The sequence below is a fragment of the Dipodomys merriami genome, unplaced genomic scaffold (genome assembly GCF_024711535.1).
Source record: "Dipodomys merriami isolate MVZ:Mamm:240054 unplaced genomic scaffold, mDipMer1.0.p SCAF_5, whole genome shotgun sequence".
Classification (NCBI taxonomy): domain Eukaryota; kingdom Metazoa; phylum Chordata; class Mammalia; order Rodentia; family Heteromyidae; genus Dipodomys; species Dipodomys merriami.
This window is the reverse complement of record NW_027206068.1, coordinates 71307186-71378102: the sequence shown is the minus strand read 5'-3', so window position 1 is coordinate 71378102 and position 70917 is coordinate 71307186. Positions and strand designations below refer to the sequence as shown.

At 47.1% G+C, this 70917-nt stretch overlaps 2 protein-coding genes across 4 annotated transcripts; one reads left to right on the top strand and one right to left on the bottom strand.

Annotated features, from left to right (window-relative positions):
* The first annotated feature begins 26294 nt into the window (after positions 1-26294).
* Positions 26295-29297, top strand: Nobox (NOBOX oogenesis homeobox). Its single transcript, XM_069997387.1, has 7 exons — positions 26295-26478; positions 26762-26868; positions 27162-27268; positions 27523-27611; positions 27846-28077; positions 28403-28737; positions 28981-29297. Exons 1-7 carry the CDS (start codon positions 26295-26297, stop codon positions 29295-29297), a joined length of 1371 nt encoding a protein of 456 aa, XP_069853488.1.
* A 9167-nt stretch (positions 29298-38464) lies between these two features.
* Arhgef5 (Rho guanine nucleotide exchange factor 5) lies at positions 38465-64142 on the bottom strand. 3 transcript variants are annotated; one of them, XM_069996957.1, is made up of 15 exons: positions 63985-64142; positions 54049-57121; positions 53499-53556; positions 53021-53085; positions 52544-52800; positions 49014-49174; positions 48303-48455; positions 47927-48056; positions 47575-47649; positions 47101-47190; positions 45647-45804; positions 44868-45029; positions 42967-43037; positions 40436-40540; positions 38465-39696 (listed from the first exon to the last, which is right to left on the bottom strand). In XM_069996957.1, exons 2-15 carry the CDS (start codon positions 57107-57109, stop codon positions 39539-39541), a joined length of 4704 nt encoding a protein of 1567 aa, XP_069853058.1. In that variant the 5' UTR covers positions 57110-57121; positions 63985-64142; the 3' UTR covers positions 38465-39538. The 3 variants fall into 3 exon arrangements, with proteins under 3 accessions (XP_069853058.1, XP_069853059.1, XP_069853060.1); XM_069996958.1 differs by having other exon boundaries at positions 64028-64142; XM_069996959.1 differs by lacking the exon at positions 63985-64142 and adding an exon at positions 62662-62785.
* Between the last annotated feature and the right edge of the window lie 6775 nt (positions 64143-70917).

The window sequence follows — 70917 nt, the reverse complement described above, 5'->3', positions numbered from 1 at the left end:
ATTCTGTGCCACAACCTCAGAACTTTGCTGCAGACCCTATACATTCACACTCACAGAAGGAATTCTCCTAAAGCATCCAGTAAAGCGTTAGGTACTGCTTGTTATTATGTGACTTTTTCCTTGGAACAACCAGATGATTTCCTATTTATATGCTCTCTCACTTTAACAAGTTTTTACTCTGTGTGTGTGTGTGTGTGTGTGCGCGCGCGCGCGTGCGCGCGCGCATGCATGCATGCACACACACTGGGCCTGGGGGCGTGAACTCAAAGCCTAGGCGCTCTCCACCACTTGAGCCACACACACACTTCCAGCTTTTTGGAAATTAATTAGAGGTAAAAGTCTCACAGACTTTCCAGCCTTGGCTTCAAACTGTGATGCTCAGATCTCTGCCTTCTGAATAGCTAGGATTTACAGATATGAGTCACCCGTGCCTGGCCATCTATTAGTTTTATAGTATCGACATGAGCCTGTAGCTCAGTACAGTTTTCAAACAAAGAGGAAATGCTAGCTGAGCCCAGGTGGGGCCCACGAATAAACTACCTTTGACCCTTTTGATTTCAATCAGCCTCTTTCTGTGGGTCATGTTTATAAATCTGAGTGAAACCCAAAATATCAGTAGGCTACCTAAATGGCTGATGAGAGAAGGCATGCTGTGATCCTACTCTTCAGGCAGTGGGGGGAAAATGGAAAAATGATTGCAGTCCAGTGGTTGTAGCCACAAGTGAGCTTGCATTCATGCCTTCCAAAGCTTTGCTTGGATTGCTGGAGTCAAGCAGCACGTGAGTTTGAAGTGAAGACAGAACACAGTGGAGAATAGACAGCTGAGGGCGCTGTGGTGGTAAGCAGATACAGTCTGAATGAGCAAAAAATAAATTTAATCTGTGACGCACATAAACACACACAATGAAACGAACCTGCAGTATATTCTAATAATATTATCCTAAATTGGAAAAACACCTAGAAATAGATTTTAGATGGAAAAGCATACCTTGGGGAGGAGCAAAATACCTAAAGGTACTTTCTCCAAGTAGTGTGTGTGTGTGTGTGTGTGTGTGTGTGTGTTCTGCACTGAGCAGACACTAATGTCATAAATTTAGTATAATAACCATGTACTTTTTTAAAACCGATCCCTTGTGAACAATAACATTGAAACCGTGAAGTCTTCCACTTGTGAGATGGCCGAGCATGTAGCACAGGCACCCTTCCCTGCCTGTGCCAAGCTTTCCCAGACTGAGCCTCAAAACTCATCTCGAAGTAGTCATCCAGGCAGACAGGATCCATTATTCTGTACTGGCTCAGAGCTTATGTGTGTTTCCCAGTATACACAAAACCGCTCTCTAACCCAGGAGAGAGCTTAGAGCCATATCACTGTTAATGGTAAGTAAATATATAAATGGATCAAAGGACGTACTCACTGTGGACTAAAAGCCAGGGCTTTGTGTATGGTGAAATGAAAACTTAATCTATCCCTGTGAATAACCTGAGAAACATAAACTGAACCCTGCAAACATCTCTCTGGCAAACCAAGAAACAAGATAGATACTACAGGATGACTATTCCAAAGGCTGAAAAGGGCATAAATAATCAAAGAAACTGATTAAATAGATTACAAACCATATATTTAGTTTTTAAAAATGCCTCCAAAACTCTAAAGACTTAGTGAATAATAGCCAGATATTTGTTTTAAAAAAGAAACTGTGACTAATAGTTTCTATAGGCCTTGAATGACACAGCTACTTGTATGCTTAGTTGTTTACATTCTGATCCTCTCCTAGAATATAGAGCATGCACCTTGTCCTGTCACCTGCTCTGCCAGCCCCTGACTCCTACCACAGGGCCTTATCTGCAGCAAGAGTTCAGTGACAAGGACAATACATGTAGGGCCATTGACACTAACCTCCCTCTGACCTCCGTACCCTCCCCTGTGCAGAGGAAAATGCTGCAGGCTTGCTAGTTCCTGGAACCCATTATGCTTTGCTTCCTTGGTCCATACTTCTCCAGTCTTTAGACACACAAATTCCTCTGTCCTACTCCTAGATTGGACAGTTACAACTTTATTCTCTCTCCTATCTGAGAAGGGACGTAATGTTTCCCTGGGACACCCTCCAAGACAAACACTGAACAAGTCCAAAAGGAAATGCAAAAGGCCATGGAGTTTTAAGTTGTTTGAAACAGATAGATAAAGGAAAATGAGAGCCACAAGCAAGCAATGACAGTAATTTGGGCTGCAAGAATCAGGGACAAGGGCTGGGAAGGTGGCTCAGTGGTAGAGCACTTGCCTTGCATGCCTGAGGCCCTGTGTTCGATTCCTCAGCACCACATAAGCAAAAAGAAAAAAGCCAGAAGTGGCGTTGTGGCTCAAGAGGTAGAGTGCTAGCCTTGAGCTGAACAGCTGAGGGACAGCGGCCCAGGCCCAGAGTTCAGGCCCCACAACTGGACCCCCAAAAAAAAAAAAATCAGGGACAAAGTAGATGTGAAGAATACAATTAACCAGCCTGCTTAACAGAAAGCTTCAAGAAAAATAAATAGAAGCAATAAGTAGACATATTTTTCCAAGTTGGAAATCCTGAAGATAAGATGCTCAGGCACAGAAAAAAAAAACAAACTGTGTACTAGCTTCAAAAACATTAAGATTGGTGGGTGCTGGTGGCTCACACATGTCATCCTAGCTACTCAGGAGGCTGAGATTTGAGGGTCATGGTTAAAAGCCATCCTGAGCAAACAAAGTCCATGAGACTCATCTCCAGTTAACCACCAGAAGAACAGAAGTGGTGCTGTGGCTCAAGTAGTAGAGAGCTGCCCTTGAGCTGAAGAGCTGAGGGACAGCGCCAGGCCCAGAGTTCAAGACCCACAACCAACCAAAACAAAAAATTTTATTAAGACCATACCTCTCAATCCTATTCCCTTTATTTGTGTTTAAATCTACTTGTTTCCCAAACCCTTAATGTTCATATGATACTAGCATAAAATCATAAAAAGGAATCTGGTCTCTAACCAAATTACCCAGACATAACCTTATTATTTGTATTTTTGAGTCAGTATTCTTTAGTGATATGAATAAATGTATAAATTGTAGTAACCTCACTTTTGACAAAACACTAAGCCTACAAAAGAACTAATTTGTTATTTAAAAAAAAAAAACTTGCCCCCAAATCTTTATATCAACTTTTTTTTTTTTATTTGTGAACATACTGTACAGAGGGGTTACAATTACATGGGCAGGATAATGCATACATTTCTTACCAAGCATTGCAGCCTCCTCCTTTGTTTACCCTTCACCTCCCTTCCTAGCCTCCCCCTTCCCCCCCACCCAATCCTTCCCCCCCTCCCCCCCCACTGACATTGTAAAGCTCGTTTTTGACATGACAATTTGTACTTCTCATTGTTGCAACAGGTCCACATGAATTCTTAAACGACTTGTTTTTCCCCATCTCTTCCACAAGTTATACTGACATCAAATATATTGAAAGTGGGGGTTATACTGTGGGGGAGGGACATACAAAGCAACAAAGAAATAATCTTATAAATGCGTTAGAAACACATGCATGAAAGAAAAAAAAACATTAAAATACCTATCTAAGGGTTCATTTTCCTAACATCACATTATCTGACCTTTTCCGCTTGACTCATACATATACTAGATATTGCAAATAAGGGAAACCAGGGGACCTGTGTTTCTTTGTGCCTGGCTTACTTCACTTAATATAATTTTTTCCAAGTTTTTCCATTTCCTAACAAATGGGGCAATGTCATTCTTTCTGATGGAGGCATAGAATTCCATTGTGTATATATACCACATTTTCTTGATCCATTCATCTACTGAAGGGCATCTGGGTTGGTTCCATATCTTAGCTATGGTAAATAATGCCGCAATAAACAGTGTCAATGCATATTCCTCTTTAAAAAAAACTAAATGTTTACAAACAAGACCACACTAAAGCTACCAGCACAACTATGTTTATATCAACTTTTAACTCATCCTGAAAATATTTGTAGAACACACCAGGAAAAAAAAAAAGATTTTTATCTATTGTGAAGACATTTTTATTCACTTGTCCCATATAGAAACTACTCTGCCTTACCCCACTACATCTTATTTACTGGATATCGCCATAACTTTAATGTCATCAGTTGTGAATTTTAAAATCTACTCATCTCTAAAATACTAAGCCTGTACTATGTCTTTATGAGCAAATACGTGAAGCACATACAGTAAAGAGATTCTAAAAATAAAAGTTTTAAGAGTTTTCTCTTCTGATGTTCTAGAAAATACTCAAGTTCCTCTTAACCTTCTCTCCTATATCAACTTCATTAATTTTAGAAATAGGACTCACTCCACCTTGAGTTCCTATTCCTGAGAAATCTTCCTTCATCCCAATGGTCTACACACTCTGCTCTTTTTTTTTTCCACTCCTTAAAATTCAAGGAGGCCTCCACGAATAATAAGGTGAAGAGAAATGGTACCGAAAATTATTAGAATCCCTTTTAGATGGTGAATTTATTATGCATATTTAAAAACTGACCTTTTAGTCCACGTTTTTATTCAATTCTATGACACAGACATGAGCAACAAGGCCAGTTTGAATATTTGCATGCTGGTAGTTCTCCACAAATGAGACACCTGCCTAAAAAGTCAGCGATTAAATCATCAGGAAGCAGGTAGACTCTATTTTATGGCTAACTGGAGGTAAGCTAAAGATACTTTCAGAGGAAAGTTTCACGTGAAAAGAAAATTTTGCCTTAAATCTTCAAAAGGGCATATGCAAATCATTTTTAGAATTCCTTCTCTAAATTAGATATTTCTAGTAATTACCTACCCATGGAAGTACAGAAATAACGAGAATCACACTCATGGTACTGGTCTTTATTCATCCCTGTTTGAGCTGCTCACGGAAAGCAACGAATAGTGTCTGGGTTCAAGGGGACAGCATAAGTGAATTGACTGCAAAGAATGAGGAGTAACGGGCCCCGAGTTGCTGACAGTTCCAATTCGTCATCGTCTAGCCTGTCCAAAATGTCATAAACTAAAAGCCTGCTGTAGGCTTCAAGGGAGACATGCTTCACTTTGTTGAAAACAATCTGCCTACAATGTCACCATCTAACATCGCAGGAATGACCCATTCCCTCTGGACATGGCAAGATCTCTGAGAACAGAAGTGCTCAGCCCAATGCTAGATGGTGAGCATCTGGCCTGAACACTTTGGTTGAGTAATTTTCCAGGGAATCCAAGCATGTATACCAATATGAAGTTGGATGAAAAAGGTACTGACTAGCTAAAAAACAAAAAATCATCACCCAAAGCAATCTTAATTAAATCTTAAGTCATATTAATTTATAATCGTGTCTTTATAGCCACCTTGAACATTTTACTGCTGTTTCATCCGTCCCCCAGGTTTTCAGGTTGAACATACACAGCGGCGAAGTGTTTGCTCAATGAAAGTGGGCAGACAGCCTGATGCCAGAGGCTCCTGCCTCTAATAGCTATTAAAGAAACTGAGATCTGGGGCTGGGAAGGTGGCTCAGTGGTAGAGTGCTTGCCTCGCATGCATGAGGCCCTGGGTTCGATTCCTCAGCACCACATAAGTGGAAAAAGCTGGAAGTGGTACTGTGGCTCAAGTGGTAGAGTGCTAGCCTTGAGCTGAAGAGCTGAAGGACAGTGCCCAGACCCAGAGTTCAGGTCCTGTGACCAGCAAGAAAGGAAGAAAGAGAGAGGGAGAGAGGGAAGGAAGGTGGGCAGAAAAAAAGAGAGAGATCTATGGACTGGAGTTTGAAGCCAGCCCTGTCAGGAAACTCCATGAGACTCTTAACTCCAACTAGCTATCAAAAAAGACAGAAGTGGATCTGTGGCTCAAGAGGCAGGGTGCTAGCCTTGAACAAAAGCTCAGAGTAAGTCCCCAACACACACACACACACACACACACACACACACACACACACACACACACACACACACACACACACACACACACACACACACACACACACACACACACACACACACACACACACACACACACACACACACACCCCTACAGAGTTCAGATAAAAGAATGCAAGTAAATACTGTAACAATGAGATGTCCAAGACATTGCTGAAAATGGGAGACTTTAGGGAGGTGGGGAGGGAAGGGATGGTAGGGGAAAAACAAAGAAGGGGGTAACAATACCCGATAGGAAGTGTACTCATTACCTTACTCATGTAAGTGTAACCCCTTTGTACAGCATCTTTACAATACAAAATATATGTTAAAAAAGAATGCGGGTAAATTTCATTTTCCTCGTTAGAAGGGAGTTGCACAGTCCTTGACAGGACACTATCCTTATGCCACTTTGTAATGAGTTAACTTTTAATAGAGCAGATAATCCAGTTAAATGGGACGTACCAGATTCACATACTGTCCTTAAACACAAGGTTGACTGCCTGCTATAAACCAGACTCTTGGGTACAATAGTGCCTTCACAAGTCCACGTGACAGTCAGGTGAAAAAGAAAAGGGGCGGGGCATGGGGGAGGGTTCCACGTTACTTTCAGTTAACTCCTCTTCACTCAGACCTCTAATTCTCCTTCTGTTCCTCACCGTCATTTAGTAACCCGCTTTCCTACTTCACTGGGAAAATTGTAGCAGTAAAAGATGAACTCTGTGCAGATCTTGCCTTTCCCTATCCACCAGCACCTGACTGCTCCTCCCGCTGGTGAAGATACATAGACGAGCCACACTCCCTTCAAACCTGGCCCCTTCCACTGCCCACAGCTCTCTCGTTCCCCATTCCTAGCCATTCGAGGACATCCTGCAACCTGCTCCTCTCCCTCCTGCATCCCGAGTCATGCTCATTTGTGTAAAAATGACCATCTTAAAAGTATTCTGTTGACCCTACTTCCCTATTAGCTACTGTCTTTTTTTTTCTTTTTTTCCTTTCATGTATCTTATTGTTATTATAAAAGCGATGTACAATTCCATAAATGACATAAGGAGTACATTTCTTTTTGAACAATGTCATCCTTCCTTCTCTCTCTCCCAGTTTTTCCCTCCCATTCTCACCCACAAGTATAGTCATTTTCAACAGTGTCTACTGAGTTCCACTGCTGCATTTGTTCACCTTTGTCCCTCCATTTCTGTGTCCCCTCTTACTCTCCCAAAGACAGATAAATGAGCAAACAAGACAAAAGGAAAAGAAAACAAAAACATCCACAAAGAAAAAAAACTTGTTTCCATTTCCTGGAGTTCATTTTGATAACTACTCTTTTATATGGCCAGATGCACATCGACATTGCATCTTTGTGTTCGTCTCCTACGAGCAACCTCCCTTAATCTCACTGTGTTGTCAATGCCTCGAGACCTGTGCCATTTATTATGTCCCAGTGTATTTTTTAACCACCACCCATGTGTTTACTTGTAGATTTATAGGCACATTCTAGCTACCACAAATGAAAGAAACCATGAAACCTGTGTTTCTCTGGGTCTGGCTTACTTTGCTTAATAGAATTTTTTCCAAGTCTTCATTCCCTTACAAATGGTACACTATCTTTTTTGTTCTGATGGATGAATAGAATTGCATTGTGGACTGAGCACTGAAGAAACTAGGCTCCTTAAAGCAATGGTCTAGGTGCATTCTAGTTTAAAGTCTGATCCTTCAGTTTCTCTCCCTCCTTCACTCCAGTGAAGTCTTGGCCTTCCTACTCCAACACAACCACTGCCTGCCCGGATGCCATGACAACCCATATTGCCAAAGCCAAAGGCCAAGCCTGCACCCTCCTGGGCCTGGCCTATCAGCTTGACCTTTAATACCCAACACCCCAAGCTGTCAGTTGTCCAAATGTTACTCCCCGCTCACTGGCTGGTCCGTCTCCATGTTTGTTTTATTGGTACCTCATTTTTTCCTCCAGTCTTTTACTGTAGGATGGCTTGTGGGCAACACCTTCTGTTTTTATTTTCACTGTGTCTTCTTTCTCTCTCTCAGTGATCTCATCTAGTACTTAAAGCCTTGAATTATCCCATGGCATCTCCCTGCATATATCTAATATTCTCTTCACATCCACGTGTCTAACGCTAAACGTCTGCTCTTCTCTCCATCTCCACTCTTCCACGTCTCAAGTGAAGGCATCTCCAGCTGTTCATATCCAAATTCTTTAGTCATTCCATTCCTGTCTCCTCCCCCTTTTCTCTCTCTCCCTCTCTCTCCCTCATTCTCGTTTGCTCTTGCTCTCTCTTTCTCTCTCTCACTTGACAGCTCTACTTTCAGAGGCTGCTTCAAACCGAACCACATCTCACTATGTCCACATTACTGCGCTGGTCCAAATCACTCTCATGGGAATTTCCCCAACAGCATCTCATGGTCTCTTGTCTCCACCTCATTCCCATCTCCAGCTCCTCTCCACACAGTCTAACGTGAAATTTCCCCACACAAAACCCTCCGTGGCTGAAACGAAAAGCAAAGTATTTACAATGTGTTAAAATGCCCCAAGCATTAGGTACTGATGGCTAATCCCTGGAACCTAGCCACTCAAGAGTCTGAGATCTGCAGATCACAGTTCAAGGTTGGCCCAAGAAGACAAGTCTGAGAGACACTCCAATTGACTCCAATTAACATGAAAAATGATGGAAGTGGAGGTGTGATTTCAGGGGTAGACTGCCTGTACTGAGTGAATCCAAAACTAAGCAAGACTACAAAGCCCTGAGTCAGTATCTGCAAAGAAAAAAGAAGGAAGGAAGGAAGGAAGGAAGGAAGGTAGGCAGGCAGGCAGGCAGGCAGGCAGAAATGAAGGAAGGGAGGGAGGAAGGGAGGAAGGAAGGAGGGAGAAAGGGGAGAGAGGATAGGGAGGGAGCGAGGAAGGGGAGGGAGGGGAGAGAAGGGAGAATGAGAAGAAAGGAAGGGAGGGAAGGAGCCAAATAAGATTCCCTAATCTATAGGCTTAATTTATATTTTCTCTTGCTTCACTCTGTTCAAATTTCTGGAGTCTGCTCATTTTTCCACAAACACACCCAACCACATTCCTCCTTAGGGCCTTGGCTACAAATCAGGACTGTAAGGTTCATCAATATGGTATGTGAAAGTGAATTTTCCCCAGTGGCACTATATATAAATAATGATGAACAAAATAAGACAAATAGGATACCATGCCATCCTCATCTCTCGGTTATTCCTCCCTTAAATTAAAAAAAAATCAACAACACGTTTCAAATGAAAAAAATCCCAATCTAAAATACTCCCCTGACAGAATAGTCAAGCATCAGGCTTTATTCAGTCATTAGCCGGACTGAAATCATCCCATGCCCATTTTTCTGCAGTTCTGGCAGCAAATGGATAACCTCCGGCAATTTCAAATTAGCACCCTTTAAAAAATGGTTTGCTAAATTAGTCAATTATGAAATCACCTCACCCAAATGATTAAGCTCAAATTGCATTTCAAATCCATCACCTGTTTTGACTGTCCGCACAGAGCATACCCTAGGATTGCTAATGACCATGTTGATCGGCCTGTGTTTTCACACTTACATAGCATGGTGGGCCGCCAGGGCCAGCTGGCCCATCGCTGTGCTGTCAACCAATGGGAAGGCTGACATTTCACTGATGAGAAATAGCTCTGGCTCCCTCTTTAACCCGGTGGAGACAGTCTTTAAGCCTGAGCAGGAAGTCCAGTTATCACCTAGGTCATTTGACATGAGGAGAGTACGAAGGCCTTTTTAGCAAATACTCTAGTAAAGACTAGCTTCCCTGCTTCTCTGGCACAACAGCCAGGCAAATTCAAGGACAACCAGTTCAGGCCTGGCTCATTTCACACCCAGCTAGTTATTTGTGAAGCAACCCTTCTTTAGGGTTGCTTTAGCCATGTTCTTTACCCATGCTCTTTACCCATGTTCGTATATTCCCTAACCTCCAAAGTAAAGATGAGGAGCCAGGTATTTTAACTTCCCCTCATGAGAACAGATCATCAGAAGGCTTCAATAACTCACCCAAGGTGAGTTTCAGAGCTAGAGGACTTCCAGGCCCCTGACTTCAAGTCCCCTGCGAGCACTACAGCATCATCATCATCTCCAGCCCTTGCTCCCCCAACAATCTCCCTGCTCCTCTCCAAGTTTGACCGATCAGTAGATGGAGGGAGGAAAACCGACCTCTGTGTCGCATCGGGTTGCCTACACGGCTCACTCCTGATTTCAAGCTCAGGTCCAGTCTCATGCTACAAAGTCTTGTATCCTTTGTCCCCTCCCTCCCCTCCTGTCTGCTCACCGCACTCCAGCAGCAGCAGCAGCTTCCAATGCTCTAACTTCTGCTTTGCCCCACAAAGTCTTGGCACACGCTGATCCCTCTGCCCAGGAGCTGCCCTGTCTCTGCTCCCTGCACCTCCACTCACATTGCTCACTGCATTTCCCAAACAGCCACTGAGGAAGCCAGTCCCAGGACTTCACCGAGGCCTCCCCTGACCTATCCCAAGAAGAAGGCGGGCACACAATGGCCTTGATTGACCCTCCATAGCGGAGTGTCTAGTGTCATTAGGACCTAAGCCTGAAATGACTAGACCCATAGAACCCCACCTTCACCTTGGGGAAAACAGTGCATTTGATGAAAGCGCCCTGTGGTAAGACTCTTCGTGAAGTAGGCATGCCATGGAGCTCTGGCCCAAGGGAAAAAAGGGGCTGTTTGTGGAAGGAGGGTGCATCTGATTCAACATTGCATCATACTATCCATTCAACAGCATCCAGAAGACTTTCTTACAACCTAGGTGTTTCTACAACTCAAAGCAGATGGATCGTTTTTCTTATTTCATGTGGTTCCTTTCTGATACTGGCTACAAAAAAAGTCAAATGAATAAAAATAAAATTGAGATAGGATCTCAGTATGTAGCCTAACCTGACTTCAGACTCTCAATCCTCCTGTCTCAGCTTCCTATGTGCTGGGATGACAGGCGTGCTCCATCACACCCAGCCTCAGAAAATAACACCAGGTACTTGTATTCCACTCTATGGTATCACAAGCCCCTCACTTGTAAAACTCTCTTCTGATACACAGCAGTAAAGATTTCTTCCCTAGCAAGTTTATTCCAGAGGACCCCATGCCTGGGCTAGAATTGGCAGGATTTTATTTTAGTTCCAGCTGGCAATGAGTCCTTATAATTCTTGCCTCCAAATTGTTCTCAAGAGCTAAATATAGACTTACATAATCTCAGAGCTGGAAACAACTCTAGAACACATTGAATCTGGTACTCAAATGATTTTTGTTATATTGCAGCAATATTTGCAAATAAGAAGACTCTACATACACATACACACACACACACACACACACACACACACACACACACACACACACACATCCCTACACACACACAGTTAAGTGTTTTTCATAGCCCTAAGGCAAATGAACCACATCAGAAAATTCTCCAGCACCCAAATAGTTGATTAGTGGCCATTTATTTGCTCATCACCGAAATATACACACAGCAGAAGTTCTTCCACCAGGGGGCAGCCAAACCTTACTAAAATACAGGGTGTGTGTTCTACTTTCATGCTGAGCTGGTAAAAAGTTACTTTTCTGTTTTCTTTACTCAATGCAGAGGGCACAACGTCTGTACACTCTATGAATGTATCTTAATATTGCTGAGAAAATTGGAATTGTGACAGAGCAAGACCTCAGAGAAGGCTGAGAGTAGCTCAGCGATAGGCCCACTGAATCAATTGCAATAGGCTGGCTCCATTTATGCCCTTAGAGAAGGCACAGTAAAATTCCCAGTGATCATCTCTAAGGAGAGATGACAGAAGAGCAGGTAGTCTCTTCTACAGAAGGGCCAAAACCTTGGAGAAGCCTCTAGAATGACAAGTTCACATTTCTTGTGATCCAAAAGAGATAGAACTTAGAGAATCAAAATGAGACTGAATGAAAGAAGATTTTTTTAAAAAAGAACTATATTGTTCACATCGCTGAGCTGAGTGCATAAGCCTGATTCCCATGCACCTGTTACCCGATAAATGGGAAGCAGCTCCCATATTTACTCAGCTTTTGTGCTTTTTTTATCCTCACAGTTGCAAGGATAGTTTCTTGATTTGTTCGGGAAGCACTGAGCTTTCCATCTAGAGACCAGGGGGCAGGATAATGCTATTCCTTACTCAAGGTCAGCCAGAGATGCATGCTTTTTTTTCTTAGTGTTTAACAATCTTAGGACAAGTTTATGATGCAGAATCCTCCCCGAAGAAATGGCACTTTCTCACCTCTGAGCCTCCGATGATTTATTACAACCATTTTCTCACTCAGAGGTCAAAGAATCAAGGAAATTGAGGCCTGCCTCTTCACTTTTAAATTAAAATCTACAAAGGAAATTTCAAGGTGAGAAAAGACATAAAAACCACACTAATGTATAAAATACATGGCAAAGAAAATGTTATCACACTCTTAACAGAAAACTATCAGTGCAGACTCTACTCTGGGAACCATATTTTTGTTGTGGTTTTTGTCTTTTTTTTTTTTTCCGGCAAGGGCCATTAGAGCACATCATTTGGGGCCACACAACATGATGCCAGTGGCTCACCCCTGTAACCCTAGCTACTCAAGAGGCTGAAATCTGAGGATCCTAGTTTAAAGACAGCCTGGACAGGAAAATCTGTGATACTCTTGTCTCCAATAAACTACTCAGAAAAAGCCTGAAGTGGTACTGTGGAGCAAGTGGTAGAATGCTATTCTTGAGCAAAAGAAGCTTGAGGACAATGCCCAGGCACCAGGACTGGCACTCTCTCTCTCTCTCTTACTCTCTCTCTTACTCTCTCTCTCTGTCTCTGTCTCTGTCTCTGTCTCTGTCTCTGTCTCTCTCTCTCTCTCTCTCTCTCTCTCTCTCTCTCTCTCTCTCTCTCTCCATATGCATACACACACACACACACACACACACACATATGGAAGATGCACCGTGGACAGCCAGTGAGAAGTACTGTGTCAGGACTGCCATCTACCAAATGATTTCAAAGTCTCATAATCTTTATAGAGTGCATGCGTAGAGAAAGATAGTGTTCATATTTAAAGTAAATAAATATGATTAAAGTATATAACTAATGTAATATGTAATTAAATATATTTTAATTATTTAATTTCATTAATTAAATATAAGTGGGGGGGTTGGTATTGGGGAGGGCTTGAACTGAGGACCTCAGGCCCTTGCTTAGCTTTTATCACTCAAGGCTAGCACTCTACCATGTAGGCCATACCTTCACTTGTAGCTTTCTGCTGTTGTCGTGGAGATAAGACTCTCAGTGATCTTTCTGTCCAGGCTGGATTCAAACCTTGATCCTTACATCTCAGCTTCCTGAGTAGCTAGAATTACAGGCATGAGCCAGCAGATAGAAATATTTTAGAAAGCATATAAAGTATCAAAAAACTGAGATAATTTCCAAAGGCTAATATAAGTAACATTGGCGTTTTTGTGAAAAACATTTAAAGAAATAATGGCTAGAAATATCTCTTAATTTGATGAGAACACTAAACTTATTTATCCAAGATGCTAAATAAAGTCCAAGCACAAAGCTGCGTAAAGGTACAGTAAGGCACATCATCGTCTAAGAGCTTAGACTAATAGCTTAGTGATAAGAAAACATCACAAAACCTGCTACAGACAAGTCACCTGTGCAGAGAAACAAAGGTAAGAATAATGCAAATTTCTCCTTAGGAACAATGAAGACAATGAAAGAGCAGATCAACACCTTTAATACATTCAACAAACAGTCATCATCCAGAGTTCTATCCCAGATCTTACTCTCAAAGACCAATACTTCTAAGACATAAAAATCTGAAAGAATCCAATACCAGGTGTTTACTGGGAAAAAAAATGTTAAAAGAATTCCTTTAACATGCAAAATTGCCTTATATGAAAATCTGTATCTGTCCTGAGTACTAATTTGGTATTGAAAATAAGTAGACATAAAATATATATTTCTTAGCCAGGTGCCGGTGGCTCATGCTTGTAATCCTAGCTACTCAGGAGGCTGAGATCTGAGGATGGAAGTTTAAAGCCAGCCCTGGCAGGAAAGTCCATGAGACTGTTATTTCCAATTAACCACCAGAAAACTGGAAGTGGCACTGTGGCTCAAGTGCCCTGAGCTTGCCTTGAGCTGAAGAGCTGGGGGATAGCGCTCAGGCCCAGAGTTCATATATGTATGTATATATATATATATATATATATATATATATATATATATATAATATATTATATATATTCTTATATATATACACACACACTGCTTGACTAATACTTAGCTTTTTGAGGAACTGTCATGTTGATCTGTAGGTATGCAAATCAATACACAAGAAAGATATCTCAGTGCACATATATATGCATAAATATATACACACACACACACATATATATGCACTTACATATGCACAGACGTACTATGGTATATCAATCAGCCATAAAGAAAAATGAACAATGTCACTTATAGGAAAATGGTTAGAAGTAGAGATCATCATGATGATTGACATAAACCAAAATAAAAAGCACTAATATCAAAGGTTCTTACTCATTGGTGGTAAAAAGACCTAAAGTGATGATGATGATGATGATGATGATAATGATGATAGCAATGATAATGGAACATGAAAGTAAAAGGGGACTTTTCTAGAAAGGAGATCAGTAGGGGAGCAGGAAAGGAAGGGATACAGAAGAGTGAAGAGGATGGAAATAAAATGAAACCCATCAACCTGTTTGAAAAGGGGTGGAGCGGGGACGGGAAGAGGGTGGAGAGGGGAAGTGTGTGCGTGCATATCACGCTGCACCCCTTCCTGTAACAAACGTTACAAACGTATGTGACTTGGCAGATAAAATTAACATCTGAGAAGAGAACTGATGGCTGGTATCCAACGGAGCAATGGAATGTGGAATTTATAATATATGCAGGAAGAGAACATAGAGCAGCACAAAGGCCCCAAGGGGGCCTGCAGAAGCACCTGCAGAGAGGCTCCGATGTGTGCAGGCCTTGCAGGCTTGGTGGAGGCAGGCTGGGGCACGTTCAGCCTCTGGTGGATCCTCAAGGAATCACCTTAAAAAGTAAGGTTATAAAACCGTAGTATGGCTCACAGGTCAACAAGTGAGAGTAACACTGAATTTATACGTATACAGTTAGTAAAACATAAGGCAAAGCAGGGTGGCCAGTGGCTCACACCTGTAATCCCAGCTACTCGGGAGGCTGAGATTTGAGGATCACGGTTCAAAAATGAGCTGGGGCAGGAAAGTCTGTGGGACTCTCATCTGTAATGAACCACCAGAAAACTGGAAGTGGTGCTGTGGCTCAAGTGGTAGGGTGCTTGCCTTCAGCTGAAGAGCTGAGGGACAGCACCCAGGACCAGAGTTCAAGCCCCACAACTGACAAATAAAAATAAAAAATAAGACACTCCTCCCAAAAACCCAGGAATCAAGAACAGATGTTGCAAATAGCAAGACGATAAATGTAAACCCGACTACATCAATTACTTACATTATATGTAAATGTCCCAGATACCCTAATGAAAAGGCAGGGGTTATCAGGTAAGTAAAAGAAGCCAAATAAACTACTAATTGTCTACAAGAATGCCACCATAACTATGAAATTGCCTGATAACATCACTGAAGATGGTGCCAGACCAAATGGGCTGTGGTCCTAGCTCTAAATTTTTTATTTTTTGGGGGGGGGGGTGAGTCCGATCATGGGGAATTCAGGCCTGGGCCTGGGCGCTGTCCCTCACCTCTTCAGCTCAAGGCTAGCGCTCTACCACATGAGCCACTTCTGGCTTTTTTCTTTTTGCTTATGTGGTGCTGAGGAATCGAACCCAGGGTCTCATGCATGCAAGGCAAGCGCTCTACCACTGAGCCACCTTCCCAGCCCCCTAGCTCTAAAATTCACAGCCGCTGGTGACTAAGAATTTAACCAAAGAGTGATTCCAAAGCAATGTCCTTTTATTCTCTACAGCAAACACAATAATTTCACACTTTATCTCTAGTTCCTGGATTCTTGTCAAAATTCCTGATGAATAGTTTCGGGAAGCAACCAAGCTTAAAAGCCTTATCAAATGCCTGTTAAGAAGCAGACAGTGAGTCACCAGAAACAGCAATGTGTTCCATGAATCTTGTTACTCTTTCTCTCCATCGAAAGACCTGAATTCTTAGTTCGTTTATTAGTTCCACAAGTAGACAGCATTTATAATCCAGCCATTATGCCATCGAGGTAGCATGTACAGTGAAACAAACCTATTCACTTCTTGTCTCCATAAAACTGAAATGCCACAGAAGAGACAAGATATAAAATGAATTTTAAAAGTTACATTTTTCAGTAATAGAAATGATGAAAATTGAGGAGGCAGGTGTTAAAAAGATAACACAGCCACAAGAGTCGGCGCTGAGGGTGGTGACCTTGAAACTAAGCCCTGAGGAGGGTAAGACCCGGGGACCAGAATAACCCTGAGAGAGGAGCTGTGGAAATGAGGGGGGCAAGTCAGGTAGGGCTAGAGAAAGTGTGTCCTCACCAAAGTGTGGCCTGTGGGGCTTAATTTACATTTTAAGACTCTTGAGTGTGTGTTATGGTATGTTTATGATGTGTGTGGTATGTGTGGTGTGTGTGTGTAATGTGTGTGTGTGTGTGTGATGTGTGGTGGGGGTGTGTGGGGTGTGTGTGTGGTATGTATGAGTATGTGTATGGTGTGTGTGTGGTGTATGGGGTGTGTGTGTAATGTGTGTGTAGTGTGTGTGGTGTGTGGTGGGGTGTGTGTATGTGTGGTGTGTGGTGGGATGTGTGTGTGGTGTGTGGTGGGGTCTGTGTGTGTGTGTGGTGTGTAGTGGGGTATGTGTGTGTGGTGGGTGTGTGTATGTGTGGTGTGTATGTGTGGTGTGTGTGGTGTGTGGTGGGGTGTGTGAGGTGGAGTATGTGTGTGTGGTGTGTGTGGTGGGGTGTGTGTATGTGTGGTGTGTGGTGTGTGTGTGTGGTTTGTGGTGGGGTGTGTGTGATGGGGTATGTGTGTGTGTGTGGTGTGGTGGGGTGTGTGTCTGTGTGTGTGTGTGGTGTGTGTGTGGTATGTGGTAGTGTGTGTATATGGTGTGTGGTTGGGTGTGTATGGTGTGTGTGTGTGATGTGTGGTTGGGTGTTTGTGGTGTGTGGTGGGGTGTGTATGTGTGGTGTGGGGGTGTGTGGGGGGGGTGTGGGGTGTGTGTGTGTGTGTGTGTGTGGTGTGTGTGTGGTATGTGGTGGTGTGTGTGTATGGTGTGTGGTTGGGTGTGTATGTATGGGGTGTGTGTGTGATGTGTGGTTGGGTGTTTGTGGTGTGTGGTGTGTGGTGGGGTGTGTATGTGTGGTGTGGGGGGGGTGTGGGGGGGTGTGGGGTGTGTGTGTGTGTGTGTGTGTGGTGTGTGTGGTGTGTGTGTTGTGTGGTGGGATGTGTGTGTGTGTGTGTGTGTGGTGTGTGTGGTGGGGGTGTGTGGCGTGTGGGTGGTAGCACACCTGACATCCCAGCTCTGTAGGAATTGGCATCTGGATCAGTTTCTGAGATCAGCCCAGGCACAAATGAGAGACTTTAATCTCAAAAATAACGAAAGCATTATTCCCATGACAGAGTGGTGGCTCAGTACTATCATGCCAGCTCCTCAGTAAACTAAGGTCTGCGGGGTGGGGTGAGGAGAGGGCGGTATCTAAAGCTAGCCCAGGTGGACAAATCCCAGACCCCTCGCTACAATTAACCAGCAAAAAGTCAGAACTGGCAGCATGGTCCAGGTAGTGGGACCAAAGCAAAACACTCTTTCTTGCAAGAACATGGAGAGAGCTGATGTTCCTGTGGGGGTCGAGAGAGGGAATAGGAATATTCGGACAGAAATTGGGGGGGGGGGGTTGAGCTAGGTGGGTGGGAGTGAGATGAGGGGTTGGAAAAAGTGTGAGAGACCTGTGAGCCGCAGTGAACACAGAAGCAATGTTTGAGTTCAGATCAGAACTGAGACGTCCTAACCAAACACATGCCCCCGGTGGGGTCCAGTCTGTCTGTCTCTCCATGCGGCGGCGCTGCCTGCTCTGTCCCCAGGGGCCGCCTGACCTAACTCGGGGTCACCTCGGCAAAGGCCCGCCTTCCCTTACATGCATCCACACCAACTCAGCTCCAGAAGTAGACAACTGCAGGTCTTTTGCAAAATGAAGACTGGGTCTGGCAGTCTATCCAGTTCTCTTGCTGCCTTCTGCCCAACTGAGCGACAGGTTGAACAGGCTGAATTATGTTCCAGTAATCAGTCTAGCCTGCTATTGTTTAATTTCTCTGCCTTACTAAACCCAAGCATCCTATTTCGCCATCCCTTCCTCCTCCTCCCGAGCACGGAAGAAGTCCTGCTGGGGATCTCACCCTTGGTTGCCATGGAGAAAAGCCATTTACAGACAAGGATAGGTTGTTTCCAGCTGGGAGCGGTTACCATGATGGAAGCAGCTCTAGAAGTTTGTCACTCACAGGAGTCATCTGGCCCCGCCATGGGCCTACCTTTCCCATGCTCTTCACGAGACCTGGAGGGGACCTGAAACGCAGGAACTCAAGAGAACTGCGGAGCTCAGGAGTGAACCCACGCTCTACAGCTCAGCAGAGCCGCCAGGACTGTGTGTGGGAGAAGAGACAGAGATCTCTTGTCCAAAGTGCATCCTGCTTGGTTCCAATGACCCTAACATATGGCTCATTCTGGAAAGTCCATCAAACCACCCACAGAAGCGCCACTGTGCCATCATGCCAAAGGAGGAGCAAAGACTTGCTGGGGGCACCGCTTGCTCCCCCAAAGCTGGCCTGCTGGCCTGCTGAGCTGCTGGTTGCCAAGTTTGACCTTTCCAGATCATACCTTCCTGTTGCGCTCTGGTCAGCCTAGCAGACATCCTGTGGAATGAGCAACTCCTCGCGGGGTTCACACACAAAATAACAGGGATCCCTGGTCCAAGGGCAGGCGGGAGGAAAAAGCCTAGAAGAGAAAGAAAGAATATCGAAGCCTATGGCAAATTTGCCTTTTAATATTTAAAAATGTATACGTTAAATTAAAAGGGGGTTTTCTCCCAACATCTGGAGAATAGTTAGAGTGCTATCACATGATAAGTTGTGGAGACTGAAATAAGCTAACACTGTGATTTTTAGAGTACCTTTTTGGAGGAAGGAGGGCTCAAAATTATACTGGAGTGTAGGAATCATGTAGAAGATGCGAAAATAAAACAAAGAGCTGCTCCAAATGGTTAGTAACCAACATTGTTATTTGAAGAGAACATTCCTACTATTTCTAATTACTCTGTATTTGCCTCATTTTTTTTTTGTTTATTTGTTTGTTTTCAGTCATGGGGCTTGAACTCAGGGCCTGAGTGCTATCTTTGAGCTTTTCTGCTCAAGGCTAGTGCTCTACCATTTGAGCCACAGCTCCACTTCCAGTTTTCTGGTGTAATTGGAGATAAGAGTCTCATGGACTTTTGTGCCCAGGCTGGCTTTGAACCATCATCCTCAGATCTCAGCCTCCTGAATGGCTTGGGTTATAGGTGTGAGCCACCAGCGCCCCACTGGTGCTTTGGGTTTAAACAGGAATAGAACTAGGACAGGGGTGAGAAATATGCATGATTACATAGTCCCACACAGTGTGTGGCCCGGTTGACCATTATCTCAGTACTGGTTGTGCAAAGAGGGGGAGGGTCTAGAGACGTTATTATTGCTGCTGTCACCTGAGGGAGCAACGCTCCGCTGAGATGGTTGCCCTATGCTTCAGGATGCAGTGACAGTGACATTCAGCGTGCGACCATCTTCACTGAGGGCAATATCTGGCCTGCTTCGTCCTATTCTTCCTGGAACCCAAGGCAATTGATCACACAGGAGAAAGAAACCCAGTGTAAAGCAGACAAGCTGGCTCAGGGGTAGAATGCTCGCCTTGCATGCGTGAGGCCCTGCGTTCAATTCCTCAGCACCACTCAAGTAGAAAAAGCCAGAAGTGGCACTGTGGCTCAAGTGGTAGAGTGCTAGCCTTGAACTGAAGAGCTGAGGGACAGCGCCCAGGCCCAGAGTTCAGACCCCACAACCGACCAAAACAAAAAAGAAAAAAAGAAAATGAAGGCAGGGAAGCTATGCCTCTCTTCAGCTTTTAGTTAATTCGTGAACCTAAAGAAGGAGGCAATGGTTTTTGGAAAAAGTAGCTCCTAAGTACTGAACATGTGAAACAAATCAGATGGGTCTGATTAAGGCGATAGAACATAAATGTGAACACAGCACAGAGAGGGAAATAGAAAAGGGAGAAAAAACCCACAATTTTACCTACTTTAACTGAGATGGGCTGCACAGACAAAAGAGTAGGGGGGGGCGTGAAGTATGGGTAAGACTGACCAAAATAGAAGGGAAAGGAAGATAGTCTAGGATGTTGACTCTCTCTGTGGCCTGAAGGCATGAGCAAACACAAGCCATTCGGAGGGAAGACTACACCATAAGGCAAAGGTGGTGAGGAGACCGGAAGGACTGTGAGAAGCCACAGTGAAGACAGGACCGGTTTTGAGTGGAAGTTGATGTCATTCTGTAGTGAGCAATGCAGCTTGGAGTGCTGAAGCAGGACAGAAGAGACTAGAAAGGATAATGTGTCTCTGAAGCAGGCCTCATAGGGTTAGTAAAAAGACAGATCTGAAAGCATTTTTAAGTCAGGCAACACAAGTGGTGGAGGTTCGTTATAAGCAGCAGCAGCTATAGCAGCACGTCACGCATGGTCACCATTGACCTTAGCACCATCAAAGCCTGACTGCTTGGAGCAAGGTCATTCGAAGATACTGTCGAGTGCTAGTAGCTCACACCTATAATCTTAGCTACTCAGGAGGATGAGACCTGGGTATTATGTGTCCAAGCCAATCCATGCAAGAAAGTCCATAAAACCCTCTTATCTCCAGTTAGCCACCAAAAACCTGAAGTGGAGGTGTGGCTCATCCTTGAGCTAAAAGGTCAAGAAAGAGTGCCAGGCTCTGAGTTCAAGCTCCAGCACCAACACACACTGAAAATGCTATTTGGCTGATGCCACCAGGACCTGCCTATGCCCTGCCCACGCAGCTCCTATCCAGCCAGGTGTCCTTACTTCCCCTCACAGCAACCCCAGAGCATCCTTTCCCAGGGGTCCCCAAGGGAACCCCAACCCCCAGTGGAAACAGGTGGGGCCTGACGTGTCTCTACCATTAGCTTTGCTGTACGGGCCCACAGTGCATAGCCAGTCACCTGACGATTTGTCTTCTTCAGACCCTAAACATGCCCCAGCCTTTCCCCTTCCGTCCCGTTGCTTCTCTTCTGGGCCGCATGGTGACGGCCTAGCTTCCTCCCAGGCCAGGGCCTATGATGTCCTGCCCAGATCTTCCAAATGACCTGCTGCTGCTGGCATTGGGGTGTGTGGCAAACACAAGGACACATTACCTGGTGCTTCTGCTTTGCAAAAAGGATCTGTCAGGCGAAGTCCTCTTCTTCTGTCTCCTGTTATGGAGCAAGGACCAGGAAGGCTTATTTCCCTTGCTTGCCTCTGTTTTATGGCTAGCTCTACATGAACAGGAAGCCAGGGCCGTTTTCTAGGAGCTCAGACACTTGCATTCTGGCTGTGTCACACTCATATTCCCCAAAGAAAAGGATGTTGGGAGAAACGGCCCCTGGGGAGGGGTGGCAGTGGTGTCTACTACAGTGAGCATCTCAGTAAAGGTTCAAAGGTCACTCCCCAAGAGCCACAGCCCTCTCCTCCACACACCCCCCCCCCCCCGTCCTCAGGATGGTTCTTAATTGACTTTGTTTTTGAAAAGTCTGAGTCTCAAGCTCTGATGTATACAAATCACCTGAGGTGTTTTTTTTTTTTTTTAATAGATATTTCGGTGTTTTTCCATGGACTCACTAAGACTTTGGGGGTTGGCAGGAGTGAGGGGTCAGGGATGGGGACCGAAAGGATCATTTTCAACAAGTTCTCTATGAAATCTTGATTCTGGGGGCTTTAAAGAAGACTCCCGGGGAAACAGTAGCTCAATGGAGATAGAAGTCTCTGGGGCTTGCGATTCAGAGATGAGGGGAGCTGAGACATCGGAGCAGGCCGGACTGGAAGGGTCTTATTCTGTCTTGACCCAGGGATTAAGGGGGTCCTCTTGGGGGGAGGGGAGAAAGCTTTACAGTTCATAGCTCAGAGATGACCCTCTCCAAGAAGCCCCCATGGTAGCCCAAGAAGAGGTTCCAGAATAACCCCCTCCACACACACTTGGAGCTCACCCCTACCACATAGCTTTGATGTGACTCATCCACTTGCCAGGAAACTTCTGGGGGCCAGGCAGTCATTTCACCATAGGGCCTGGCATACAGTAACGACTGACTGTTTCCCTGTGTTGAACCTGAGACCTGGTGTGTTCCGCTTACAATACGGTCCCCACTTAACTCCCCTCTCTCCCTGCTGCCACAGCATCCAATGCTTTCAGAGAAACGGGGCCTAAAGTGTCTCACGCCACCCAAAACCAGAGGATAGTCTATCGTCAGAGGAACAAGAATGAGAGGCCAAATGTTCACCCCGTTCTAGAGATACCCGCTTATCATCCACGTGTGCCGGGGGCGCCCCTGAAAACCACTTAAGGCCCAGGTAAATGTCCCAGTAGCTGATTATACAGCATGAAAGCACCCGGTGTCCAGAGTATCTCAGTTCTAGAATGAAAACACCTGAACTAGGGTCAGGACCTCTCCCTCCCTCCCCCAGCTCCCAGCACCTGTTTGGAGCCCGGCCTGCCCTCTCTCCCCAGCCTCTCCCAGCAATCAGTTTACAGTTCTGTATTTTTTTTCCTTATAAAGAGGCTCAGACACATCCCACGAAGGATGAATCATATAAATCCACCCCTGTTGGCTGTCCCCCAAGACGACAACTTCCCTTCTCCCTCAGCGACGGAAAGTGAGAACAAACAGAATAACCAGACCTCCACTAGCTCCTGCCTGCCTCCCTGCCTCTGCTGTGTACCCCGTCCTGGAGGCCTGCCCCTTCAGCTGTGCAGTGCGGGCCTCCAGTCAGTGCAAGGACTTCGGGGGGGAACTGGGCGGGGGGCTCATTAACTCTGAGATTTGGACCTAACCGGGTGAGCAGACAGGAGACAGGATCCCTCAGTAGGGGATTCCAGAAGCCTCCACCCACGATTCACCCACAGGGCCTCAACCAGGTGGAGTCATGGGGTGCCTGCGGGGCTGTAGGAGGCCAGGGGTCGACCTGGCCCCGGGAGAGACCCCTGCAGACTGGCAGTCTAGAGCCCGGCCACCCCGGCGTGGGAGGCGCTGCGGGTGCTGTGCAGAGCTGCGCCTGGGCTGGGCTGGGCGTTGGGGGGGGGATAGGGGACCCCCGAGCGCACTAGTGCGCATGCGCGTGCTGGTGCGGACTCCGCACACCTGTCCGCCCCGCAGACTTCATTAGGCGGCGCGTGCCCCGGGTCTGCGTCCTGGGCGTGCGGCTGCGGTGGAGTCCGGGCCATGGATCCCACGAGGAACCCCTGCAGGAAAGCGCAGGGTGAGCGTGCACAGGGGGTCGGGCTTGGGGGGGACTGGTTGAGTCTGTGGGGGCCTGCGGCCACCCAGCTGCCCTAAGACCACCGTGGAAGAGGCTGGGAGTGTGGCTCAGTGGTAGAGCGCTTGCCTAGCATGATGAAGCCCTGGGTTCGATTCCTCCAAACCACACGAACACAAAAAGCTGGACATGGCACTGTGGCTCAAGTGGTACAGCGCTAGCCTTCAGCAAAAAGAAGCTCGGGGACAGTGCCCAGGCCCTGAGTTCAAGCCCCAGGACTGGCCAAAAACAAGCGAAAAAACCCCACAAAAAACCAATACCACCATGGAGGCTGGGTAGGCCGCTGGGCTGTGGGGGAGAAGGGAGATGACCACAGGACTCTGAGGGTCCAGTCAGGCTCCCACCAGAAAACGCTGGGCCTGAGCCCCCCAGATAACGTCTTAGTCTAGTTTTGATTGATGAGCACCTCTTTCCAAACCAGGTGATAGGTATGTCTTCATGGAGTACCGACTGTGTACCCGGTTTATTTCTATGCTAAAAGCTCCAAAAATGCTGCAAAGCTACGCCCGCACCCCCTTCCTCTCCCCTCCCCTCCATCCAGGCTGCTGTCCCTCGACCCCTAACCTGCTAGGAGGTCTGCTGACCTCCACCAGCGTCAGACTGGCTGGTGCACACATTTCCTCTGCTTTATTCCTCTCCCAACGACTCAGTCCCCTGCGTTATGCATTGCTAGAGAGCCGGTTCTAAGTGAGGACGGACACACGGCTCCTTTACAATAACCAAGCCTCCTTAGTCTCCAGTTGGCATTCATTTCCAAAAGTCTGCATTTTCGTGGCTGAGCATTGGGGAGGGGAGCTGGGAAGTGCGGTGTTCGATGATACAGAGACTGAGAGCAGAGTGTGTGGCCCTGCACACTAATAACTCACCCTAAAATCCCCACTTCATCTGATAGGAGTGTTTTCATGAGAACGTGAAACAATGTATTCATCTGTAAAAGGAGCTAACTTACCCTCATGTCTGGAGCAGGGTTAGAAAGAAAGCAAGGCTGGCTGGGAAGTTGGCTCAGTGGTAGAGCGCTTGTCTCGCATGCATGAGGTCCTGGGTTCGATTCCTCAGCACCACATAAGCAGAAAAAGCCAGAAGTGGCGCTGTGGCTCAAGTGGTAGGGCTCTAGCCTTGAGCTAAAGAGCTGAGGGACAGTGCCCAGGCCCAGAGTTCAGGCCCCACAACTGACAAAAAAAAAAAAAAAAAAAGAAAGCAAGGCAAGTTTTGAGGATGTATGGAGGGGATGTTAGTTTGTGATGGGCTCCTCTTGGGTTATCAGTGAAGAGAGGTCTGACCTAAGGAAGAGGGAGCATGCATGAATTGCCAGACCAAAGAGAGTTCTAGGAAGAGATTCTTGGAGGGTTAGAGTGGTTCTTCCTAATATCCCCTCCCCCCCCTTGAGTGTGCGTGCGTGCATGTGCACACACCAGTCCTGGGGCTTGAACTGGCCTAGGCACTATCCCTGAACCAAGCTCCACTTCTTTTTTCTGTCTTTTTTGGTAGTAATTGAAGATCAGAATCTCATAGACTTACTTGCATGGGCTGGTCTTGAACCGAGATCCTCAGATCTCAGCCCATTACATACCTAGGATTACAGGCATGAGGCATGGGCACCGGGCTTGTAGTTTTCTTAAGAGTAAGGTGGTAGAGTTTGGGACCATAATGACCCGTGCATTGGTTAAACAATGTGATATTCAAAGGCAAGATTGTGCCCTAAAGTCCAGAAGTTATTTATTTATGCATTGTTGTGCTGGTCGTGGGGCTTGAACTCAGGGCCTGAGTGCTGGCCCTGAGCTTTTTTTTTTTTTTTTGGCTTGAAGTTAATGCTCTACCATTTGGATCACGGCTCCATTTGGTGGCTTTTTTTGGTGGCTAATTTGAGCTAAGAGTCACATGGGCTTTTCTGCCCTGGCTGGCTCAATCCTCACTGCAGGCCTCCATCTCATCCTTGAAAGTAGCTAGGATTCTAGGCATGAGCCCCCAGCACCAGCCTGTTATCCCTCTGATCACCCTGTCTGGGCGTGACTCTCTCCGAGACTCTGCGGCAGCAATGCCTGAGCTCGCTCTAGAAACAGTTTCCCACATCTACTTTTCTCATCCCACTCCCAGCAGTTGTTCCTTAGAATTCGCCAGTCCTCTTACCTCACACCCCAAATGTCTAGAATAGGACCGAGGAGCTGTTCCCCGGATTGTTCTCATACCCTGAGCTAAGTGCCCATTCAGAACTGCTGGTGTTTGTTTCCATCTTCCAAACTGAATCAGCTCATTGACACACAGTGTGACGCATGCAACTCCCAGAGGGAGACCTGACTGTATGATTCCCATTCAGTAGGTGAGCAAATGCAAGTTTAGGATCCAACAGGAGAGCCTTTGCCGAGCAGAAAGTGGTACTTATCAGTGCCAGCTTCTTCTCTCTGGGGCTGAGGACAGTGGTTGCTGCTCTCCACAGGCCAGGAAGCTGGAGGCAAAGCCCTGATCCCTGAGCCTGAGCCAGAAAAAGCACCCCGGGGCTCAAGCCTGCATGCTGAGGACGCCCCGGGTGAAGAGCCGTCACTCCTCAGTGGCAGCACAGGGGAGAAGCTACTGCCAAGGGCCTCGGCAGAGGTGACCGGGCCCAAGGCCTGGGCGGCGTGTGTGCCCCCCAGATGCCACTCTGTCTATGAAGACCAAACCCGAACTACATCCAGGCCTCTGCCCCCAGGGGAGGATTGCTCCTTCCAAGAAAGAAAGGTGAAAACAGTGAAGAGGCCCCTTTCTCCAGTCCCTGGCAAACAGAAAAAGCCCAGTACCATGGGCCTGGGTGACCCTGACTCTGTCGGTGCCACCCACAAACCAATACCTGCAGGCTCGGGCTCGGGGCCCGGGCCGAACCGCTTTCACCTGGCACACCTCCTCAGTACACTGGCCCAGAGCAACCAAAACGCAGAGCAGAAGTGCCAAGTTCGAAAAAAGACTCGAACCTTGTATCGCTCGGGTAAGTCCCCCACCCCTCCCAAAGTCGAGGTGATGTGGGAGGAGGGGTCACCCATGGGAAGGGGGAAGAAATGGGAATCTTGCTTTTGTGAGGCTACCATGTGTGTCATGTCATTCCAAGGGAAGACAGAGAGAAGACAGAGAGAAGGAAGGTCTGGCCAGTTGGGAAACTAACCGAGCCTCAAGGCTTTGGAGGCTGGGGACAGTGGATCTCCCTGCAGGAGACAGCCCAGCCTCTCTCCTTTCCTGGCACATCACCACCTGCTGCCCATTTCTCCTTGCAGACCAGCTGGAGGAGCTGGAGCGAGTATTCCAAGAGGACCACTACCCGGACGGGGACAAGCGCCAGGAGATCGCGCAGACTGTGGGAGTCACCTCCCAGCGCATCATGGTAAAGGGGCCAGCCAGAAAGTTAGCTGGGGTGGTGGCAAACGTTCCTTTAGGGCCCAGAGTATATGCTCAGCTTCCATCTGCATGGAGATCTGGCCGGGGAGACAGAGCCATGTTTTCCTGCCCATCCACAGGGCCATAGCCTTGGGCCCTAGAAGAGCAAGGCACCGTGAAGATCTTTTTCCACAGCCACACGGACAGAGGGATGAAATGCCCTCCTGTAGTCACATAGCTCAGTGTGATGAGCAAGAGCCTATCTCCCATGTCTCCTGTTCCTGGGTCTGTCTGCTACAGGTATGGTTCCAGAATCGCCGGGCAAAGTGGAGAAAAGTGGAGAGACTGAACGGGAAAGAAAAGGAGGATAATCTGGTAGTCCCTACCCCTGCCAGCCGTCAGTGCAGGTGAGAATTTCCTTCTCCTCCTCCTCCTCCTCTATTCACCTCTGGAGGAGGAAGCGGAGTCCGCACTGGGATGCTGAGGTGTGGAAGGGGAGGATGAGCGGTGGGACCTGCGTCTCTCGGGGTTGGTGGTGAGTGTTTTGAGGGTCCTGTGCAGTGGGGACATTGCCCATGGACGCGTCCCTTTCCTTGCACGAGGACTCTGGTTTAAACCCAGAAGCCACCAGAACTACAGTCTTCCTGCTTTCTGCCTCCAGCTCCACAGCAGAACTCCCACCTCCTCCCAGGCCCATGGACACAAAGCCAAACCCTGTCCCTGCGGGGCCCCCACTGGAGACCTTCCCGGGTGAGCCCCCCCCCATCAGCGGGCCCCCTGGGGAGAGGAGAGGGAGGAAGTGGGAATAGAGTGTCCTTGCTCGGTAGAGTTGGAAGTGGGCTGAAGCTCTTTGGGGCTCTGGGCCAAAGGGGGGTTCTTCTTGTGGAGGGACGGGACCCCTGCGCATCACCTCAATGAGAAATCCCAGGTGTCTGTCTCCCCATCTTCTCATCCATAGAGACCCACTTTGCCTTCTCTCTCTAGAGACCCCCATGCTGCTGACTTCTGACCCGACTCTCGCCACCACTCGGCCCAGCGATGGGGCGCCGAGGGCAGGGGTGACGCCCCCACTCTCCAGCCCCCCACCTGTTCGACGGACCAACCTTCCTTTTCCCTCGGGGCCTGTCCCCACTTCCCAGCTCATGCCTCTGAGGACAGATGCGCCCGGCAAGGGCAACAGCCACACAGACGGGCCTTGTGGTTTATGGGGGACAAGGTAGGGAAACTGAGGGAGGACACCCTGAATCATCCCAGGGCAGGTAGAGATGGGGAAAAGAGCCACCCCAGGAGGTGGAAGGGCTGACGTAGATTTACATGATGGGGAGGAAAAGCGGTGAGAGCACCTGGAGTAAGAACGATCTAGAACATCAGAGCAATAGAGCAGAGACAAGCGGAAGAATTAGAAGCAAATGAAGGACAAAGGGGAGGCCGCCATGGTATTGTAAGTTAGGGTAAGCACAGAGACGGGGGGTGGGTGGAGTGAGGACAACAGCACCTCCTTCCTGTGTGCCATCTCACTAAACCCGCTCTGTTCCCCCCAGCCTCACCCCACCACCCACTGGCTCATACCTGGAAGACTTGGAGTCTCAGGACTGTAAAGGCAGCAGTCAGCCGGGGCCCTTCCCATTCGCTCAGCCCCCGCAGAGCCAGCTCTTCCCAACCCCTCCGGCCCAGTTTCCATACCTCCCCCCCTTTCCTTTCCCCTTCCTCACACCCAATTCACTGGCCTTCCCACCACCACCACCACCGCTGCCACCGGAAGACTCTCTCTTTTCCTTTCCTTGTGGTCCCAGTGGGGGCCCGCCGCAGGGCTACTTCCCAGGCCCCCCATCAGGGCAGATCTTGCTGCCACCACCGCCACCTGTTGGAAATACAGGTGAGTTGACATGACAAGTCACCTTGGTGACTGGGGAAGGTGGGCGTGGCAGAGAGCCTCAGCATCTGGAAGGCCACTTGGGACCAAGGAGCCTTTCTGGTCCTGAGGGAGAACCCAGTGCTGGCGGATGGCCCCCATTTGCAATGGGTTTCTCCACTAGGAGACGGGACTCTGTCCCCGAAGACATGGAGGTTTGCTGTCCATCATCCTATCCAGTAACTCCTGTGCTCTCTGACCCCACAGGTACAGCGCCTTGGAATGACCCCTGCTTTCCAGACATGCCCTTCTCTGGCTTGTCTTGCCCACCTGCTCTGGGATACCCTCCTGGAGGGAATGGCTTCCTTCCTGATCTATTCCTCGCTCCATGTGCTCAGACCATGAGTACACATCCTTCTTCAGGCCTCAATGGGTTGCCCGAAGAAGCCAGACCAGAACCAGGGCCTTCAATTAGCAAGGCCCACACGGAGCAGCCTCCCCCTGCCCTGGACCAGCCAGTACCTGGAGAGGTCAGAAAGAGAGACAGGAATAGTCATGTCCCCGAGTGGGGGACCAAAGAGTGAGGAGAAGCTGCTTTAGTGGGACGAGACTTTGTATAGTCACTGAGGCGCTGGGGGATCTGCTGGCTGGGTCAGGGCTCTGTGGTTTCCCTGATATGGGTTTGTCTTGCTAGGTTTTGGTTGGGAAAAAAATGTGGTCCATTCCTTTCCCCCCACTGCTGAAGGAAGGAGGGGTGTTACACTGCTGAATGTGATAGCAGCTTCTGTTATTTTCTTTCTTTGTGAGACACTGAGCCAGTGTCCATGGAAAGCAATAAAGCCACAAACCCTTGGGTTTTTCTGTATGATTACATGTCTCCTCATTGGGCTGATAAAAGGCTCCATTAAAAAAAAACAAAAACAAAAAACAAAACAAAACAAAAAACATTGGCCCACTCATTGAAGGCAGCCCTTGGAAAAAGTCCTCCTATTCTTCTTAAACCATAATTGTAATCCAAAACCCAGCCCTGAGCCTGTGTCCGACCACGGTGGGGGAATTAGGGCCCCAAATGGAGAAACCTCAGGGTATTTGAGATGGAGTCTCAGATATTGTGATCAGTGATCTGTTTTCTCCAAGATCATTTGGGGGAGGAGGATAGGAAAGAGAGGTAAAGTGTAAGAGGGACCTAAAATGGTGTGTCAGGTGGACTGAAGTTCGCAGATGCTCTAGCACCTCCAATCTCTCAGATCACAAACCTCACTGGACTGGGGTGGAGGATTCATATTTCCTACACACACACACATAGACACATATGGTTGTTTCTGAGATACAGTATTATGATTTCTCCTGGGCAAGTCTTGTTGCTACACTCTCCTCCCCCACTCTACCTTCTGAGTATCTGGGATTACAGGTGTGAACCATCACAACCAGCAGGATCCATGTATTTTTTTGTGTGTCTACCATCCCTGCTATCAGAGGCACCAATTTTTTTTTTTGCGTGTGTGTCAGTTGTGGGCCTGGGCGCTGTCCCTCAGCTCTTCAGCTCAAGGCGAGTGCTCTACCACTTGAGCCACAGCACCACTTCTGGTTTTCTGGGTGGTTTATTAAGAGTCTCACAGACTTTCCTTGACTGGGCTGGCCTTGAACCATGATCCTCAGATCTCAGCCTCCTGAGTTGCTAGGATTACAGACCTGACCCCAAGCCTGGCTGCTTGGGGTGAGTCTCGCATCCACATTGAACCTCAGTACCTTCCTTGTCTGGTGTGGTGGAGAGCCAAATTGGGCAGATGACAAACTTGGTAGGAATATTAACTATTTTTTACTGGCTCTGTGATTAAGATCTTAATGTAAGAAACGTAAGAGAGGAAGAAGGTGGGTGCACAAGCATTTTGAGAAAGAGAGAAGGGGTAAACAGAGACAGATTTGAAAAAGACTGGAAAGAAGAATACCGAGTAGGGACTGTGTGTAAAATAAGCAAACGTTGGGATATAGAACAGGAAAATAGAAATTTACTTTGGGACAGATCTTATTCTAAGCAGAAGAGAAAAACTAGGGCATAGGTCTCAAGATGGAAAAGTGACATAACATTCTAAGGTAAGACAGAACAGGTCGTGAGGGGAACGGGAAAGAAATGGGGAGAAATAGCCTGTGAAACCGGAAGTAGAATTGCAAAGCAGAGAACGATGCTGGGTCACGGGATGAACATGTAAAGGGGGAACACCAGGGCACGGCTGCGGTGGTCAAGTGGAGTGTTTAATGACAGAGCGGTGGAACTGAACGATCACAGTGTGATTTGCTCAGAGTTTCCCTGCCCGCCATGTTGTGAAGATCTGCTTTCCCAAAAGCAAACGGTGCTCCCAAGTCAAGGTAAAACGGAATGAGCTTTCTGTAAGTGACACAAAAATTGTGATTGGTTGAAAGATGACATGGCCTTTGCAGAAGTTTGGTGGCATTATAGGAACAATAAATCAGGCATCTGGTGTGGAGTGTGGTATGGACTGTGTCCTGAGCACTTTATTTTTCCTCTACATCAGTGTCCTGGAACCGTGCACCCCTGGATTCTAAGGGTCCAGTGACCATACGCTGACATTAGAATGTTAACTTTTGGAACTGCGTTCTTTTTCCCTGTTCTTCCCTGTCTCAAATTTGGTTAGGCCCTTGTGAACCAATGTTTAGAAGGCTCTTGTAGCTGGCACTCACTTTTCTATTAGTATTTTCCTGGAGAAAAAGCAATTCCTGCATACTGGAGAGCCGTTGTTTACCACTCTCTACTTAGACCTCTGGGCAAACACGTTTTGGCCTCTTCTAACCTCCACCTCTTACCGTTGATGTCCCCGCTTCTAACGGTGCGGCCTCAGGACCTTGGGGCTTGGCTGTTGGCTGGAGCTGAGTGAGTCCTTCCTCGCCATCTTCAAGAAAAAACAATCGATTTCCTTTAATTTTGTAAAATTTCATGACAAAATTTGTTCCACTAGATGGCGATCTACTGCTGGTTTCCTTATGATCCCTACAATAGTCTGGTAGTTTGGGGGAGGGGGGGGGAAGCTTCCTCAAAGTGCTCCCAGGGTCCCTTTCTGTGAACTCAGACTCAGCTTCATCACTTGAATGGTTGCTTGGTTTTCCTCAGTGCAATATGGGATGTTCAGTCAAATGGGAATTCCAGATAAACTACGATGAACGTTTTAGTATAAACATGTCCTAAGCAATATTTGGGTGTCCTGTATTTGTGCTTACTAAATCTGGCAATAGCACTTTGCTGAGGACACCTGTACCCCGAGAAAGGCCCAAAGGTGGTCTCCATTTGTCTTATTAGCTTTATCACCCATCAGGCTTCTGAGCAGTCCTGGACTCATTGCTGGAGCTTGCTAGCACCTCTGTCCTCTCGCTTCTCTGAACTTCACCCCTACTCACAGCACTCTGAGTCTTTATAAGGGTTCCATGCTTTTCTAAAAACAGTCCGTCTCCCCTTCTAAAACGTTTTGGGTTCCTATTTTCCATTTTTCTTGGTCAAATATTTTTCCTCAGTTGCTTATGTAATTTTATGAGACAGACCTTCAGAATTTATTTTTAAATGTCTATGTAAACATTTGCAGAAATAGAACACAGAAAGGGAATAAGCTACAAAAGGCAATGTGGCTTTTGCTGCGTGCATTCCAGGTTTTAAATAGCCTCAATTAACAGCAAATCTGACTCCTTAGAAGTAAAGCATCTCCTATTCACCCAAATACATTCTTTAACTCTCCCTCTGGACTAAAATGAAAATAAAAATGGTGATTTTTTTTCCAGTCCAGAAGAGAGTTCAGAGATTCAGTTCCTATAAAACTAACAATATAATATCTTCTCATTTGAGTGTTATAATGAAGCACTGTAAATCCAACTGGGATTTACAGGCACTGAGAGTCCTAGACAAAAACAAAGGTAACTTGAATGTCTCCACTGCTTTCTGGGGCCTGCCTGACTCATAGGGAAGTCTGACAACACGAATGATGGAGACAACATAGGCCTATGCTCTGCTGTGCGGTCTGGCGATGAGAGCCAAAGGTGTCAGAAGCCCGGAAGAAGTCATGGCGAGGGGGCAGTCTTGAGAAAGCTTTGGAATCTAGGCATAGAGCCAGCTCAGAAAGAAGAGTAGCATTTGGGTATGCAGGGAAGGGAAGAACATTATTTCAGGCAAAAGTTAGAACAAGTGTAATACCATGAAGATAGAAAGATTGCTACTAGCAAGTAACTAGGCCTCTGAGCAGAAGAGGAAGAGGAAGCTGGTGGAAGAGATGGGAGGGGACAGGGCGAGGCTTGAATCCAGTGCCCATGTATTAAGACTGTATTTTAGTGAATGCAGGCACTGGCTGCTCTAACTCATGAACATGTCATTCCCAGATTCAAGCTTTTGAAAGACAAGTGGAGAATGAGCTTGGGAGGGTCTAGAAAGGAGTCACAGGGATACGATCCAAGGCCACTGAATTAACCTGAGAGCTAAGCAGGGTAAGGTAGGGTGAGGTGAAGCAAGCACAGACTTGAGGGGTATTTAAATAAGAACCAATATGACATGGCAAGAAACTTAGAGAAAAGGAATAAGCAAAGAGGAAGAAAACAAATACCTTGGTAATTAGGAAATGCAGCCATGAACTTCAATGTATATCCGACAAGATTAAGAAAATTGAGGGAAGAAGGAGGGCAGGGAGAGACAAGAATGTTGAAAGGGGTGTCATCGATCAAGAGGCATTGTACTTGTAAACTGGTTTGTTGAAAGGTAATGGAAATATAACTTATAAAAAGAAAAGCCATAATTGAGGGGAAATGTTATAATTGGGAGAAACAATAGAGACTGTGTCTATGTTGATGGTGAAATTCCCATAATTACTTGGGTAGTTGTTTGATGGAGGAACAACGTGGAATCGGAGTCTATAAGGGAGAGAAGTACTGGATGTTGGTAGTGGGCTTATTTGGTATAGGAAACAATGGTGAAGTCAGGACCAGCAGAGCATGAGAAAAGTAGTCCACAGACAGACAAACATGTTGCCTTTAATACAGAAACAGCACCTGTTACAAAAAGAATGAGACAGAAAAAAGGGACTATTGCAGTGGTAGAAGTCGCTGGAAGTAGCCTTGGATGGGAAATGGGGGCGTTAGGTGCTGGAGAGGAGGTTGGACAAGAAAGCATGCAAATAAAGATACAATCATTCCAATCTAGAGAGAAGACACCAAGGTTCCAAGGATTGCCCAAAGATGCCTCAGCCCCATGTACAGAAAAATCTTCCGGGCTCATTTTTGTTTCCTCTTGCGGATGAGGAGTCTCTTGCTTTGTGACTGCCAGGCTGCCATTTTACAAACGGAAAGTCTTTCTAGGTGAAAGGCCATCCAGGAGATCCAATTTTGTGTGCACGTCTGTTTCATGAAGCCAGGAGTAGCTGAAATGGCTTTCCTACTTTACGCAGAACTTAGTTCTTTGACAAAATAGTAACTCTGATGCTAACCATTCATTCAGCACTCACCGTGCGAATAGCTCTCTGCTGGATAATCTCATCACAAAACAACCTTGTAAGTATTATCCACTGGACAGATGGAAGTCTGAGACTTAGAGAAGACATTTCAATATTTCCCAGACTTACAACAGGTGGAGATTTTGGAAAGGATTTCAATCCAGATCACAAGGTCTCAATTTCAATAAGAAAAAAAAATCTATTGATAGTTTTAGATAGAGAATAATGGAAGTCAGAAGGCTGAGCAGAGTGTAATATCACAATGGCATAAGCTAGAGTAGAGGTAGGATGAGGATCAACTCCTCCCATGGGCCCTAGGTCTATGACTAAATAATGTAAACATTCAGGAATATTCAGTTTGACTTAAAAAGATACAGAAGTGGGAGAATGGAAATATCTCATAAGAGAAAACAGGAAGACTGCACGCTCTGAAACTGGAAAGGGAACTGGTATGAGGACAGGGAGAGAGGGAAGTGAGCGTGTAGATAAGGACTGTGTGAGAAATCCAGGGAAAGGCTGGGTGCTTGTAGCTGGATAGATGGTTTGGCAGGGGCCAAGGTTGTAAAGTCAAGCCTGACATGATTGTAGAACCTTCCCTGAAGGATTACAAGTGGGCAGATGGGGAGGGAAGAGGCAAGTGGGAAAGTCAATCCAGTGTGTAAGAATGAAGTAGAGGCATTAAGCTAGTGGTAGGGAATTACGAGGGAATTCAGGGAGAAGCAAACAATGGGAGTGATGCTCTGAAGAGACAAACTAAATTTGGGTAGGAGGGGAGATGGCCAGGTGGAGTCCAGGTATCTGGCAGTGAGATTAGAAAGTTCAGAAGTCTAGAGGAAGACATGGCTTCTGCCCCATCATCTTGCAGTGTCACCTGCATCTGATTTGCTTGTCTCTTCAGCTCTGTGTCCCAGTCAGGTGACCTCAAGTCCATCCATCCATCCGTCCATCCATCCATCCATTCATCCATCCACCCATCTATCCACCCATCCATCCATCCATCCATCCATTTATCCATCCATCTATCCATCCATCCCACCTGCTGTAGTTTTGTGATCTGAGAATGGATTCTTCCCTCCCACCAATGCTGTGGTCCTTCCTAGTGCTTTCTCACTTTATCTCTGCTTACATCATCTCTCTTCCATCGAATTCTGTCCCCTGAGAGCCTCCCCCCCTCCTCCCCTGATTCCTGCAACCTTGTCCCAATCCGTGTATTATCCAAGACACAAATAAGCTTCTGTCTTCCACAGGCCCCTTCGGAAGAACAATGACAACAAGCACTCAGCGTCTCCAAGCACTGCTATGGGTACACTTCATTACGGAAACATATTGCCATGTACAGAACACATTTCAGTCTGGTTTGATTTGGTATTTTTCTTTTCTTTTTGTAGGTCATGGGGCTTGAACTCTGGGCCTGGGTGCTGTCCCTGAGCTCTTCAGCTCAAGTCTAGCGCTTTACCATTTGAGCCAAAGCACCACTTCCTGCTTTCTGGTGGTTAATTGGAGATAAGAGTCTCATGGATGATCCTGTCTGGGCTGGTTTTGAACCTTCGTCCTCAGATCTCGGCCTCCTGAGTAGCTAGGATTACAAGTGTGAGCCACTGCATGTCTGATGATTGGTTATTTTTCAATAATCATGAATCATTGGAATAGATAGCTATCAAGTACATTTTCATATCCAGTGAATTAGTCCTGTGAACTGTGATTACAGGACAATTGTGTCAGCCGGGTGTGACTCAGTGGAAAAGCTCAAGCTCCAGGGTGAGAGGCTCTGGGGTCAATCCCAGCACCAAAACATCAACAGCAAACCAACAGATATCCAAAAGAACAAATACCTGAGGTTTAAAGGAACCAACAGATAGATATCCAAAAGAACAAATACCTGAGGTTTAAAGGAAGAGTGTTCTATTTGTTTATCTTAATTTGTTTGTCTTAATGTCTTAACTGAGATACTCATTCATCTCTGTTTGCTTCTCATTTGTTAATTCCAGGCTTATTTTAGGAAGTCTCATCTTTCTATTGTCAATTCTATCTTATCTAAAGATCTTCTAGTACTTTCCTCTTCCAAAATCTCGGTAGTTACCTTCACACACAAACACACACACACACACACACACACACACACACACACACACACACACACACACACACACACACACACACACACTTGAAATTCTGTAGTATTTGTTTTAATAGGCCTGGCTTGTAGCTAGGATATGATTAATTGCATCTTGACCCTTAATTCTAGTCAGTTACCTGACCCAGCTCAAGTCAGCCTGTGCTACCTGCTTATTAGCGATTCCACACGTGTGGCCGCAGCTGCCTAGTCATATTCTGTTTGTTCAATCGCTGCATCTCAGGGCAAGTCCCAGTCACCTGTCAACCTTTTGTGATGATCGCAGAGTCAGCAGATCCCTCGCTTAACTCCCAGCCCTGAATACACAAATGTTAAAAACTGTCCTGGCTAGCTTCTGGGCTGGGTGACAGAAGGCAAATCTTTTTTTCCCCTCTCCAAGTGGCATGAAGCATCTTAGACACAAGAAAGCTGCTAGACACAAGGGACTTAAGGTTTCTTCTTTTAAAAAAAATGTGTTTTCTAACGATAGATAATTGTCTCCTTTCCCCAAGTTGATCTCAAAAGGAAAACACTCCACGACTAGCTGGAGGCAGAGCCCTCTTTTCCTTTGCTGTCTTGTGACCCTTTCTCCCTCAAACTATTTGCTTTATGATGTTTGTAAGTCTGTCTTGATTGGCTTACAATTCTATCCCCTCCTACCCAGTGCTCTGTCGCTCTCAGCCACCAGTCCCTGAAAAGGTCTGAATTTTCTGCCTGGTGTTCAGCCGCCCTGGGCCTGCCATCACAATTAACCCAGTGCTCATCCTCACTGCATCCCCCTCGACTTTCCTTCACCATCTCCATTGTTCAGAGACAGTCTCCACTCTGAAAGGCTGAGGTAAAGGGCCAGGAAAATACACATCTGCTCATGGGTGCTCCTGAAGAGCTCTGTGGGCCTGGCTACTCCTTCCTACCATCTGACCTCAGCCCTGGGGCCCATGACTCATTCCCAGGCAGAAGGAGCAGCCGGCGCCTTCACCCTCACCGGCTCCACAAAAACCATCTGCAGCACCCCTCACCCAAGCTCCTCTTCTCCACAGACTCCCAGTTCACAGCCCCCGCTGCAAGAACCAATTCCTCATGCACTCGGCCTTCATTTCTTTCAGTAGCCTCCTTTGTTTATTTTTGCAATTTTCCCTGGGAAACGGCAGACGGGTTGGATAGTCTTAACAAGGAAGAAGTGAAGGAAATTTCCACTCCATAACTGTCATTGAAAACAGGCCAGTCGGGAAAAAAAAATGAATGAAAGACTATTAAGCATAGCAAAAAAACAAAATAAATAAATGTTCTAAAATTAGGCAAGACGTGTGTTTGAACCATGACAGGGTTTGGCAGCTGCTTCTCTTTAGCTTATTTACCTGTCACCTTCAGCCCTTCCACACGCCTCATTTCAAAAGAAGGCTGAACTGAACTCAGATACAGGTTAATCACGCAGCTCCTGAGTCATGTTTACAGCCAGTGTAGATCCAGGGTCACTAGTCTGTGTCAGTGATACAAGGTATTTATAGAGTGGTCTCCTAAACCAGGCATACCCAGGCACAAGTGTTTTGGATGTGACAGGGGGAAGGTGGGAGGGCCCATCATGCTAAAATGAGGAATTCTTCATGTGATTCCACAAACATAAAGAACTGATGATAAAGGTGACATCACTCAAGATTCATATTTAGTGATATGACAGCCCCCCCACCCCAGCATGGGCAGGTCCATATGGAGTCAAAACAAGGGAATCAAGCTTATATCTGAGAGATTAAGTGTATGTACACCCACAGAGAAAAGTTCAGCTAATGTAGTTCTTTTAGACCTTTAAAGCCTTAACAATTTCTTTTTTTCTTTATTTTTTTTTGGGGGGGAGGGATTGGTCATGGGGCTTGAACTCTGGGCTTGGATGCTGTCCTTCAGCTCTTCAGCTCAAGGCTAGTGCTCTACCACTTGAGCCACAGCACCACTTCCGGCTTTTTCTGCTTATGTGGCGCTGAGGAATTGAACCCAGGGCCTCATGCATGCAAGGCAAGCACTCCCAGCTTCCCAGCCCCAAAACAATTTCTATCTCAAAAAAAAAAAAAATTCAAGGGGCTAAGGATAAAGCTTAGGGGAACAGTGCTTGTCTAGCAAGTGTAAGGTCATATGATCATCAAATGAACACAGAGACTACTCATGCTGTCTGTGCAATTTTTAAGTATTTAGAGATATCTCTTTTATTATTTCCGCGGTACAAAGTTAATAGACATGGTGGCTGCAAGGCCAGCCGGCCTCTGATCTTGGATTTTAGGACTCTTTCCATTCTACCTGCTGCCTTTCACAAGGAAGATAAAACAGCTGCAAGGAGATCTTCACAACAGTTTGCATCAGAATGGAAAATTACGAAGGGTTCACCACACCAAAACGGACTGTACCTGTACCTTCTGGGAAGAGAAGAAGTCTGAATGAATTTTCAGCACCCATCATCAACTACTTCTAGTTCTTTCCACAGACCTCTGAAGCCACCACGAGCAGAATAACTGTCCAGATCTTAGAGGTCATGGAACAAAAACCAGCAGCTGCCAGACCCTGGACATCATCTTGGCCTTCCACTTCAACTAAAGCAAAAGACTGGAACCCTCACAGATCCCTTGTTTTGATCCTTGTTCTATCACAAGGAGCCTGAGAAGAAAACAGTTGAAGAAGAAGTGCCAAGTTTATTAGAGTGAGAGACTTATCACCCTCACGTTGCCACCAAGAATCACAGGTCTCAGAGCTGTACACACAGAGCTCACACCAGGAAATAAGGAGACTCTCTAGGGAGGAGAGATACCTTCGGGGTCACTGGTTGACCTTCCCATATGATAGACAGGCAAATCCCCTGGAAACAAACCCCTCCCTCAGTCAGATTTGGTATCACACAGAGCCATGCATGAGACTTTGGTCAGCTCTGAGTCTGCTCTCCTGCAGCAGGAGATATTTGCAAACTATACGGCATTAGCAGTAAAGTTCCATGGCTCAACCGCCACGGTCCCCTCCCTAGCTTGAGAAAAGGAACCCAGAATCCAGTGTGAAGTTCTTCAGTATAGCCCTCCCGAGAACAAAACAGAGGAGGAGTGCCTGGGTGACAGGGCCTTGTCCTGTCTCCTGGTGCTTCCAGGAGTGGGTGTTTGTGCTTTTGGGAGCCACAGATGTCCTCTGAAGCAGGTTCTGTGGCCAGCCGTTTCCAAGACCAGCTTGGTCTTATGCTCGGAAGATCGCTCACAGAGAACAGCTAGGCTTGCTGCTCTACAAGCTGCAGTCTGGCCGTCTTGACTCGATGGGCCTCCTTCAGGTTCCGTGCGCGGACCTCTGGGTTGGAAATGAACTCCACCTGTTGCAACGGGAACCAGCCTCGCTCCCCATCTGACAGTCTCATTCCTTCCAGCCAGCCTGTGAGGGGCAAGGGGAAGTGCAAACAAGAATTAGTGAGAAAATTCCCCAGGCCCTGCTACATTCCTTAGGCCTCCTTCCCCCAAACTTTTCTACTTTTCTGCATCGTGAGGCTAAATGAACTGGGATGGCGGGGTGGGGGTGGGGGTAGAGAGGGGACTAGCCCATTCCCAGGATACTAAATGGAAGTGTTGTGGGGCTGATGAGTTGGACAGCTGCCCATTCCCGAGCCTTCCCCCACTGCTTATAAGTCATGTGGTATCACCCCGCAAATACGCATGGATACCAAGACAGACCCTGGTACTTCCCTGGGAGTGAGGTTGTTGCAGATGTTAGTCTTAATGCTAAGCTTAAGGCCATGCTAGAGGGAACTGGCCATTAATACAATGTAACTTGTGTCCTTACAGAAGCAGGAAATTTGGACAGAAACAGGGAGAAGATGGGGAGGGATGGAAGTGATGGCGCTACAAGCCAAGGAAACCTGGCAACGACTAGACCAGACAAGAGAGGAGAGATCTTCCAGAGGCTGTGGAAAGGGCAGGCCAACACCTCCATTTTGTCCTGTTACTCCAAGCCACGTGCTTTGTGATGCTTTGGTTCGGACAGCCCCGGGTGATTCGCGCTACCTCTGTGTGCCGAGCCCAGCCCAGTCCTGGGCCCCTCTTACCATCATAGCCCCGGGTGATTCGCGCTACCTCTGTGTGCCGAGCCCAGCCCAGTCCTGGTGGCCCCCTCTTACCATCATTGCTTTGCTGAGTCACCATCACCACGTCTGCTTTCTCCAGTGCTAACTCGTCATTCTCTCGGGGCTTGTAGGCTCGAAGGCACTGGACTTGTGGGGAATCTTTGGAAGGAAAGAGCAAAGGAAAGTGAGGAGGAGCTGGAGACTGGGAGATGGGTGATGGAATTGCACCAAGAGGTTGGGAGACCTTGAGGTAAGTTCTTGTTTGCAGACAAGAGGTGACAGGAACAATCTTGTAACTGGAACCCAAACGATATATGCTGTGATCACCTTTAGTAACTCATCACTACAAACACTTGACATCTAACAGAAGAGCCATCTGAACCAGGATATGTTCCCTCACCCTTTAGTTTTGTCAATGGGTCCTGAACACTTTTAAGACTGATGGTCATGTATCCCTTCTCCAATTGCTTTATGAATGTTTGGTTAATGTGAGACACAGCTCTTTCTCCAAAGGGAATCATTCATGGTTTATTCTGAGTCAAACACAGGGGCCCTAACCCAGACATATGTATCCAGGTTACCCCAAATAATGTGATCCATGGTAGAAGAGATTGCATGAACTTCTAAAGTCATGCATGAATACATTGGGTAAATAGTCTGTGGGGGACATCAGGTAGGCAGCTCCCAGGGGAGTGAGGAAATATATCTTCCACAGGTTTGAGATGTTATTCTTAGCTTCATGATTGGTGGACACGAGTGGTCTGCTAAGTTTAATAATACATTCCAGAAGGGTTACCTAATAGTCTCAGGGATGTGAGGTCAGATAAGAGGTGGGTAATAAGAGGCTATTAAGGGGACTCAAGGTAGCCCCAGATAATTGTGGCTCTTGATGCAACATTCCATCCCAAGAGTCTGGCCCATCCATCAGGGCTGGTCAGCCACACAGATGTGGGAAATATCAATTCAGAGCTTCTCCTAGAAGACATCTGAGCTTGTGAATCCTTCACTTCCTTCACAAGGCCAGAGGTGGCCCTGGGAGAGACGTGGCCAGTGGAAATCCAGCCTGACCTAAGCAAGGAACTCTATTCCCTTGGTCGTCATCTGCAAACGATTAAGACGATCACTGATGGAAGACGACCAGGATGATACTGAGGAAATGCCAACGTTTCTGTTTATATACTTTTGTAAACCAGGTAATATTCCCATGGATATAAAGTTCAAAGTTCAGAGTACGGCTGTCCTAGTGGCATTCTATCTGACCTGGGCTTATGACTCTTTTATTTCACAACACTACCCTGGTTCTAACAGAAAACAAATAGAGTGCTGCTTGTTTGTTTGGTGGTACCAGGGTTTGAACTCAGACCCCTGTGTTCATTATAGTTCTTCAGTCATCCTACCAAACCTTTTGGATTTAGATCTGTTTTTTTCTTTTTCCAGGTAGCATCTCTCATTTTTGCCTGGCTTGGACCATGAGCTTCCTGATCTTTGCTTCCTGAGTAGCTGGGATTACAGGCGTAAACCACTGAGCCTGGCTAGAAAGCTGCATTTGAATTTTTACCCTTTTTTCTAAAATGTATTCCCATCTGCCACTCCCAATGCTGTAATGAAGGAGCTTTGCCTTTTTCAAGTCTCCTCCATACAGGATCCTGATTGCAAAGGCCCGAGCCAGCTCTGACTCACACTGCTCACAAAGGTGAGCCTGGCTTCCGTGAGGACATACGTTCCTGTTTAAAAACAAACTGCCTTTCTCTGGAAGCTGCAGCTTCCTGATCTTTGCTTCCTGAGTAGCTGGGATTACAGGCGTAAACCACTGAGCCTGGCTAGAAAGCTGCATTTGAATTTTTACCCTTTTTTCTAAAATGTATTCCCATCTGCCACTCCCAATGCTGTAATGAAGGAGGAAGAAGATAAAGACGCACAGGGTCTGAAGCCCCTGGTGAAGAACGGAGTGAAAAAAGTCTCCTAGTTCCTTGTGCAAGGCTCTTTGTACTCCTTGACTCTTTTTAGTCACTAAAGCCCAAATGTTCTTCTGAGTTCTTCTCTTTCTCTCTGTTCATACATACTAGGGAACCATCAGTGACAGGTATGAGGCCAACAGGAGAGGCAGAAATTTATCTTAGTGCACACAAATGCACCATGTGAGTGACACAGTGGCTGGGGGTTAAGTGGCGTCGGCCATCTTGGTGGGAGGAGCTCCCTCAGGACAAATCTGTGTTGCTTCTCTTCCTGTAACCCCCACCGGAACCGCACTGACTCACTTGCTTCCCCAACACCTTCAAGAAGGTAACAAGGTAAAAATCGAAGCAGGACAGATTTAAGGGAACAAATATATTTTAGAAAGAGAGAGGGGGAAAAAAAAAGAAAGAAAATCCATCTAAGGCGGGGCGGGTCTCAGGCCAAGAGTGGTTCTAAGAAGTGTTGAGGTTCTAGGACCAGTGTTCCACCCTGAAGTTCAGAGGAAAAGCAATGCACAGAGGCTTCACACAGTGACCAGTCAGCACCCTAAACCACTAGCCAGGAAGAAACTCCTGGGCCCTGCTGTTTCATGCCATTCTGTTGTTGTCGCCCAGGTTTTTTTCACTTACCGTAACACTCCAACAGGTCCAGCTCCTCTCTTGGCATAGCCAGGGCAGAGATCCACCGGAGTTTTTCACTCCTGAGAAAACCAAGAAGAGGCTTAGCTTCAGTTGGGTGGGGGGTGGGTGGGGGTGTAGGATGAGCACCAGCTGCCACAGACTTGTCCACTTCAAGGACATCCAAGACCAAAGTCAAGAGGATCCTGCCTGGCTGAGAATACAGGACAGTCTGGAGTTGCCTGTGAGTCTTGTCACACTTTCCTTTCCCGCTTCGCTTTCTAGGCTTCTAATGACTTCTGGTATCTTCCCGTTGGGGACCTAATGTGAAATGCATCAAATATGCACATGCAGATTTTCTATTTTGGAAATTGTGCTGAGCAAAATGTTCACCGGAGTTTGGATTTCCTCTCTCGCTTTGGATGATTCTGGACAACCCTCCTCTTCTCTCTCCACCTCCCTTCAATCAAATGTCTGACATGACAGCTACTCCATGACAGACACAGGCCGCCACTTCATTGTTGCTGCTAGTGGGACCCTGGTCTATTTGGCAATCATCTAAGGATTTCAGCATCATCTTCACTTTTGCTTCCAAAAGTGCCTCAGTCATTGAGAGCAGATACTCTTACTCTTCCAGGAAGATGTGATCCAAAGCATTAAGCAAAGTACACAAATCTGCATCTGACTATCCAGGACATATAATATCTAGCACACAAAGGCTCATGTCAGCTTCTCTGCTCCATAAATAAAGATAGGTATGGGGGCCAACAATCTCACCCCAAAAAATCTTCCAAAGGCAAAAACTCCAAAGTGTTTACCACATGAGAAACTTTAGACATTTACTGGGTTGAACTGCTTAAAAAAAGACTCTTCTATCTTTTGACAACAACAGTACAGTTATCTATATTCTATACTATATCTATCTTTCTATCTATCTATCTATCTATTTATCTATCTATCTATCTATCTACTATACATCTACTATACTATAATCATAATACTACAGGTATAATACTAATTGTAGAATAGATATAATACAACAAGTGTTGTGTACCAAGTTTTATAGGTATACTTTACCCTCAAACATGGATGCACGTACATGTGAACGTACTAATTTTCTGTTACTGTTGAAAAGGTAAGAAATCACCTTTCAAATATATGGATTTCAACAGAGGGCTGAGTTGGGAGTTGGGAGATGGAAGATGGCAGGCAGAAGGCAAGGTGTCTCTTATTCACACAAGCCTTGGGTACTGCAGGGTCTCTGGCTTGCACGAGTGGGCATTCATTGGTGGATACAGTAATCCAAACCCTTGCTCAATCCATGTTAGCCCATGTCTTCCTGATATGGCACACACATCCTGTCTCTTTCTGAATCAAGGGTAAAAACAGATGCTAAGTCTTAGTGACAACTTCATCTCCTCTCCCACCCCTAGACCTCAGCAATCTGCTTATTAGTTCTTGGGGTGCACGCTTCTCTACGGTTGCTCCTAAGCCCCAGGGGGCTCCCTTAGTGCTCAGGCCCTTGTCTGGACAAGTTTTCTCCTCTCTCTCTCTCTCTCTCTCTCTCTCTCTCTCTCTCTCTCTCTCTCTCTCTCTCTCTCTCTCTCTTTCTCTCTCTCTCTCTTTCCAGTCCTGGGGCTTGAACTCAGGCCCTGGGCACTGTCCCTGAGCTTCTTTTGCTCAAAGCTAATACTGTACCACTTGAGCTACAGCACCACTTCCAGTTTCTTGTTTGTTTGTGTATGTGGTAATGAGAAATCGAACCCAGGGCTTCATGCATGCTAGGAAAGCGCTCTATCACTAAGCCACATTCCCAGCCCTTTAGACAAGTTTTCTGCCTGGTCTCACTTCCTTCCAGGATGCCCACCCATGACCCCCATCACCTCCCTCCCCCCCATCCAGCCCCCTCTCACTGAGTCTCAGTGCGGAAGAGGAACTCCGCTTGAGTGCCCTGGGCATTCTGGCGCAGGAAAAGGCGGAAGAGGTTTTTGTGTGGTCCGTGCAGCTTCATTTCACACTTTTCCCCTCGGATAGAGGAGAAGGGAGCATGGTCAAATACCAGGAACCGGCTGCCCCTGAAAAATACAAGTGTTTCCAACGTGATTCCCAAGGTTCCATGCTTCATTCACCCCTATATTCCTTTATTCAAACACCCTAGCTTTAGCAACTGCAGCGTGCAAACTTCCCACAAAAGCCACATGATAGTCCTAACCGGTCCCCAAGATGGTAGCTCCTGGTAACAGACTTGTTGCCTGGCTGGCAAACCATCTGTGTAGTGCAGGGGATATTTTGCTACCATAAAAGGTTGCAGAGAGAAAACCAACCGAAGTTTCTAAGTTCCAGAGTCAAGGTCTGAAATTAGCCCAGTATTTCTTAGCTAGTAGTTGAGTCCAGCCCCAAAAAGTCAAAAGTGGATTCGTTTAACAATATGGTGAGATAATTTGGTGTATGTGGCTCACTGCTGTGACAGTATCCAGGTCCTGTCGCGTGATCGCATGATGTAATTTGGCAGGATCCCTTTCTTTTTCTCTTCTCTATGCAGTGACCTGGCTCCATGAGTCAAGCCATTGAGAAGAGAAGGGAAGGGATCCTCTAGGAACAGGACATTTGACCTTTCAGTGTCTGCTTTAGCCCTTCCCTCTGGCCTCAGCCCATTCTCCTCTGGTACCCAGCCTCCCTCCCAGTCACTGACTCTCGAGGCCGCGACAGCAGCAGACAGTCATTGAAGAGGTGCAGGTGGACTGGACGCGTATTCAGTTTTCTTCGCAGCCCTGGTGAGACACTGAACTCAAGGGCTGTCAACTCTCCACTCTTCACCAGCCAGCGAGACTGCGAAATGAGAGGGAATATCTGCAGGGTGGGAAGAGGGACAAACCAATGTCACAAACACGGTAAGCAGGAACTCCTGTTCCATCTTACCCTCCCTACCAATCATGACTTCCATATTTCCCAATTGCTCAAAACTCCCTCTTAAGACCCTCTTTTTTTTTCTCTGGACCCTCTAATGACACTGCCCACTGGTGAGTGGTTCTGATATTTACATGCTAGGGCAAGTGCCAGGTGCCCGTGGTCCAACAAGGAGAGTGAAAAGTTGTGAAAGCCAGAAGTGGTACTGTGGCTTAAGTGGTAGAGCACTAGCCTTGAGCACAAAGAGGCCCTGAGTTCAAGACCCAGGACCAGGGAGAGAGAGAGAGAGGCAGAGAGAGAGAGAGAGAGAGAGAGAGAGACAGAGACAGAGACAGAGACAGAGACAGAGACAGAGAAAGCTCCACCTCAGAGGCTGAGACTGGAGATTGCAAAAGTCCAGTTGTGCATGTTAAGAACAGGCAGGGCACAGCAGGATGTGTTTTAGAAGTCAAATGATCAGGGACAGTTGTGCTACTATCTGGACCTTCATGATTATGACTAGAGATAAGAAAAGAGTCATCAGAGTCAGATGCAGGGTTAAGAATACACAGAGTCTGCGAAGCGCTAGCCTTGAGCAAAAGAGTCTAGGGTCAGCACCCAGGCCCTGAGTTTAAGCCTCACAACCAACAACCCACACCCCAAAAACAAACAAAAAAGAACACAGAGAGCTAAGAAGGGGCTGCAGGGTACCCTTCCTGAAGGGTCCGGAAGGAAGGTAGAGATTGGGAAATAACCCGGCTAAGTGGGCTAGTGTTAAGACTATGAACAAGGGATTTTCTGTCCCTTGTAGGGAGGTAAATATGGTATCTGTTCTAGTTGGAGAGTATTAGATATGGAGCCTGTTCCTTCAATTCAAATGCAAAGTGACCTGATAAGATAATAAATGATTGAAACAATCCCCACAGGATTCTTCTTTGCCTCATTTCTCAAATGTACTTCCCCCTCAGATTCCTTTCATTGCTTATCACCTTTCCGAATTCACTTATGCCCATACACACAAATAGGGATTTCCATCCTCTACTTTTACACCAAAAGTAATACAATATGCACACAGTTCTATTTCTTCCCTTAATAATATGTCTAAGAGACCAGAGTGGGCATTTTCATGTTTTCAAAACTAGAACACAAGCAAAAATTGGAAGGTTGGAGGCTGCAGGGGTAATGTGAGCCAGATGACTGTCCATAGAACCTACTGAAAAGGCGTGGGAAGAATAGACAGGAGACCAGAGATCAACTCACTTTGCACTCGAACTCAATCTTCTGGCTCAGGTAGATCAGCTCCTCCGTCCGTCGCATTCTCTGGACATTGCTATTACAGTCTCGGATCAGCTGAGGGTTGAGTGGGGTGAGGGAAGAGGAGGAACACTGTGTTAGAGAGTCTTGACCTAGGAGTCCCAGCAAGCAATCAGGAAATAGGTGTCACAGCTCCACTCTTTCCCAGAGGGCTGGACTGGAGTAAAGCAGGACCCAGGTCAAGTCCTAGGACATGGGCGGTATGACTCCACAGTGCATTCCTGGCACAAGAGGGATGGTGGATAGATGCTCACTTCCCCGATGGGGAGCAGAACTGTTCTGCACGATAGATGGGAAGTGTGGCAGATACCGACAGCTGCCGGAGCTTCTCCATGAAAAGCGTCCCTCGAGAGTCATGGGCCTGGAAAACTTCCCTGTGAAAAGGGGGAGAGGACCCCAGTGGTCGCGGTGGCTGCTCACCTCCTCCAAGGCATGGTGTGCCTTCGTCGCCTCTGCTTCTTCTGAGGAGCCAGGCTGTGATCTCTTCAGGATGTTCTATAGAACCCACAGCAGGTGAGCACCAGGGGGAGGAAGGAATGGACACACAGGAAGAGGGGAGAGACTGGTTAGTGGAGAAGCTCTGGAGAAGCAAATATTCCAGAGAAAGAAGGGAGTGGAGAGTGGAGACAGAATGATCACATCCCCCACAGGATGTGAAGACACCAAAGGAGAATGAGCTCATCCCTTAGCCTGGAAGCTGCTCAGGAAGATGGGTCCGCTGAGCCGGGAGGGGATGGGGAGGGGGCGCCCGCTAAGGAAGGACCCACCATACCTGAAGCAGCAGCTTGAGGCGGGTGATGCGCTGGAAGGGCAGAATCAGGAAGGACTTGAGGGAAAGGCGTTGGCAGATGGGGTCGCTCTCCAGTTTCTCCAAGACTTCCCGGAAGCTGCTGTTGCTATTCCTGCATGAGCAACGAGATTCAGGGGATTCAGGGAGGCTCCATAGAACAGATGGAGGGTGGAAGGTTTGCGGGACATTGGAGGCTGGAAGGAAAGGTGAGTGCTGATACGCAGGGGCCGAGGGGACGTAGGACACGGAGACCCCAGAGCGAGCCCAAGAACACATCCTCTTAGCACCGTTCTCTGGGCTATGAGGATTTCCACATCACCACAGGGCACGCAGGGGGACGGAGAGAGACGAGCCTCACATTAAGCTTTGGAAAGTGCGCTCCTGATAGGTCTGGTTGGTGACATAGGGCAGGTAGACCCGGCGGAAGTCTGGAGCATGGCTCAGGACGACATCGCACACTTGGAAAGAGAAGATGTTGCTCTCGAAGTTTTCTTCAAGGTCTGAAAGGAACCTGAACGGTATGGAAAGAAACCTCATGAGTCTTTGGGGCCTCCACTCGGCAGCTGGCTGAAGCCTGCTGTGCCCTGAGCAAGTGACTTCTGGCCAATCGCCAACTGCCTCCCCTTAGCGCAGGTCTCCTTGCTGTCCATGCATTACAACTCTCTCTGCGGCTGGTGCTAGTTTCCTCCTGATCTAACTCTCTGATCTGGGAACTCTGTTTCTTACTCTCTTGTGCCCTGTTCTGATTCTCCAATCTTTGTATGAGGTAAACACAGTGGCATGCTCAAACCATGTCCAAAACATCAACCCAGAAAGCATTTCTCATTTATTCATGTATTTGTTAAAGGATATCTCTCCTTCCTTCTCTCCCTCTGCCCCCTCTCCCCGCTCTCCCTATTTTCATTCTTCCCACTCCTATACCATCCGAGATCACAGAGGGAGCAGAGACCCAATTTCCATGCTCAATGATGGCAACACGAAAGCTTCTAAGGAAGGCCAGTCCCAGTAAAGGCCCAATGCCTAACCACAGAACGGCTACGCAAGCCGCAGAGGTGAGCGGGGGTCTCACATGGCGCTGACGTCCCGCACATCCTGCAGACGAGAGAAGAGCCACTGGTGGTCCTGGTTGGAAACAATGGCCCGGATTTGGGATGAATGTTGGAAATGGTCCACAGCTATGTTTAGACTGCGCAGGTACGAAGCCTCTGACACGATGAGCTCGAATTTTGCCTAGGAAGTTGGAAAGCAGGAAGAGTTGTGGAACACTTGCATCAATTCCCTGGTATCTGCTAGCCACAGAGCAATATTTTAGGGGGAAAATTTTGAACAAGGTAGACCCCTTAGAACAGAAAGCCACAACACAGACTAACTTGATCTGGGAAGCATGGAAAAGAGTATTTGAGTATGGGGGTAAAGAACTTGGGAAAGCCCCCAAAGATGTATAAGTGCAAATATGCTTTCAAGAAACCTCAATAATACACACACACATACACATATGATAACTATATGTGGTTGTGGATATGTGCATTCGATTTGTTATACAGCACCGTAAAATCACGGGTAAACTTTTAAAATGCACACTAAAATTTGCTTCTACAAAAAGAAGCCTAAATTAATTGGGCACCTTTTAGAATCAAGCATATAAGACGTACCAAGAGATGACACCGGAGAGGCAGACAGATCTGGAAAGGTATGTGAACACTATAAAACCATAGGAAGTTAAGGCAAAGGAAAACCTTAAAAAGGGTTAATGGAAAAGAGTAACTTGATTCGATTTTTATTTAATGAAGATACTTCTGAGCATAGTGGGAGGAAAGCCTGGAAGGAGCAAAAGAGCCTTTTCCAAGGAAAAAAAATGTTGCCAAAGATGAGATGAGAAATGCAAGCCTGGATAGCCATGGGCATGAAGAAAAGTAGGCCAATTCATAATTATTTACAAGGAAGCTCTGGACAGACTTAGTTTGGAGGTGGAACAAAAGTCAAAGCCAACTCTTTGGTTCTTGAGTTGGGTAACAGGGCGAATGATTAAGTCACTGACTGAACCGGGGTGCTCTGAAAAAGGAACAGATGACTAAGGACATGAAGATGATGAGTTCAGATTGTGGTTTGGGGAGAAATGGAAAGGTGCAGGATACTGGAGAACAAGATTATACAGATAAGAGTGTTACGGGAAAATCCAGCGCTTAAGAACTCGTTTGCAGGTTCCAGCAGGGGGCGCCGTGACTCATGGCTATGATGGGTGGGCTCATGCTTTCCGTCCAAGGGTGTGTGTGTGTGTGTGTGTGCGCGTGCGTGCGTGCGTGTGTGTGTGTGTGTGTGTGTGTGTGTGTGTGTGTGTGTAAGAGAAAGAAGGCCTTGGTGATTACCTAGATAACCAGTGACAACGTCCAACGACCCTACCATGCAGCAGCACATCACTGTGCCCACTGGCTGTGACTGACTAAAGGTGGCTCACGTGGCTTCGCTAAACCTTTTTCTTGTTTTATGCAGCTGTAGTGACTTCCACCTAAAAAGAGGTGACTGTCACACGAAGATGGGTTTGTGAAAGTACTATGTAGACCCCAAAGCCTCTAGTGTATGAAATGAATATGTGCATAATGACTTAGAGGTCTTTCTTCTCACTTTCAACAGGAGCCTGGTGGCTTCTTATTTTTCTGAAGTTGCAGAAAGGAAGAGAGAGAAAGAGAGACAGAGAGAGAAGGAGGGAGGGAGAAAGGGAGGAAGAGAGAGAGAGAGAGAGGGAGAGAGAGAGTCCATATCATCATCTCCCATTGGTGAATATGAGATGGGTTGGTGATTACTCAAAACACATTTAAAAATGTGATTAGAATAGGGGCCTCAAGTCTGAGCTTTAAAAAGCTTTTACGTGTGTGTCTGTCTCTGTTTGAATTGAGGAAAACACTGTTTATTCTTAAGTCTTTATGGCCAAAATGTTCTTTCCCCTCTGCTTCTAAAGAGAGAGGAGGGGGGTATGATGATAGTATTTTTCAAACCATGCACCATACATTATGGTAAGCAACATTTGTGTTTTCCATTTAAGCCACAGAGCACTGCTGAAAGGGAAGCATTGTTATTCTCAACCTACAGATCAGGAAAGCTGAGATTCTGTGAAGGTATTCGACTTGTCTAAGCCTTCACAGCTACTACATGGTGAAAACATGGCAGTGATTTCAATGACTCGGTACTTGATCTGCCTGATCTTAAATTAAAATGGCACTGAAATTTGAATGCAGAACTTATTCTTGCTAGACAGGCATTTTACCACGAGCCATGCCCCAGGCTATTGTTTTGGCAGTTAGTTTTCAGACAGGGTTTCACCAATTACAGACCTAGATCTTTCTACCTGTGTCCTTTCAGGTAGCTAGGATTGCTGGCATGCACTGTCATCTCTAGCTTATTAATTAAGATGGGCATTATCTAAATATTTGGCCTGGACTAACCTAATTTCTGCCTCCTGAATATCTAGGTAGGAATACAAGTGTCAGCCACTGGACCTGGCAGTATTTTTTTTCTTGGTAATTACTATATGCTAAGTATTTATCTGTTTTTTTTTGTTGTTGTTGTTCAGCCAATAACTCTTTGTTTCTCACTTTTACACTTAGAAAGATCAAGCAATTTGGCCAAAGTTAAATGGCAACTATGAAAGTGGGTTTCACCCTAATTACTTAAATATTACTCTATTCTGCTGCATCTGATTGCCTTCCTGAAAAAAAAAAGTTCCACCCATATTTCAGACAAATCTGGGAGTATGAGATAATCTCTAGGCAAAACTTACTAATGATAGCTAGGTGGTGATGGCTCATGCCTATAATCCTAGCTACTCAGAAGATTGAGATCTGACTGAGGATGATGGTTGGAAGACAACCCTGGGCAGAAAAGTCCAGGAGACTCTTATCTCCAATTAATCAGAAAACGTTAGAAATGGAGATGTAGCTCAAGTGTAGAACACCAGCCTTGGGCAAAATGGCCAAGAGAGAGTTCAATGTTCTCATTTCAAGCCCCAGTACTGGCACAAAAACAAAACCAAATAAAACTAATCAATGAGAATGGCTTGGAGCCAGACAAACAGCCTCTCTTAAAGTCTTGTTTTTAGAAGTGATAACCAAGAAAGGCCTTTCTAAAGCCTTTTTCTAAAGCCTTTCTGAGGTTAGTGTTGGTCTGCTTGTATATACCCAACAAAATACCTGCTATATATCTTGATTGAAGAGGAAAATTTTAGCCTAGCTTCAAATCCTGGGGGGAGGAAGAGGGGTAGAAATTTCAGTCTACCTTGAATCAATCAGTGCTAAAGTTATTTCCTACTCTTTCCCATACATGCAGAGATGCAGCATCAGGCAAGGGCCAATGTCCCATGGCGTAAGGAAGCAGGGATGGGGGATGAAAGACAGTGCTGGCATTCAGAGAGCAATGAGCGTTCTTCAGAATGAAGAAGACTGATGACTATGGTTGACACACATATGTGAGGTGAGGGTAAGTGGGGATAACCCGCTCTTGGTGGTGGGGAGGAGAAGATGAAGAAGGTGAGTAAATATGACTTTGCAATCTTATTCTTTATCCCTCCTCCCCCCCTCCTCCCCCCTGCCCCACCCCGCGTGGTACCTCTTGCAGTTTTTGGTCTTCGTGGGTCATGGAGAGCAGCACAGTGCTGTTGCGTACCACGGGGATTTCCTGCCAGAGGGAGCCACTGGAGGCCACGGAAAGGCGCTGCAGGTAGGACTCAGAGGTCGACACCAGGGATTTTCGAGGTTGCCGAGGGGAGGCGAGCCCAGGTGCCTCTGTCACGCTGTCTAGCCGCTGCTGGCTTTGAATCTCCTGGTTCAGAACAACATCACTATACTCCTGGTAAAGTAGCTGGGCTGCAGTGGGGAGGATGTGTGGGAGAGGGCAGGTGAGCAGAGGTCCCGAGAGAGAGACTGAAGCTGCCAGCTGCTGCCGACCTCCAGCCCTCTGTCTGAGGGACACCACCACTTCCCACTGCCAGCCATGAGCCGCTGTGCCGGCTTGGGCAGACACAGCTCTCCCCCTTCCCCCTCCCCCCCTCCCCCGAGCCCTTCCAATTGCTTTCAAGATACTCACAGGAGTTGATGAGTTTGGAGCAGCGCCTTGAAAAGCCTCCCGTCCCCTCCTTCGGTCTCTTCTCTCTGTGGGGTCAAGGGAAGTGCTGGGTGCTTGCTGGTCATGAGATGCAAGACTTCCAGGTGTCTTGGCATCAGGAAGTCTCTAACCTTCCTGATATGTAATTAGATTTCAGGATGAAGTTCCTGGGAGCGGCTCGGGGTGGTCCCCTGAACCACTTGTGGGTAATTCATAGCTCTGTTGGTTGTCCTGTGTGACTTTTACATGGGCATTGGTTCGGGGTCAAAGGATTTAGAAGGACGGGTATCTCAGATTCAGGGAGAGTGCAGGGTAGCTTCCTAACCTAGAATCCTGATGTCTCTCTTTCCAGGTCCCGGTCAGAAAGTTTACTAACTAAAATCCTAATTCAGCATCTTAAATCTTGACATCCTAAGTGAGGAAAGCCTAGGTGTGTTTGTTAGGAGAGGGGGCAACTCACCGAAAAACCACCGTGTCAGAGGGGCCGGGAGATCTTCCCAGGGAGGGACTTCTCGAATCTGAAAGTGGAGAGATGGGTGATGGAAAACTGAGCTTTCAGAGGAAATCAGAGCGAAAGGGAAGAAGGTACAAGGTAGAACGGGAGATGCAGAAAGCAAAGGAAAACAAAGAGAGAGAAGAAAGTGCCAGAGAACATTCTAGGAGACCAGAACCTGCTATGTCCCCAACCCTGTATATCTGAATGAGAACTGAACAAAGAGAGACACCCCAATAGAGAACCACTGGTGAGCAGGCAGGCGTGGAGATAGAAGAGGCCAAGAGAAAGAAGGCCCTGGTCAACAAAGAGATGGAGAAGTAGAGGAGCCCAAGGGAAGAACATCTTGATAAGCTCAGAGACATACGGGGGCTTCTGTGTTGTAGAGTGTGAGGAGGGCGGAACTACAGAGGAAACAGTAGGGACCCGAGGGGACAGAAGAGGAGATGAGGTAGTTAAGAGCTGGGAAAAACCTGACCTCACCAAAATGTGGCCCGGGGTCCCCATTGTTACTCACTTGAAGCCTCAGGCAGGATGGAGGGTCTGCGCAGGCCTTGCCGGTTCCAGCCCTTGTGCTTGCTGGGGCCATCACCAAGAGCAACCTGTTCGCCGCCGCCGCCGCCCTCCGGTGGCCTCCCCGGGTCCCGCCTGTGGGGCCAGCTGGAGGCCTTCTCCAGCTGGGGATGGCTGGGCTTTTCTGGTTGTCCTGCTGAGCCTAGGGTGGACCTCCTGGAACCACTGGCTCCTTCCTGGGGAAGGGAGCTTTGTAATGGTCCTTTGACGGGGGCTTCTGCCTCAACCTTACTGGGGTTCTGGAGCTCTGGGGTCCAGGGTGTGGTAGGGGAAGAGGGGCTCAGCATGTTTGTCATGTTGCTGAAAGCCAGGACTGAGGAGGCTTCGCCTTGATTCCTCCTTCTGGGAGCCAGGGCCTCTGCGGACCTCCCTGTGGCTGGGGGCCAGGAGGTGCGTCCAGCAGAGGGGGCTGCAGAGACCGTCCATTCTTGGCCAAGGGGTGTCTGTGTGTGTGGACCTGAATTCAGCAGTCCCGCCTGCGAGCTCTTGCTCCGCGCCCTGGACTTTGGAGGCAGTGGGGGTGGATCTTCGGCAGGATTCAGGATGGGAACAGGTGGCAGAGGCCTGTACATCCTTGAGCTATGGGAGGGAGAAACGCGAGGCTGGTGGGACTGGGGCGAATCGGGAGTTGGGGGTAATGGCTTGTTATATCTCAGCCTAGCGGGGACAGAGGTCTGAGTATGGTGACAGTTGTCTGGGGTAGATGGCAGGGGTCGGTGTCTCCTTGCCACATAGGGGTCGGGAATTTGGGGAAGGGGGCCTTCAGGGGGTCCATGGAGCCCTGAACTCAGGGCCATTGGAGGATGGCTGTGTGGCTTCAGTGTGGGGACCTCATGGTGAACACGGCCTCCTCTGTCCACCACGGAGGCGTGGGTGTGCCTCTTCTCTAGGGGCGGAGGGGGCAGAGGCTCTTGGATTCTCCTATCCATGGGGGCAGTAGACGGAGAAGCACCACATGCCGGTGAGCCTGTGGCACAAGCTGAATTCTGCGGGGAGCCCCAGGGCTGGCTGCGGGGTGTCTCTGCGTGTGAAGGGTCCCGTGTCTGTGTGGACGTGGCTGTGGGGTTTTCGGAAATACTGCTGCAGTCCCTGCCACTTCTCCGGTTCTTTCTTGGAATCACAGAGCCATAGATGGCAGGCTTGGGGGGTCTCTGAGGTAACTCAGAATGAGAAAAGGAAAGGGACCTGCACCCCAGGTCTGGAGCCTGCTCTGTCCTTTGGGATCCAGGGAAAGAGTTGCTCCTTTGGTGTTGGATAGTCCCAGGGCAGGTGGCCGGGGGGCCACACCAGCTGACCGCATGGGGAGCAGCATGGGGGTCTGCCGCGGGCTGGGCACGGAGGGCAGCCAGAGGAGTCTCGGAGGACGCTCGGGCAGACGGGCTGTGGGTCAGGAGAGAGGCCGTGGGGGTCTCCTTGGGAATGGCAGCTAGAGATCCGGAAGGTGACACGGCAGAGACTGCAGCAGGTATTACAGGAGCTGAGCATGGGGTCCCTCCTGGGATGGATATGTCAGCAGGAGCCAGCTCAGTCCTCTGGCTAGACATTGCCCCCTTCTTCAGCTCAGCTCCTTCAGAGCGATCATGAGCTATTCGATTGTCCAGTGACCCCCCAGGAGCAAAAGAGCCAGGCAGAGACATGGGGTCGGGATGATGGCCTAGTGTCTCCGGTATAGGAGTCAGAGCTCTGGGAGACAGCTCCCCAAGCCTTAGATCTGCCAGGGTACCAAGAATCTGAGACAAGGGACAAGGAGTGTCTGGAGAGAAGTCACCCGAAGAGAAGGCCTCAGGCGTTACTGGAGTCGCTGGGGAAGGACTATCCTGCTCCTCCTTCTCTTCTGGGCTTCTATCTTCTTCCATCGCTTCCTGCCCACCCCCGTCCTCACTCTCTGGCTCCTCCTCACTTGATCCCGCCCCTTCCTGCTGCTCCTCTTTGCCCAGGACACCCTGATCACCTTGCTCTCTTGTTATTTCCTTCCGTTTCCAAACTAATCTTTGATTCTCTGCACACTGGAAGTCTACCCTACTCGCTTCTTCTCCCCTCAATGTCCTCTTCCCTTCTTCTTCTTCTTCTTCTTCTGGATTTTCCTGACCCTGAATCCTCTCCTTAACCTCCCCATCACACTCACCGTAATTGAGACCTTCCAATTCCTCACTGAGCCCAGCTCTTCCTCCGTGTCCTCCTCTCCTCCTTTCCTGGTGTCCCTGCTGGTCTCCCTCTTTCCCATTAACCTGCTCTACCATCTGTTCCTGATCCCTCCAAAGTCCATTAGAACAAAGATTCTCTCCCAGCAATCCTTGCCCCTGATGTCCTCCTTGCTGACCATCCTGTGTCTCCAGTCCATGGGCCTCCTGTGGACTGAGAAGCCCTTCTTGCTCCTGACTTTTCCGTGCCTCCTTCAACTGCACAGCAGGTCCACTGCCAAAGACGCAGGTCTGGTTGGTCTCTGCAAGTTGCTTTTCAGAGAGAGGCCAAACTATAGCGTGAGAAGAGGTGTCTGCATCTCTGTCTCCTTGTCCAGTTCCTAACGTCAAAGAAGAGAGTTCTGGCTTCAATTCCAGCTCCACTCTGCTGCCCGGTTCTCTGGCTTCTGAGACCATGTCTGGCCATTCACACTGGACAGAGCGGGCCCAGAGCCCCGAGTGAGCTCTTGTCTTCACTCCGCTGTCTTCCAGACTCTGGGGTGCTGCCTCCTCTGACTGCTCTAGAATGTCACGGTCCTCAGCCACAGGGATTTCCTCTTCAGCCTCCACCTCTGCAGAGCCTTCCTCAGGAAAAGAGCATTTACGCTCAGCAACGTAGTCATTCACGTCTCTTAACTCTCCCAGCTGGCTCACCAAGCACCTGCGGCCCTCTGTCCATTTGGAAGATGGATCCTGACCTTTGTGACCTTCAGGAGTCAAGACTGGCATCTGACTGCTCCTCATGACAGCTTCAGGGATAATTCTAGATTCTTCTAGAGAATGGATGGGAATAGAGGCTCCATGTGGAGGCTCCTCAGCCTCCATCAGGGCTGAATCCTAAGGAGGAATACAAGACAAAGATTTCTAATGTCTGCTCTGCTTTTAGTGACTACACAGGAGAGACCATTTGGTATTCTTGACACAAAAAGGTACAACAAAACAAGCAATATAAACTTCTCATTTAGTTACTCATTAGCACACATTTACCTAATGACCCTTTTAAGTAGAGGGTCATTGGTCACAAATGAGACCAAACATGTCTTCATGGAGCTTTTAGCCTTGTAGGGGAAACAGATAATAAGCAATTCCATCAAAGCATAAGACCACAGGTAAGAGTGCTGAGAGTTCCCAGCGGTCCTTACCCTCCAGATTCTATTATGTCAACATGTGCTTCTCCCAGTGGACTCTCTGGACACTGAATGACTCAGCCTGACATTACTCACAGACGGTGTGTGACACACCCTTGCTTTAACAGCCCAGAGAAGTAGAAGCAGAATGGCACCTTCTTTCTACACCATGGACACGGGAGTAAAATAGGTCAGACGATTACAGCCAACATGAAACACAACTATAGATAGCTGTTTCAGCTCCTTTACACAGGGCCTATATTTGACTCGATTGGGATTTTTTTGTAGTATCTAGCAAAGCCTTGTTACTAATGAATGATTTGATAACAGCTGTTAGAAAAGGCAGTGACAACTAGACTTATTCTAGGTAAGATAGCCCATAAACTGTGTCACCTTCATTATCTGACTCTTTCCTTTCTCTGACACTATGGAAACTTCCCATTACTTCCCAAGATCCTGGCTTTCCTGCTTCTCTTCCCATTTCCAGTAGAACACCCCATATCCAACATGGAGAAGATTTTAGAAATTACCAGCAAGGATTTGCTTAAATTTCTTACAAACCACCCACATTTTCCACTCTTTGCCTTCCCTCATTTTTCAAGTTCCATTTAATTCTTTCCCCCTTAGCATGTCACTTTAGGGGTTTTATGCTATGGTTCATGCATTTCTCTAACAACTTTAATTTCTCTGCTGGACCACTCCATCAATTTATGTCTTTCTCATCTTTCAAATCTTGTTGTGCCTTTCCACGGTCTTCCCATCCTCACATCCCACCTACCTCCTCTTTGATTCAATAGGCAAAATTGTCTAGAAATTGTCTAGTAATTCTAAAGAAGACTCTGTGGATCCTTAAATCTGAGTGGCTGTTGCCAGTATTTAACATTACTGACATTAAGAATACTTTCTTCTTACTGATGTAATGACATTTTCCTGCCACCCGGTTTAGGTTTCTGATCCTTCATCTGGGTTAGAATAGACTTATCTTTCAAAAAAGTGCCCATGAGACTCTTATCTCCAATTGATCACCAGAAAACCAGAAGTGGAGCTGTGGCTCAAAGTGGTAGAGCCCTAGCCTTGAGCAAAAGAGCTCAGGGGTAGCACCCAGACCCTGAGATCAAGCCCTACAACCTACTCCCCCCCCCCCAAAAAAATGGCAAATTGCATCTCCCTTCACTTCCCCTTTGTAGCATTTATACAACTATCATTATGTGATTACGCATGCATTTTCATGCATTTTCACTTCTTGTCTATTTAAACCTACCCATGACAGGTTATGTGAGGTGTCTTATTCAACTGGCACAGCACTCGGCCCATATTATGTGCTTTCTAAGCATTTTCCACATAGAAAATAAAATGCTTCTTTCCCTTCTGGCCCCAGGGTTTCCATTTCCTTATCAATTATCAAGTCCTAGTGATTTACATCCTAAATATTCCTTGAAGTATTCCACTGTTTGTCACTTTTGTGGTAGAAGGTAGGAGAAGGTAGATTGTGTTCCATCCTCTTCCAGCCCACGGTGGTAAGCTCAGCCTGGGTGTGGATTTCCACACAGCTTGCTCCATTCCAGCTCACTCTCCATGCATGACCCAAGCGAGTTCAAAGCATCACTTCCGTTTCAATTCTTCAGTAGCCTCAGATTGACTTGATGAAATGCAAATCATCAGCCCAGGTTTATGCCCACATCTCCTGCCATCTCCTCCCATTGCCTCTACCGGGAGCTCTCAGCTCCCAGGGCTGTGCTATGAGGACTCAGACACTGTCTGAAGCTTAGTTGTTCCTCAGCAAAAATGCATTACATGATTGAAGGAAAGTAGACTATTGAGTAGCTGGTGGCTACTCACAAGGCTAAGAACTGAGGATCAAGGTTCATTCAAAGCCAGCCCTAGCAGGAAAGTCCATGAGACTCATCTCTAAGTAACCCGCAACCAGACTTGAACAAAAAAGCTTAGGAACAGTGTCCAGGCCCTGACTTCAAGCTCCAGTACTGGTATATTCTCTCTCTCTCTCTCTCTCTCTCTCTCTCTCTCTCTCTCTCTCTCTCTCTCTCTCTCTCTCTCCCTCCCTCTCTCTCTCTCTCTCTCTCTCTCTCTCCCTCTCTCTCTCTCTCTCTCTCTCTCTCAAACACACACACACACATACAAGTTAAGAGTGTGGTTCAATTTTTAGTTGCATCTTTTTTTTTTACTCTTTGCTAGTTTTAAAATGATTATAGGGAACATTTTATCTTGTATAAAGTTATATATAAATGTGTGTGTATATATACATATATACATTCACATACACACGTTAAGAGTGTGGTTCAATTTTTAGCTGTCTTCTTTTTATTCTTTTCTAGATTTAAAACAATTGTAGGAATCGTTTTACCTTGGATAAAATTATATATAAATGTGTGTATACATACATACATGTACACACATATGTGCATGTGACAGAGAGAGAGAATGAGGGAATCCCAAGGCTAGAACTCAGGGCCTGGGAGCTGTCCCCTAGCTTTTTTCCTTAAAGCTGGTACCATTAAGCCACAGCTCTACTTCTAGCCTTGGGGTTTGAATTTAGGGCCTCACACTTGCTAGGCAGGTGCTCTACCATGTTAGCCACACCACCAGCCCCATTTGTTTTAGTTGTTCACCTAGGCCAGCCTCAGGGGTCTTGACCTTCTGACTTCTGCCTCCCATAGGGCTGGGACTACAGTTGTGTACCCCGCATGGCTTGCAATGTTGAGTCTCACTAAATTCTGCCCAGGCTGGCCTTGAACTGGGATCCTCCTGATCTCTTCTTCCTAAGAAGCTAGGATTGCAGGTGTGAGCCACCTCCCCCAGCCTTTTTAAAGATAAGGATCTTTGAAGAGTAGGATCTTTAAAGGGGAGATAAAGTATTTTCTAATGAAATTAAATAACATTTAAAAGTTCACTGCTACCTGTAGTGGTCATTTAAATGGTAGATACGAGTGACCTAAGAAAGAATAAGTATAAACGAAATACAGGATTTATAAGGTAGAGGAAACATTGGTGACAAAGAAAACTTTGCTCAGTTTGCAAATGAAGAAATGAGATGTCAAAGGCCTCAGACATTTGCTCAGATCCCCTATGCAAATGGTACAGGGGAGCCTGGATCAAAGTCCCTTGACGTAAGTCTGTTGTAGGTACCCAGAAGTCTAGCTAGAAGATAGATCCTGAACCCTCTCCATGCTTCCCCCAGCCCTGCACCTTTCTTGTCTGCTCTGGTTTTATAGTGGATGCCCACCAGAATGCTCCTGAGCCACTGCGCATGCATATACACAACACACACACACACACACACATACACACACACACACACACACACACACACACACACACACACACACACACACACACACACGAGTGAGCCATCTTTACAGTCTGTGTGCAATGGAGCCTGACCTAACCACACAGGCAGGTCCTTGGCCACGCTACAGATGTAGTATGTGACAAGTTCTCCACCACCCTATAGACACAGATACCATCTATATGGGACAAAGAGATAAGTCCAACAAGTGTACTCAAGTGGAAGGACTTTTATACCCTTGCCTGTCAACTGACAGTGTGATTTGCTCATCTTGTCCTTAAATACAAAATAATAATAATAATAATAATAATAATAATAATATCTGATTCAAGTTAACACTTCTCAACAACACGTGAAAGAACCCATATGCTCACTAGATACCTTCTGAAACTTGCCTCCTACCTGCCCAGCAAGGCCTTCTCCAGAACTCTGTCCTCTGCCCTCAGCCGAGCCTGTATTTTTCCAGGATTATCCTCCAACATCATTGTTTATCTTTACATACCATGTGCTACTCAGACACGGTTAGTTCTGATGTACAGACAGTGTCTGTGTCTACTTCTGCAAGCTCTACTCACACTGTGTCCAAGTGTCTACAGTCTGTACACACTTGGAAATATCAGTGGTCACCTGTGACCCTACCAGGCTCCCTAAAGAGAGAACATACTCTGTACTCTGGGCTTGATCCTGACCTAGTAGTCATCCTACTGCATTTAGGCATGACACAGCTACAATGTGACAGGAAATCTGTAAAGCACAGTCTTACTCACTAAAGGAATTAGAGAGGAATTTTTTTTTTTTTTTGTACAGCCCATTCCGTTAGAGTATAAACATCCTCTTCTCCACAGAGGTGAGTAATGGCTACAGTTCTGAGCACAGGCAGAGACAGGGTGAGGTATCTTGGTGATGGCTGACTTCCTCCAGACCTCAGGCATTTTTACATCTGTACAACCCCAGCAACCTATGGCTTCTTACAAGACAGTCTCAAGTCACCCCTTAACTGTGTGTATCGCAGCCTGCTGTCTCCCTTCAAATCAAACACCATAGATAGTGTCCATTTCAAGTCATCAGGCATAAAATAGTATCTCGAAGACACACCCATCCCCACTCATGCAACTTAGTCTTTGAACTGACTTATATGTTTATGAGAACCATGCTTCTTGAATTTTCTAGAAAAGCCCATTTCCAGTACTCTTGACTTAGAAACACAAATCACGGAAGTACTTTTGAGATCGCAATACTTCAGAGTTTACCCTGTACAATCTTTACTTCTGTCTAAATTAGGAAAATGTCTTTTACCCCCAGCCAAAAAAAAAAGACCTTCTCATTTTGATTTAGAGAAGGAAATCACCACGTCTAACTTTATTAACTGTTGGAAACTACCGCCCCAATACAACAAGGCGATCCACATCATGTTGGTTTTCTGGACCACTGATTGCTAAGACCTGTGTCTACTCCATTGTACAGCCCAGTGAAGATCCACATTTTTTATCTATTCCCTAATGTCTGAAAACATTGTATCATCTACTGCCTCATCAACCACATGGTCTAAAATCATGATGCGCGGCGATGCTGATCACCCACAAACTACCCATCGCCCCAGTGCCATCCGCAAGATGAGTATGAGTGGCCTGTTTGTGTCCTTCACAGAAAGGGACGCCTTGTTCTGGTCCACCTTGCAGACACCTCAGTGTGACCAGCTTCTGTTCCTTTCACAGACACCGTCAGCAACTCAGCCTGTCTATACCAGATGCTGAAGGTCATCTGTGTGTCACACCACTGGCAAGTAACACTACTACTCAACCAAACAGCCCAGGAGTAAGCCTGCACCACACAGTGACTGACCAGTCCAGACACCACTAATGACATCTTCTTGTCTTTCCCACAGACAAGGCATCACATGGCCACAGACAACCACAAACACATCACGGTTAGAATCAGCCACAAACCTGAGGAAACTCTTGACTATATCTGACTTGCTGTATTTCTCTGAATGGAGGGATTCCTTCACATTCCTCCTGGTTTGCTCTTTTCCAGTTAGACAGCTCCTCGAGTCTTCCATTCCTCCACACTATACTCTTACTGGGAATGAACACCCCCTGCCCCCATCCCAGTCGTCCATCCCAGCCCTTTCCATGGCTGTGGCTTCTATGTCAGACCCACAGATAACTGGTACCTATTCCACTGGGGCCTAGCCTAGGAGCCTCTTCATATTCCAGATGTAGATCAACCAGGAAGTCCAGGAAGAGGACATGTTGGGGGCTGTTTTGCTGGGGACTGGGGTTTGGGCAGAGGCCAAGGATACCAGAGCAGGAGTGCAGTAGGAGAGCAAAGGAAGAAGGAAACTCAAAGGAAAACCACCTTCTCTCCCTGGTGTGTCGGGCCTGCCCTTCCCCCTCCTCTGTCTGACAACAGCACAGGCCAGAGTTCACTTCTAGGTAGACAGAAGGCCAAGACTGTCCTGGAAATCCAAGTTCCAGGAAGGGAGGGAGGGGACTGAGATCTAAACAGCAACATCACCACTACCTCCCATCCTTCTTATAAATCACGCTGAGAATTAGGGCTCCGAGAATGTTTCCTTCTACCCTCATCTGCCTCCAGCTCTAAATAGCTCCCCTTTGTACATCTTGTCCCTAAGTGAAGAATGCAACGTTGTGACTAGGCTGTGACTAATGTGAGGCTGGCCAGATACAGGCAAATGGGGAAGAGGTGGGCAACGGGAACAGGAGTGGCTGTTTGGGGGGTTCCTGGCCTCGGCTCACGGGGGAGAGAGGGGTGTTTACATAGACGGGCACGTCTAGTCTAGGTAAGATGCAAAGGAAGGGCCGGGCCCAGGTACAGAAAAAGCAAAAAAGAAAGCAAGCAAGGAAAGAGGAAGACGGCAATTCCAACTCCAGGTGTGGAGTGAGTCTTAGTTATTCCTCAGGCTAGAGGGGTTCGCCCCCAGCGGGGTTCAGGGTTGGAAAAAGAGCCCCCCCCCCCGCCCCGATTCCTTATTTTCTTTAGGTTCTGGGAACCATGATGGGGCGCAGCGCCCATTTCCAAGGCGGGGATCTAAGTTGGAAGAGCCCCATTCCCCACCACCCCCTCCAGACGCAAGCCCTTCCCTCCAGGTCCCCTCCTCCTCTTCCTCGGCGGGGTCCCCAGCCCCGCGGCCCCTCGCCCGGCCCCGCAGCCCGGCCCCTCCTTTCCCGAGCCTGCGCCCTGGGACCTGGCTGAGGCCGGTCCCCGGGGGAGGCCTACTTTCCCCTTCCTTCCTGTCCCGGCCTCACCTCCGCCGGGCTCCGAGGTGGCCCGGGCGGCCCCCGCGCCCACCTGGTCGGCGTCACATGCTGCCTGGGCCCCGGCGTCCGCTCCAGGTCCGGGTCCAGGTCCGGGTCCGGGTCCGGTGCCCCCCCTGGCGCGCGCCCGCCGGCCGCGCTCCCCAGCCAGGCCCGGCCCCGGGCCGCCGCGCGCCCCACCCGCGGCCCGCCCCTGCCGCCCGACGGAGGGAGGGAGCGCGGCTCCCGAGGAAGTTTCAGGTGAGGAAACAGGGACACACCTTCCCGGGGGAGGGCCGAGGCCCAGCCGGGGAGGGCCGGGCCGGGCAGGGCCGCGGCGGGACGCACCGCAGGCCGCGCTCCGCGCCCGGGAAGGTGCCGGGATCGAGTCCCCGGTCGGCCGGCCGGCGGGCGGCACCCGACGGGGCTCCAGCCACGGGGATCCCACGGGCCAAAGCCGGGCTGGGTGCGCCCCAGGAAAGTTCTCAGCCTCCGCGACCGGCCTCGGGGGTTCCCCCCAGCCCGGGCCGGGCCGGCCTGCGCCCCCTCCCCGCGCTGCACCTGCCCGGCCCCGCGCGCCCGCCGCGGCCGGAGGTGCGCGTCCGTCTGCAAGGCGGGTTCGGTTTCTATTAGGAGACCTGAAAAGTTCGTTTCTCCTCTCCGATGTGGGGTGTTCACCTGGCCCCCTATAAATCAGGGGACCCCCTCTCCTCCCTTCCCCCCTCTCTCCTTCTCCTTTCTCTCCTCTTTTTCCTCTCCTCTCTGTCACTCAATGGCCCTATCTCTGCCTCTGTCTCTCCACACCTCTAGCTCTCAGCACCCCTCTGTCTCCCTGAACGCTTTCTCTCTGTCTGTCTCTGTCTCCTTATTTCTGTCTTTCTCTCAGCACTTTATTCTCTGACTCTCTTTTTAGTCTGTCTCTCTGTCTCTCTGTCTGTCTCTCCCCCCTCCCCCACCCATTGGGCATCTCAGACACAACATATATCCCTGTCCTTCCTCTAGATAACCTGTTTTGCTTTTGTGTTCCCTGAGTTCATTTTAAGAGGAATGTATGTCTGAGTGTATGCTCCCTTTCTGTTCTTTCTAGCATTGTGTGTGGGAGTCCCGAAACCTGTCACTTTGGTCTCTGTTTCTCGTGCCACTTGGCGTGTGTGTATGTGTGTCAGTGTCTGTGTGTCTGTCATTCCAGAACCTGATTTGTCTCATTGTTTTGGGAAGCACTGTGTACTGTTATTCTGGAAGGCCAAGCCAGAGAGGATGTTTCTGTGTGTCCCTCTTACCACTTCAAAGAATGCCTAAACAGTCTCAAGTACATGCATGCATACATACATACACACACACACACACACACACACACACACACACACACAGAGAGAGACATCTCCTTAGAGTTACAACAACTTACTTAGAGAAAACAGAGGTTTTTGTAACACTCCCCAAACACATTCAGGATTCCACTGTAATAAAAGTCAAGTAGACTCTCAGTGGACTGGATGTGAATTCTCTTCCTTTCTTAGTAGGGCCTGACCGTTACTCATTTTGAATGAGTAAGTCATAATGACAAGGGTAAAGACAAAGAAAGGTGAACAGATCAAAAATAAAGTGTTTTTTTAATAGGAGCTGTAAGATAAGAGGGAATAGCAACTGGACTCTGAAATTTAAAGATTATTTTAATTGGAGACAATGCTTCTGAGACTGCGGTTGTGGGGTGGGGCAAGAAGGACAGGAAACTGTCCCGTGTTTTTCCAGGTGTAAGATGGAAAAATTACCATGGCATTTTATCAATCATAAGGTCGCCGGCCTCATCTGTGGGGTTTCTACTGTCCCCTCCGATGTGTTCACGCTGCCAGATGGCACATTCTTACTTGGTTGGAGCCAATGCCCACGGACCCAGTGCTCCTTCCTTGAATACTTGGCTCTTGAATACAGGCTCTCCTGGCTGGCTTTTCTGATCCCATGAGTTGGAATTGAGTTCATTTTCTAGTTTGGATGATAGTGCTTTCTCTGACACTCACCTGTACATCCACCCTGCCCTGGTCATTGTGATATTTAGTTATCTTGTTTTGGACTCATGAACCTATTTTTTCTCTCCTAAATTTTCGGTTCCTCATGGTTCTTTCTTTAGCCTTCCCACAGGTGACACTAGCTTGAATTCAATTGCCTCTTTTATGGTTTCTTTTATGCACTTACTATGTATGTGTTCCTACAAAGACCTCTATTACATTTGAAGACACAGGCAGCAAAGAATGGTAGCAAAGCCTTGTAAGTGTTGGGTGGAGAGTGAAGGTGGTTCAGGTTCAGCTATCTTGCACTCTTTCTCTTATAGATGGGAGCATCATGGAGAAGGAGAAGGCTGAGCACCTTCTGGTGAAGGAAGTGGACATAATGTCTTGTAGGTCATGCAAGCCATCAAGGTAGACTGTTTTCCTCTAGAGCTGGGCCTCCACTGAAGGATTGAAAGCAAAATCATGGTGTCATCAGACAAGAAGGCTAGGAAAAGCCACTGTGGTTGTGAATGGAAAGTGGATTGGAGTGGGTAGTAAGATGGAAATGCAGGCACACTGAGTGGATGAATATTGCAGCTTTAGGTGGATATTAGAGTCTTATAGGTGACAAAAGATGACACCCCAAACTCATGCTGGAGCAGCAGGGGAGAGAGGGAGGGAGGAAATGGTTTGGAGTATAGTCATGACTCTCAAATCAGATGTTAAAAATTGTCTATTGAAGACTAGATGGATATTTAAGTTGTAGAGCATTTGTCTGACAAGGATGAGCACCAGACTCAAATATAAGGACCACCAAAAAAAAAAAAAGGCTGAGATGTGTGTGTGTGTGTGTGTGTGTGTGTGTGTGTGTGTGTGTGTGTGTTTTGAGGGGAGCTTTGGATAAAATGATTTGCTCTCAGAATATTTATTTTGAGTAGAAGAGGTAACTTTCCTAGGTCCCTGTCATGTCCCACCTATGACATCAGGATCACGGCATGTGTCTTTGTGTTTGTGCTTCATTTCCAGAAAGATTAGCTGTTTTGCTGGTTGCCTTGGGTTTGCATGTCACTGGCTGATCCCTGGTCACTGGCTCCCCACTGGGGGAGCGAGGATTTCGGATTTATAAGCCAACTGATCGAATAGGCACATTAAAGATCCTTTCCCAGGAGTTCAGCCACAGGGGTCACTTGTGTCTTGAAGCCAGGGATTCAGTCTGTCTGGTTTCATTGAGACTGCCCGTTTTATTTTGTTTTTGTTATTGTTGTGTTTTTATTCAGTACGAGAAAAGTGGGTAAACCCTTTGGGTTACTGAGGAAGGAAATGGTTTGCTTGGCTTGTTAAAGGAATATATATATATATTACCTTAAATATTTCAAAATTCAAAGACACCAAGTCAGATGGGTTGAAAGAGGATGAGAATTTTGGAAAGAAAGGATGCTGAAAGACCACACTGATCTTACCCAAGCCTAGGATTGTGGTCATTGGAGAATCACTCATAATGAGCATCCCAATGAAGGGTGCAGAGTGTCTCAGGGTGAAATCTGTAGTGCATAGGTGTTTAAGTTCTCAGGCAGGCTTGGGATCTCTGCGTGAGTCCTTCAATACCAAAGCATTTCAGGATCAGCATCCACCCTAATAATATTAAGACAATCAAGGGAAAGAGACTTCGTTGTAGATCACTAGGCCTGGACTGGAAGGACATTAGAAAAAAGGAGTGTAAGGCCAGGGAGGTGAGAGGCAGAGCAAGTTTTCCACACTTTCCTTAGATAGGAAGTGTGATCTACAGACCAATGTCTTGGATGAACAGAGACCCCCAACACCTCAATAAAATATACACTAACCAAGGTCAGTGGCTAATTAAGAAACGTGTGTTCCCTGGATCACTTTTGTTTGCTTACACCATTGTATTTTACCCATGGTCTTTTACCAGGATGGTCACTCAAGTCATTTTAATACCCCCCAGCATGAAAAATCCTGCCGTGAATCTTCTACCCCTTATGTACCATGTTCTCTTGGGTATAAATATACAAGGTCAGAATTCTGGGGTTGGAAGACAGTGTTATGCTGATTTGTTGAAATGTCTGGGTGATTTCTCCCTAAAGTGGTTGAGCTGGCTCTGTGCTCTGTACAAGAATCTTTTTATTCCCAGGTCCCTGGCAGCGCGTATAGCATGTTTTGATTCATTTAGGAGCTTCAAAGTGGTATTTCATTGCTGTCTAAATTTCATTTTTCCGGTTACTAATAGGCTTGAGGATCTCTTGGTGTACTTGCTGACGTTTATACACATTGCCTGTGCCATTTTGCCCATTTGTCTATTGAGTTATTGTCACTTTGTCATTGGTGCACAAGCCTTTAGCGTACAGCAGTCCCCTCACCCAGTGTCACCTGTCTCAGTTTCATTCACTTGTGCTCTAATGTGATCTGTAAACACTAATGGAGTAGTGCAAAAATGAGCAATCTTTAAGGTTTAAATTGTGTTCTATGCTGAGCAGTGTGATGTAACTTCAAGCCTTCCCGCTCCATCCTGCCCAGGCTCTGAATCACCTCTGTTTAGGGCATTCATACTGTATACGCTACCCGCCCCTCCTCGGCCACTCGGCCATCTCAGGGACCAGATAGCTGGTCGTGGTGTCACAAAGCCATGTTCAAGGAAACCTTTATTTTCCTAGATACTGGTTTCAAAGCACAAGACTGGGAATGCAAAGAAGCACCAGGACATACAGCATGGAAAGACAGCCCAACTTTGTTACTATGTGAAGGTGCAGTACATAGTACAATGGTGCATACAGGGTACTGTAGAGTATAGCAATTATCTACTTCACACTTATAGTGTATTTGGTATTGTGGGTAATCTGAAGATGATTCAAAGTGTCCAGAGGATGATTCTATGTTTTGCAAAGTCTTCAACACCGTGATTTCCAGTATCCACTGGGAGCCTTTGAGGGGATTCCTTGGTAGTTTCAGTATTAGCTTTCTGTAATTTTTAATCATTGAAAACATTATTTGAACAAAAATGTGTCATTTTTTTCTCCGCACTAATTTGTATTTCTTTTTTTGGCAGTACTTAGGTTTGAGCTCGGTGCCTCATACTGGCTCAGTAGGACCGCTACCACTTGAGCCATACCACCTGTCTCCTTTGCTCTGGTTATTTTATGGGATAGTATCTTCAGTTTTCATCCAGGCTGACTTGGACCATGATCCACCACCTCCCCACATAGTGTCAGCAGCTGGGGATGGAGAGTTCAGCACACAGCCAGTAGGAAACGTTTCATGGTCACAGCATAACACTGTCACCTAGGTATTGGAGGTATTGGAAGTGAAATGGCCTGTATGTGTCTACCAAGCCCTGGCTATCTTCACGTTGGACTCGGTCAGTGCTAAATATGTCACACAGACATTTTTGTCTTGCTGTTATCTCCCAAACAGTAGAGTGTAGCAACTATTTACATAGGATTTACATTGCATTTGGTATCATAATCTGAAGATGATTCCGAGTATACAGGAAGAGGCACATAACTAAATAAAACTATTGTGTCATTTTATATAAGGGACTTGAATTTCCAAGGATTTTGGTATGCTGTAACAATTCCCTATGGATATCAAGAGGGGGTGATTCTATATTTCACAAATTCTTGTATTTTCTATTCTTACTTTTCTTTGCCCTATTTTCTCTTTGCCTTTAATCTTATCCTTTTATGTATATGTATGTTTGTATACATGCTTATGTATCATGCTTATTTTTGGTATCAAATGAGAACTACATGCACTCAAGTACATACTGAGAAATACATAGATAATTTGTACTAGCTCTTACATTGGAAATGTAGGATGTTAGGGCTCAAGGCATTCCTAAAGTGAAGGCCACATGTATCTTGCTCTCATTTTTATATATGTATCTTTTTTTCTATTTGGAAATTTGAATTATATCCCTTATTTCTCCTTTTGTCTTGTCTCTCTTGGGATAAAAATCTCCTTCTATTACTGAAAAACAGGTTGGATACTTTGTTATGGCCTCTTCTTCCAATGAACGTCCTAGAGTCCAAAAGCTGGTAACAGCATACTCTTCATTTTGAACACAAAAGTGATGCTAGTTCAGCTCTTAATGGTCTAACTGTCCTTTCCCTTTGCCAATAGCAAGTTGTTAGCCTGATCCCCAACTTGGAGCTCTTGATGTCTACGTCTGGAGGGGCCCTATGCCTGTTCCGCTATCACAGTCCCCAGGGACTGTGTATCCCTCTTCATCGCATCTGTGTTCTCCTTTTCCTTCTTCCAGAATTCAGTCAAACTGAAACTTCTCCTATCCTTGATGGTGGACCTAGAGTATCTGGTTGTCACAATGGCCCAAGGCTTCCTGTCACTCTCCCCTTACCTCTCCTGTGGGAGCAGAAGAGAGGATGTGGGAGCAGAAGAGAAAGGGGACAGTGGTCGGATGGGGACAGCTGTGTCGTGGGTGGTGTTGATTCCTAAGGCACAGAGGTAGACGATGGAAGAGAGAAAGACAAAAATGAAAAGGGCCAAACTGGGAGTTGCCATACTTCAACAAAAACATGCTTCTGTTTCACACACAGATATCCCTGGTTCAATGGCTCTCTCAAGAGGTGACACTGAAATTATTATGGTGGTAGTAGCAAAACACTGAAAAACAAAAATGAAAACAAAATATGAAACCAAGGAATTAGGTAGCTCAATCCTGTCCTTTTAGAAATGACCAGACAACTCCAGAGGGTATGGCACATAAGATCATCTTCTTAAGTCCAATTAGGGGCCAACAGGAGCGAGACATCCTCGCAATCACTCAGACCACGTGCCATGATTGCAGAGCCTTTACTTCAGATCGTCTGCATACCTGATCTCATTTCCTATGTGTCAATTAGTGGTGGGATGCTTGTTGCTGTGGGATCTATAAAGATAATTACATCCTGGGCCTTGTCTTGAGAAGAACTTGGAAGATCTAAGTGGA

Bases quoted from the DNA above. Each gene is read 5' to 3' on its own strand.
- Arhgef5 (XM_069996957.1), bottom strand. From the start codon at position 57,109: ATGGAGGCTGAGGAGCCTCCACATGGAGCCTCTATTCCCATCCATTCT. The intron at 45,030-45,646 runs GTCAGTGACTGG...TGTATTTTTCAG, and splicing joins CTGCTGTCGCGGCCTCGAGA to GGGCAGCCGGTTCCTGGTAT. The intron at 39,697-40,435 runs GTAAGAGGGGGC...TGCCCCTCACAG, and splicing joins GACTCAGCAAAGCAATGATG to GCTGGCTGGAAGGAATGAGA.
- Nobox (XM_069997387.1), top strand. From the start codon at position 26,295: ATGGGCCTGGGTGACCCTGACTCTGTCGGTGCCACCCACAAACCAATA. The intron at 26,479-26,761 runs GTAAGTCCCCCA...TTCTCCTTGCAG, and splicing joins TCGAACCTTGTATCGCTCGG to ACCAGCTGGAGGAGCTGGAG. The intron at 28,078-28,402 runs GTAGGGAAACTG...TGTTCCCCCCAG, and splicing joins TGTGGTTTATGGGGGACAAG to CCTCACCCCACCACCCACTG.